The sequence below is a fragment of the Nicotiana tomentosiformis genome, chromosome 10, assembly GCF_000390325.3.
Source record: "Nicotiana tomentosiformis chromosome 10, ASM39032v3, whole genome shotgun sequence".
Lineage (NCBI taxonomy): Eukaryota > Viridiplantae > Streptophyta > Magnoliopsida > Solanales > Solanaceae > Nicotiana > Nicotiana tomentosiformis.
In genome coordinates, this window is record NC_090821.1 from 18,558,122 (window position 1) to 18,630,210 (window position 72,089).

A 72,089-nucleotide genomic window follows, 5' to 3' on the forward strand; every position below is an offset into this window, starting at 1 on the left:
AATTCATGAAATAACGAGAAAACATGAAAACAAATATCTTGACGGCGTATATACACTCGTCATCTCGCATATACGCCGTTTTCTCATATAATTCACACAACACATAGTTCAATAATTCCTAATTCCCTTAAGTCAAGGTTAGATCCAACAGTTACCTCACTCTGCATTCAAATCAAAGTTTAACCGAGGCCTTTCCTCTAAAATTCGCCTCCAAAACAATCGAATCTAACCAAATATAGTTCAAACAATTCAAGCTTTAGAAACTACCCACAAGTGAAGATTCAATCTTTAATGATTTTGGAAAAAGTCAACAAAAGTCAACCCCGGGCCCGCTTGGTCAAAACCCGAGATTCAAACTATAACCCGATTACCCATTCACCCCCGAGCCCGACTATGTGATTTATTTTGAAATCCGACCTCAATTTGGGTTCCAAATCTCAAATTCTCAAAGTCCCCAATTTCTACCTAAATCTCTAATTTTTACCATAAAAAGTACAGATTAAAAGTCAAAATCAATGGGTGTTTTGCAAATGGATGAAAACCAGTTAAAATCTACAAACTTATAAAGTGGGGATGAAAATTCTCTTCAAAATCACCTTTAGGCCGAGCTCAAACTTGAAAATGGTGAAAAATGGGATAATCCCAACTTTTGGTCTGTTTTAATCACTGTCGTGAGGACTTCTTCGTGTTTGCGAAGGACCTGACGCGTTCGCGAAGAACTGCGACCCAGCTGGCCTACGTGTTCGTGAGATGCTCTTCACGTTCGCGATGGACTCTCCCTCCTGGCCTTTGCGTTCATAGTCCTAGGATCGCGTTCGCGTAGAACACCATACAGCTCCCTTCCCTGGCTCATTACCCTACGCGTTCGCGAGAGGCTGGTCGTGTTCGCGAAGGGTAACCGCCCCTCTAGTGCTTCACGTTCGCGATGAAGGAATCAGCCCCAAGCCCAACTTCCCCTTCACGATCGCGAGAGTAGCTTCGCGATCGCAAAGCACAAAATGACAGACACCAGATAACAAGAAACCAGCAGATCCTCTAAGTCCAAAAATGACATGTAGCCTATCCGAAACTCACCCGAGGCCCTCGAGTTCCAAACCAAATATGAAAACAAGTGTAATAATATCATACGAAATCGCTCGCACGATCAAAACACCAAAATAATACCTAGAACTACGAATAAGACATCAAAATGTATGAAATTTTCAAAGAAACTTAAAAACTTTCAAATTTACAACCGAGCGTCCGAATCATGTCAAATCAACTCCGTTTTGAACCAAATTTTGCAGACAAGTCAATAATAGTAAAATGAACCTATACCAAGTTTCGGAATCGAAATCCGAACCCGGTAGCTATAAAGTCAACTTACGATTAAAATTCAGAATTCTTTAAAATTTCAAATTACTAGTTTTTAACAATTCACGTTAAATCAAGTTAAAGACTTCCAAATTCAATTTTGGACATAAGCCCAACTCCCAAATCACGATACGGATCCACTGGGACCGTCAAAATACCGATCCGGGTCTGTTTACACAAAATATTGACCGTAGTCAACTCAAATTATTTTAAAGGCAAAAATTCACATTTTCTTTAATTTTTCACATAAAGACTTTTCGGAACAAGACACGGACTGCGCTCGCAAATCAAAGAACTCTAAACGGAGCTAATCAAGGTCACGAAACATGAAAATGAAAGGCTAAAACTCAAAATGACCTATCGGGTCATTACACATGGACTGATATACATGCTAAGGTGTATGCCTGTGAAGTGTACTACCATAGCCCAAATTAGGCAATTTCATCACAAAAATTATAGTTTTCATGTTCAATCAAGGAATTAACCCATATGTAACCTCTAATAGGATCCAATTACTCACAAAGGGGTAAAAACATAAGGAACATAATAGCATGGGGCTTAGCAATCAATTCAAGGCATATCGTAGCTTAAGAACTACCCGAGCATAAATAATTCCCCAATGCATGCACATGGCCTCAACCCCTCACATGTGCGCCACCCAAAGCATTTAGTTATCACTAATAATCCAGGAAACTAGTGCCTCAACCAAGTTTAGATAAGATACTTACCTCAGACAAGCCAAATCAATACACTAAAATGCCTTCTCACGCGAATCAATCACCGAACGGCTCGAATCTAGTCAAAAGTAATTTAAAAACATCAAATAATTACATAGGAATCAAACCCAACCGATAAAGATTGAATCTTTAATCAAATACTCAAAGTCAACCAAAACTTCAACCAGTGCCCGCACCTCGAAACCTGACAAAACCCACAAATTTCAACAACCCATTCGAATACGAGTCCAACCATATAAGTTTCATCCAAATCCGACTCTGAATCGATGTTCAAAACCTAATTATTCACTTTAGAAAATCTTTACCAAGAGACCCAATTTCTCTTTTAGATTCATCAATCAAATGCCAAAACCAAAGATAGAATCATGAATAATAATCAAAACCGAGTCAAGAACAATTACCCTAATCCAAGTGGGGAAAATCGCCTCAATCCGAGCTCTCAATCTCAAAATATGATAAAATGAGCAAACCCCCCAAAATATAAGTTTCTGCCCAGGGATGTCGCATCTGCAACTAAAATATTTGTTTCTACAGAACCGTATATGTGGCCAAGACCTCGCTTCTGCGAGATGCCTCACCTTAGCCCAGTCGCTTCTGCGACTAATAGTGCGCTTCTACGCATAAGGAACCGCTCCTGCAGACGTGCAAATGCACCCAGAACTCCGCATCTGTGGACTACCCAACCTCCAGCCTTCCTCGCAGGTGTGCAATAGCAGAAACAGACCTGCCAAAACACTCCTAAATGGTCTGAGGCCTATCCAAAACACACCTGAGGCTCTCGGTACCCCATCCAAATATACCAACAAGTCCCAAAATATAAGACGGACCTACTTGAGGCATCATGTCATGCCCCAAAACCGAGGAGCACTACCGGCGCTCAACCGAGTGAACCCAGCCGAGAAAGTCTGTTAGATTTCCTTCTACCCAACTCATCCATGAATAGAGATAATACATATTTTCATTAATTAGACAAAAAGGTGTTCATGTCCATAATACCAATTCATTACCAATAGTTCCATCATTTTTAACGTCTTAAATAGAACAAGTAATACAACCACAACATAACATAGTTTGTCTTTCCCAGCACCAATACACAACCCACACTATGTCTACGGAACCTCTAAAATACCAAAGAGTACAATGATAGTGCCGGCAACAAGGCTCTGGCTATACCTCAAAATACGATAACACATACGAAACAAAGGATGCATAACCCCGGAATGAGATGGGGCTCACCAAGTCAGCTGGGAAGAATGAGCACTGCTATCACTGGTCAAAATCCTCCGTTGTGGAACCACCTGTATCCATTAAAGATGCAGCGCCCCCGGAAAAAGGGACGTTAGTACATGTCAAATAGTATTAGTATGAAAACCAAACACCAATTAAAGAATTCGGAAATACAATATAAATATGATGAACCAGGGCGACAATAGAATAGCATAGTTAACCGTTTAAACCAAAGAAAGCTTATCAAGAGCTGTCATTAACATTTATAGAATTTAAGATGAGATCCTCTGTAACCATTCCCTCATAAAACGGCCCCGCCGCCTCACCCCAATGTATGCGGGTGGAGGTGTAAGCACAATACCAAAACTCTACTAAAGCGGACCTGCCGCCTCACCCCAATGTATACGGGTAGAGGTGTAAAAACAATACCCATTTTCACACAAAGCGGCCCTGCCACCTCACCCCAATATATGTGCGGGTGAAAATGCATCAACGATACCAATACCTACACAAAGCGGTCCTGTCGCCTCACCCCAATATATATATATATATATATATATATATATATATATATATATATATATATATATATATATATATGCGGGTGGTGGTGCAACAATAATACCAAAATCACACACAAAGCGGCCTTGCCGCCTCACCCCAATATATGCGAGTGGAGGTGTAACCCCAATCACATTCTCTACACAATTTGGCATAATAGTTTTCTACATAAATCACGACTTGGAATCATAACACGTAGATGCACTATCCATAGTTTGGAACACATCCTCAATGTATAATACAATATCATGAGAGCATTTGAAATGCAAATTAAACATATGTCTTTGTCACAAAACTTATTCGGAATACTCAACTTGTAATAAATATCTTGAAACCTACAAGGATATTGGGGTTCCAATTCTTAAAGAACAGTTTAGCCAACATACCTCAATGGAGCTTCCTTAAACTCTAAAATATTTCAGAATTCTTAGCAACTTCAATCTATTTTAGAAATATAACAAATTGAACCAAAATTAGGAAGATGCTCATGTTTCTAGCTCATTTGAGCATTTTATCAAACACTAGGTGTATATTAAGGTTTCAATGTCCTTTTATGGAGGATTCCATCATCCCACTACTCAATCTTTACCATTTTTAGCTCAACAATTTTCCTACATCCTTTGATAACACATGCATGTAAAATAAACAACTCTCATGCCCAAAAATTATCTTGCTAATTACCCATTTCTAGACAAAATTCGAAAATGAGGGTTAGGGTGTAAAATCTTACCTCTAGGATGAAGACCTAGTGAGTTTCCCTTATTAATCTTCCAAAATTTGAGCAAGAATTGAAGAACAATTAATGAGGAACACCTTCTCACTCTAGAGCACTCTCTCTCACTCTAAAATGTCAGATTTTAGCTCAAAAATGGCCCAAAGCGTGTATTTAACGAAGTAGGGTCGGTTTTTAAAAACCCAAAATGAATCTCCGGAACAAGGTCTGCGATCACATAATTGATATGCGGACCGCATATCGGCCGCATAATTGGTGTCCAAAGCTGGCCAAAAATCTGCCTGGGTATGTGGTCACTATGCGGCCCGCAAACCTTTTCTGGGGTCATATAATGAACCGCAAACCTTTTCTGGGATCGCATAATGAACCGCAGAATGGCATCCAAAATTGTCCCTCTCCTGCCTCACTGTGTGGCCATTATGTTGTCCGTAGAATGATTCTGCGATTGCATAATAGACCGCAGAAATGTATTTTTCTGCCAAAAAATTTTTCTTTATCCCCCAGTGCATTGTTCAATCCAAAAAGTTCGAGTCGCGGCTCGCAAGCTCATCGCGAAGAATTTCTATAATGCTCAACACAAAAAACCAATTCATCACCATGAAACATTATTTTCTTTTGCAAAATTTTACGGGGCCTTACATTCTCCCCCACTTAGGATTATTCGTCCTCGAATGAGGGTCAAAATCTGTTATTAGCATCTTATGCAACTCAGTTGTCATACCACACACTAACAACCCCAAATTTGACTAACTCCCTACACATCAAATCCCATAAAATAACATCAAATTCATGAATTGCTCATCAATTCAAGCTTAATGATCTACTTTAAATTTCAAAATTCTAAACTTACGCTAAGCACCTCTAAACAACTTGGAATGACCCCAAATTTTGCACACAAGTTATAAATCACCATACGAACCTATTCTAAGGCTCGGAATACCGAACAAATATCAATAACCACAAAGTCAAGTATGAGTCAAACTTATCAACTCTCCAAATGTAACGACCCGTCCGGTCATTTCGAGAGTTATAACCCTGTTTTTCCTATTCCTACTTCTTTTTGTGTTATTCAGCTATATTATGTTATATCGGGTTAGTTGGTTCGAGTCCGGAAGGAACTCGGGGTGAAATGAGACACTTAGTCTCATAATTGAAAATTTTAAGTTAGAAAAAAGGACCGGATATGGACCTATATGTAAACGACCTCGGATTTGAATTTTGATGATTCCAATAGCTCCGTACGGTGATTTTAGGCTTAGGAGCGTGTCCGGAATATTATTTGGAAGTCCGTAGAGAAATTAGGTTTGAAATGCCGAAAGTTTTATTTTTGAGAAGTTTGACCGGGGGGTTGACTTTTTGATATCAGGGTCAGAATCTGATTCTAAAAATTGTAATACCTCTGTTATGTCATTTAGGATTTGTGTGCAAAATTTGAGGTCAATCGGACGTGATTTGATAGGTTCCGGAGTTATTTGTAGAAATTAGAAATTTCAAAGTTCATTAGGTTTGAATTGGGGTGTAATTCATGGTTTTAGCGTTGTTTGAGGTGATTTGAGGATTTTACTAAGTTCGTATGATATTTTAGGACTTGTTGGTATATTTGGTTGAGGTCCCGAGGGCCTCGGGTGAGTTTCGGATGGTTAACGGATCAGTAATTGAACTAGAACAACTGCTGCAATTTCCTTCTGTTGGAAATTGCTTCTACCCAGAATTGAGCCCTGATCGAGCTCAGGGTCGATGGCCACGATCGAAGCCCAGATCGAGCTCAAGGTCGAGGGCCACGATCGAAGGCACTATCGAGCCCAGGGTCGAGGGTCACGATCGAAGGCATGATCGAGCCCAGGGTCGAGGGTCACGATCGAAGGCATGATCGAGCCCCGGGTCGAGGGTCACGGTCGAAGGCTGGGAAGAAGTCATAATCGAGGGCCAGGACCGAGAACCAGGATCGAGGACCTCGATCGAAGGCCAAGATCGAGGCAGAACCGAGGATGTCTGGGCAGAGTTATAAAAATGGGGGCTTCGTCCCATTTGCCCTTTTTGACAAATTTGAGCTTGGGGAGAGGCGATTTTTGTTATATTTTCAAGGAAAAACTTGAGGTAAGTCCCTGGTGATCATTTCTACTCCATAATATTGAATTATCATCGAGTAATCCGACTAGATTTCATGATTTTGAGGTGCAAATCAGAGATTGAAACTTAGAAATTTGGAAATAAGATTTACAGATTTGAGGGTCGAGTTGAGGTCGGATTTTGGTAAAATTGGTATGGGTAGACTCATGGTTGGATGGGCTTTCGGATTTTGTAACTTTTGTCGGGTTCCAAGATGTGGACCCCATAGGCGAATTTTGAGCCAATTTCGAGTTTTGGTCTAATTTTGAAGCTTTTCTTGTGGAATTCACCCCATTAGCGTATATTGATGGTATTATACTGATTGTGAATAGATTTGGAGCATTTGGAGGCTGAGTCCAGAGGCAAGAGCATTGCGGGGTAGAGATTTGACCGGTTTGAGGTAAGTAACGATTGTAAATCTAGTCCTGAGGGTATGAAACCCCGGATTTCGTATCATTCTATTATTTTGAGGTGACGTACATGCTAGGTGACGGGCGTGTGGGTAACGTACATGCTAAGTAACGAAAGTTGCATACTTTGTTGAAACCGTTGATACTTATATGATTTAGAAAGAATTTCTGTAAATTGAGTTGAATGCCATGTTTGGGCCTCGCGCCAATGCTGTTTGGACCCTTAGGGACTATTTTGTATCATCCTCTCATTGTTTTTGATTGAAAATCTATACTCAGTTATGGTTATACTTGTTTACTGCATAACTCAGTCTTATGACTCTATTTTGATGCATATAAATATTTTGGGCCGAATGCCCTATTTTACTGAAATACCCGAGTGGCTTGATTGGTGAGGATGAGTGTGGATCGGGGCTGCCCGCCTGCAGCATACTTGTGACTGAGTGAGGCCGAGGGCCTGATTGGTGAGGATGAGTATGGATCGGGGCTGCCCGCCTGCAGCATACTTTATTATCATCGCACGTGAGTTGTCCATACAGATTATAGCACTTAGGATGAAGGATCCCCTCCGGAGTCTGTACACATCCCCAGTGAGCGCAGGTACCTACTGAGTGCGAGTGCCGAGTGCTGAGTGATTATGAGGTATGCCCGAGTGGCAAGAGTGATTGTGAGGTATGCCCGAGTGGCAAGAGTGACTGTGAGGTTTGCCCGAGGGGCTGTTTATGATTTAATCATTTTTACTCACATTTGCTGAGCCTTTGTTTGAAAAACTGTTGGACAAATATCTTTAAATGATTTTCACTGGAACCGGGTTTAAACGAGATGATTTGATTCAAACACTGATTTTTAAGCATGTTGTACTTTACTGAGATTTCATGATATGAACGTTATATGCTTTATTGCTCGTCACTACTGCTCAGTCTTTATTTATTGTTGTTACTTACTGAGTTGGCGTACTCACATTACTCCATGCACCTTGTGTGTAGATCCAGGTGTGGCTGGACACAGTAGCGGTTATTGAGTGTTCTAGTTGCAGATTTTCTTGGAGATAGCAAGGTAGCTGTTTGGCGATCGCAGCCCCTGCTCTTCTCCCTCTTATCTTCCTCTAGTAGTATTTAGCTATTTTTCCAGGCTGAGTTAGCCTTGATATTGTCAGACAGATTATAATAGATGCTCATGACTAGTGACACCCCGATGTCGGGCTTTTCTTTTCCGCACTTCTCTTTTCTTTGATTTGAACTCTTTAAATGAAGGTTTATGCTAAATAACCTTGAAATTATCTTTAAAACGAAGATATCGGTTTGTTTTGGAAATGAGTCGGCTTGCCTAGTTCCACGATAGGCGCCATCACGACAGGGGTTAGTTTTGGGTCATGACAGATTGGTATCAGAGCCTAGGTTTCATAGGTCTCACGAGTCATGAGCGGGTTTAGTAGAGTCTTGCGGATCGGTACGGAGACGTCTGTACTTATCTTCAGGAGGCTGTAGATCTTTTAGGAAACTCCATATTCTTGAATTCTTGTCGTGCAAATCTGTTGATTCTAGTAACTAAACATATGTTGTTTCATTCTCTAACAGATGGTGAGGACTCGTGCTACCGGTCAGGAGGGCCAGCTACCTGTACCACCAGCCAGGGCCGCGAGAGGCCGAGGCCACGGTAGAGGCCGTGGTAGGGGCAGAGGTGCAGCCCGTACAGCAGTTGGGGCAGTACCTACAGATCCACCGGTTGTCCCAGATCAGGACCAAGTTCCAGTTGTTGATGCACCAGCTCAGGCACCACATGTGCCTATTGTGATTCCATGCCTTCAGGAGTCCTTAGCTCAGATTCTGACAGTGTGTACTGGCCTTGCTCAAGCGGTCTCTATTTCGACGGCCGCAACCACTTCTTAGGCCAGGGGAGGCACTCAGACTCCCATCGCTCGCACACCCGAGCAGGTTATTCAGGGACTTCAGACACAAGAGGCACCACCAGCCCATCCGGTTGCTGTTGCTCAGGATTATGTGTCTCCTTCTATGCCTGAGAATGATCAGCATAGGTTGGAGAGGTTTGGGAGACTTCAGCCACGACCTTTCAGTGGCACAGAGAGAGAGGACGTTCAGGACTTTTTGGACAGGTGTCAGAGGATACTCCATACTGCTGGTATTTTGGAGACTTGCGGGGTCTCGTTCACTACCTTTCAGTTTTCTGGGGCTGCACTCAGATGGTGGGAGACTTACGAGAGGCGTAGGCCTGTCGGCGCAACACCCCTTACTTGGCAGCAGTTCTCCGTGGTCTTTTTGGAGAAGTTCCTGCCTCGATCCCGTAGAGAGGAGGTGCGTAAACAGTTTGAGCGGCTACGCCAGGGTGATATGTCTGTGACGCAGTATGAGATGCGGTTCTCCGAGTTGACCCGTCATGCTATCTGGTTGGTTCCCACAGATAGAGAGAGGATCATGAGGTTTATTGATGGCCTCACTTATCAGCTACAGTTGCTCATGACCAGGGATCGAGTTTCGGGTGCTACCTTTGATGAGGTTGTCGACATTGCTCGGCAGATTGAGATGGTTCGCGGTCAGGAGAGGGTTGAGCGGGAGGCCAAGAGGCCTCGTGGTCAGGGTGGATTCAGCGGTGCTCCTTTTGGGGGTCAATTCCAGCACGGTAGAGGTCGTCATTTCAGACAGGCTCAGTCAGCTCGGCCATTTCATCGGGGTGCATCATCTGGCCATGGTTCTCATAGTTCTCATCAGAGCCACTCATCACTTACTGCCCTTCCAGTTCATAGTTCGTCCCGTGCTCCACCTGTTTAGGGCTCTTCCATGCCAGGTTCTTCTACCAGTCATCTCGGTGCTAGGGGTTCCCTTCAGTTTCCGCCGCCAGCACTAGGGAGTTATTTTGAGTGTGGAGAGCTTGGGCATATGTGGAGGCAGTGTCCTCGTCATCATGGAGGTCTATCTCAGCAGAGGAGTCAGCCTCCGACTACAGTCCCAACTACCTCACCATCCGCCCAGTTAGCTTGGGGTGGAGGTCAGTCAGCTAGGGGTCGCCCTAGAGGGGGAGGCAGATCAGGGGTTGGTCAGGCCCGTTTCTATGCTCTCCCTGCCATACCATATGCTATTGCTTCAGATACTGTGATTACAGGTATTGTCTCAGTTTGCCACAGAGATGGCTCAGTATTATTTGACCCTGGTTCCACGTATTCTTATGTTTCCTCGTATTTTGCCCATTTTCTGGATATGCCCTGTGAGTCCTTAGTTTCATCTGTACATGTATCTACTCCTGTGGGCGATACTATTATTGTGGACCGCGTATATCGGTCATGTGTGGTGATTATTGGGGGTCTGTAGACCCGAGTAGATCTATTGTTGCTCAGTATGGTTGACTTTGATGTGATATTGGGTATGGATTGGTTATCTCCATGTCATGCTGTTCTAGATTGTCACGCTAAGACGGTGACGTTGGCTATGCCTGGAATTCCGAGGGTTGAGTGGAGCGGTTCTATAGATTATGTACCAAGTAGGGTAATTTCATATTTGAAGGCTCAGCGCATGGTTGAGAAGGGTTGCCTATCTTATTTGGCTTTTGTGAGGGATGTTAGTGCAGAGACTCCTGTCATTTATTCTGTTCCGGTGGTACGTGATTTTCCGGATGTGTTTCCTGCATACCTACCGGGCATGCCGCCTGACAGGGATATTGACTTTGGTATTGATTTGGTGCCGAGCACTCAGCCCATTTCTATTTCACCGTATCATATGGCACCGGCGGAGTTGAAGGAATTGAAAGAACAACTTCAGGAACTCCTTGATAAGGGGTTTATTCGACCTAGTGTGTCACCTTGGGGTGCACCGGTTCTATTTGTGAAAAAGAAGGATGGTTCTATGAGAATGTGTATTGATTACAGGCAGTTGAACAAGGTCACAGTCAAGAACAAGTATCATTTGCCTCGTATTGATGATTTATTCGACCAGCTTCAAGGTGCGAGGGTGTTCTCCAAGATTGATTTGAGGTCCGGTTATCACCAGCTGAATATTCGGGATTCAGATATTCTCAAGACAGCTTTCAGAACCCGATATGGCCATTATGAGTTTCTGGTGATGTCTTTTGGGCTGACCAATGCCCCATCAGCGTTCATGCATCTGATGAACAGTGTATTCCAGCCCTATTTGGACTCATTCGTCATTGTATTCATTGACGACATCCTGGTGTACTCTCGTAGCCAGGAAGAGCACTCTCAGTATTTGAGGGCTGTATTGCAGAGGTTGAAGGAGGAGAAGCTTTATGTAAAGTTCTCTAAATGTGAGTTTTGGCTCAGTTCAGTAGCATTCTTGGGGCACGTGGTGTCCAGTGAGGGTATTCAGGTGGATCCGAAGAAGATAGAGGCAGTGCAGAGTTGGCCCAGACCGTCCTCAGCCACAGAGATTAGGAGCTTTCTTGGTTTGGCGGGTTACTACCGCTGCTTTGTGGAGGGATTTTCATCTATTGCATCGCCCTTGACCAAATTGACCCAAAAGGGTGCTCCGTTCAGGTGGTCAGATGAATGTGAGGAGAGCTTTCAGAAGCTCAAGACTGCTTTGACCACAGCTCGAGTGTTAGTTTTGCCATCAGCTTCAGGTTCTTACACCGTGTATTGTGATGCCTCGAGGATAGGCATTGGTTGTGTTTTGATGCAGGAGGGTAGGGTGATTGCCTATGCCTCGCGCCAATTGAAGACCCATGAGAAGAACTATCCTATCCGTGATCTTGAGTTAGCAGCCATTGTTCACGCCTTGAAGATTTGGCGTCATTATTTGTATGGGGTTCATTGTGAGATCTATACTGATCACCGGAGTCTGCAGTTTCTGTTAAAGCAGAAGGATCTTAATTTGCGTCAACGGAGATGGTTGGAGTTTCTTAAAGACTATGATATCACTATCTTGTACCACCCGGGGAAGGCCAATGTGGTGGCCGATGCTTTGAGTCGCCGGGCAGAGAGTTTGGGGAGTTTAGCCTATCTTCCAGCAGCAGAGAGACCTTTGGCATTAGATGTTCAGACCTTGGCAGGCCAGCTTGTCAGATTGGATATTTCGGAGCCTAGTCGGGTGTTGGCTTGTGTGGTCTCCACGTCCTCCATTTACGACCGTATCAGGGAGCGTCAGTATGATGACCCTCACATGCTCGTTATTCAGGACAGGGTTCGAAGAGGTGATGCTAGGGATGTGACTATTGGTGATGACGGGGTGCTGAGAATGCAGGGCCGGATATGTGTGCCTAATGTAGATGGGCTTCGAGAGCTGATTCTTGAAGAGGCCCACAGCTCGCGGTATTCCATCCATCCGGGTGTCGCGAAGATGTACTAGGATTTGAGGCAGCACTATTGGTGGAGGCAAATAAAGAAGGATATAGTTGGGTTTGTGGCTCGGTGTCTAAACTGTCAGCAGGTTAAGTATGAGCATCAGAGACCAGGTGGCTTGCTTCAGAGGTTAGAGATCCCAGAGTGGAAGTGGGAGCGGATCACTATGGACTTTGTAGTTGGGCTCCCACGGACTTCGAGGAAGTTCGACGCTATTTGGGTTATTATGGATTAGCTGACCAAGTCTGCGCACTTCATTCCAATTGGTACTACTTACTCTTCAGAGCGGTTGGCTGAAATTTACATCCGAGAGATCGTTCGCCTGCATGGTATCCCAGTTTCCATCATTTTAGATAGGGTACTCAGTTTACATCACAGTTCTGGAGGGCCGTGCAGCAAGAGTTGGGTACTCAGGTTGAGTTAAGCACAGCTTTTCACCCTCAGACGGACGGACAGTCAGAGCGCACTATTCAGATATTGGAGGACATGTTGCATGCTTGTGTCATTGATTTTGGGGGTTCATGGGACCAGTTTCTGCCACTCGCGGAGTTTGCATATAACAACAGTTATCAGTCGAGTATTCAGATGGCTCCATACGAGGCTTTGTATGGGAGGAGGTGTAGATCTCCGGTTGGATGCTTTGAGCCGGGTGAGGCTAGGCTCTTAGGTACAGACTTGGTCCAGGACACATTAGATAAGGTGAAATTGATTCAGGAGCGGCTTCGCACGGCGCAGTCTAGGCAGAAGAGCTACGCGGATAGGAAGGTCCGTGATGTTTCTTTAATTGTTGGGGAGAAGGTTTTGCTGAAGGTATCACCCATGAAGGGTGTTATGAGGTTTGGGAAGAGGGGCAAGTTGAGCCCCCGGTTCATTGGGCCTTTTGAGGTGCTTTAGAGGATAGGAGATGTGGCTTATAAGCTTGCCTTGCCACCCAGCTTGTCGAGTGTGCATCCAGTGTTTCATGTTTCCATGCTCCGGAAGTATATTGGAGATCCGTCCCATGTTTTGGATTTCAGCACGGTTCAGTTAAAGGGTGATATGACTTATGATGTGGAGCAGGTGGCTATTTTGGATCGGCAGGTTCGAAGGTTGAGGTCAAAGGATATAACTTCAGTGAAGGTGCAATGGAGAGGTCAGCCTGTGGAGGAGGCCACTTGGGAGATCGAGCGGGAGATACGGAGCAGATATCCACGCCTATTCGAGACTCCAGGTATGTTTCTAGACCCGTTCGAGGACGAATGGATGTTTAATAGGAGGAGGATGTAACGACCCGGCCGGTCGTTTCGAGAGTTATAACCCTGTTTTCCCCATTCCTACTTCTTTTTGTGTTATTCAGCTATATTATATTATATCGGGTTAGTTGGTTCGAGTCCGGAAGGAACTCGGGGTGAAATAAGATACTTAGTCTCATAATTGAAAATTTTAAGTTAGAAAAATGGACCGGATATGGACCTATATATAAACGACCTCGGATTTGAATTTTGATGATTCCAATAGCTCCGTACGGCGATTTCGGTCTTAGGAGCGTGTTTGGAATATTATTTGGAAGTCCGTAGAGGAATTAGGTTTGAAATGCCGAAAGTTTTATTTTTGAGAAGTTTGACCAGGGGGTTGACTTTTTGATATCGGGGTCGGAATCTGATTCTAAAAATTGGAATACCTCTGTTATGTCATTTAGGACTTGTGTGCAAAATTTGAGGTCAATCGGACGTGATTTGATAAGTTCCGGAGTTGTTTATAGAAATTAGAAATTTCAAAGTTTATTAGGCTTGAATTGGGGTGTAATTCATAGTTTTAGCGTTGTTTGAGGTGATTTGAGGATTCGACTAAGTTCGTATGATGTTTTAGGACTTGTTGGTATATTTGGTTGAGATCCCGAGGGCCTCGGGTGAGTTTCGGATGGTTAACGGATCAGTAATTGAACTAGAACAGCTGCTGCAATTTCCTTCTGTTGGAAATTGCTTCTGCCCAGAATCGAGCCCAGATCGAGCTCAGGGTCGATGGCCACGATCAAAGCCCAGATAGAGTTCAAGGTCGAGGGTCACGATCGAAGGCACTATCGAGCCCAGGGTCGGGGGTCACGATCGAAGGCATGATCGAGCCCAGGGTCGAGGGTCACGATCGAAGGCATGATCGAGCCCAGGGTCGAGGGTCACGGTCGAAGGCTGGGAAGAAGTCATAATCGAGGGCCAGGACCGAGAACCAGGATCGAGGACCTCGATCGAAGGCCAAGATCGAGGGCCAAGATCGAGGCAGAACCGAGGATGTCTGGGCAGAGTTATAAAAATGGGGGCTTCGTCCCATTTGCCATTTTTGACAAATTGGAACTTGGGGAGAGGCGATTTTTGTTATATTTTCAAGGAAAAACTTGAGGTAAGTCCCTTGTGATAATTTCTACTCCATAATATTGAATTATCATCGAGTAATCCAACTAGATTTCATGATTTTGAGGTGTAAATCAGAGATTGAAAATTAGAAATTTGGAAATAAGATTTTTAGATTTGAGGGTCGAGTTGAGGTCAGATTTTGGTAAAATTAGTATGGGTAGACTCGTGGTTGAATGAACTTTCGGATTTTATAACTTTTGTCGGGTTCCGAGACATGGGCTCCACATGCGAATTTTGAGCCAATTTCGGGTTTTGGTCTAATTTTGAAGCTTTTCTTGTGGAATTCATTCCATTAGCGTATATTGATGGTATTATACTGATTGTGAATAGATTTGGAGCATTTGGAGGCCGAGTCCAGAGGCAAGAGCATTGCGGGGTAGAGATTTGACCGGTTTGAGGTAAGTAACGATTGTAAATCTAGTCCTGAGGGTATGAAAACCCGGATTTCGTATCATTCTATTATTTTGAGGTGACGCACATGCTAGGTGACGGGCGTGTGGGCATGCACTGTTGGAGATTTGTGACTTGGTCCGCCCCGTAGCAACTATAAAGTTGCATACTTTATTGAAACCGTTGATACTTATATGATTTAGAAAGAATTTCTGTAAATTGGGCTGAATGCCATGTTTGGGCCTCGCGCCAATGCTGTTTGGACCCTTTAGGGCTGTTTTGTATCATCCTCTCACTGTTTTCGATTGAAAATCTATACTCAGTCATGGTTATACTTGTTTACTACATAACTCAGTCTTATGACTCTATTTTGATGCATATAAATGTTTTGGGCCGAATGCCCTGTTTTACTGAAATACCCGAGTGGCTTGATTGGTGAGGATGAGTGTGGATCGGGGCTGCCCGCCTGCAGCATACTTGTGACTGAGTGAGGCCGAGGGCCTGATTGGTGAGGATGAGTATGGATCGGGGCTGCTCGCCTGCAGCATACTTTATTATTATCACACGTGAGTTGTCCGTGTAGATTATAGCGCTTGGGATGAAGGATTCCCTCCGGAGTCTGTATACACCCCCAGTGAGCGCAGGTACCTACTGAGTGCGAGTGCCTAGTGCTGAGTGATTGTGAGGTATGCCCGAGTGGCAAGAGTGATTATGAGGTATGCCCGAGTGACAAGAGTGATTGTGAGGAATGCCCGAGTGGCAAGAGTGATTGTGAGGTATGCCCGAGTGGCAAGAGTGACTGTGAAGTTTGCCCGAGGGGCTGTTTATAATTTAATTATTTTTACTCACATTTGCTGAGCCTTTGTTTGAAAAACTATTGGACAAATATCTTTAAATGATTTTCACTGGAACCGGGTTTAAACGAGACGATTTGATTCAAACACTGATTTTTAAGCATGTTGTACTTTACTGAGATTTCATGATATGAACGTTATATGCTTTATTGCTCGTCACTACTGCTCAGTCTTTATTTATTGTTGTTACTTACTGAGTTGGCGTACTCACGTTACTCCATGCACCTTGTGTGCAGATCCAGGTGTGGCTGGACACGGTAGCGATTATTGAGTGTTCTGGTTACAGATTTTCTTGGAGATAGCAAGGTAGCTGTTTGGCGATCGCAGCCCCTGCTCTTCTCCCTCTTATCTTCCTCTAGTAGTATTTAGCTATTTTTCCAGGCTGAGTTAGCCTTGATATTGTCAGACAGATTATAATAGATGCTCATGACTAGTGACACCCCGATGTCGGGCTTTTCTTTTCCGGACTTCTCTTTTCTTTGATTTGAACTCTTTAAATAAAGGTTTATGCTAAATAACCTTGAAATTATCTTTAAAACGAAGATATCGGTTTGTTTTGGAAATGAGTCGGTTTGCCTAGTTCCACGATAGGCGCCATCACGACAGGGGTTAGTTTTGGGTCGTGACACCAAACCTTCAAATTTCTAACTTTTGGCAATTAGCCTCAAAATTATCTAGGAACACTGAAACTCAAATCGGGGCATACCCCAAGTCCAAAATTACCATCCGGACCTAACGGAACCATCAAAACTCCGATCCGAGGTCAAATACACAAAAGTCAAACTTGATCAACTCTTTCAACTTAAAGCTTCTAAATTGAGAATCATTCTTCCAAATCAAACCTGAACCACTCGAAAATCAAAATCGACCATACACACAAGTCATATTACATCATATAGAGCTATTCAAGACCTCAAACCACTGAACGGAATACTAATACTCAAAATAACCGGTCGAGTCGTTACAAGATTTTTGACCATAAGAGTTAAGTTCTAACTTCACGTAGTTCCATTTCACTAATATCTGCTGCTGCCAGTTTTAATTGCTAGGCCAATGTCACCACAAAATCTGTGGGAAGCACGTAGCTTTACCTTGAAAAAGACATCAGCTTATAATGGTATTTCACAGAGAAAACTTTCAGTCTCATTTAGTCCGTCAATGTGACGCATCATGCAAACATAAATATAGGTTAAAATGTTGAATTCCTATAGAGCAAGCTAGAGTAGTATTTAATGTGCATTGCTAAAATCCATAAAGTGTAAGCATTTATGGCTTTCAAATTTCAAAACCTATAGAGCAGGCTAGAGTAGTATTTAGGGATTTTTACCTTCTTATACTAAATATGAAACTTATTTATCCTCTCTAATCAAGTCTTAACTTAATTATATGGGCATATACAATTTACCAATTATATACAAATTAGTATTAATGAATATCCCTTTATATTAAGAATTGAATAGGGAATCAGTTATTTCCTCTCTCTCCGTATCTCTTTCTCTCTTTCTCTCTTTCCGTCTCTCTCTCTCTCTCTCCGTCTCCTTCTCTATTCTTTCCCCAATTTTTCTTCCTTTGTTTTTCTCTATTTTTCCTCCTCTCTTTTTATCAATAAATTTTAATTATTTTAATATAGAGTTTTAACTTAGTAATTTTCTTTCATGTTGCACAATTGGTGTTGCAATTGAAATTGTCAATCAAATAATTTTGAAGATATTTGATTCTCCACCATTGACAACCATTAAAAAGTTTCAAAGCTTTGAATTTGAATTTGGGTTTTCAAAAACTATTGTTTGTTTGGATTGGATATTGTTGCAAATAATTAGGAATATTCTGTAGAGTTTATATCTCAATTTTGAGGGTGTTTGATGAAGATTAGACTTGATTTTAGTTGAATTTCAGATTGAAACTCGAAGAAGAAGAAGAAGAACATATGGCATACAATATACTTACTAAATTGTATTAATATTGTATGTAAATTGTATTTAAGTTGTATTCTGTTGTAATTATATATACTTTTATTTGAATGTTGTATGAAAGTTAAAAAATAGTTGTATATGTATAAGCCGTTGTATGAAATTTGTATTTAAGTTATAAATACTATCTTTTTACATAAAGTTGTTGATATGTATCAAAATTATTTTAAGAGAAGAAGTTTTGATTGAAATTTAAGAGAGGAACAAGAACACACCACTTACAAAATATATACAAATCATATACAAAATACATACAAAAAAAATATCATATAAAATTTGTATGAAAATTACATTTAAGTTGTATGATGTTGTAGTTGTATTTAACTGGGTAGAAATAATATACGAAAGTTGTAGATAAGTTGTAAGTAAGTTGTATACTATATAATTTATTGTATGAAATTTATTTTTACTATGTATGTTGCTGTGAATATTCAAATTTACATTAAATTTGTACGAAATTTGTTATGTAATAGTGTAGGAAAGTAAAAATCCCCTCATAAAATTCTTATAATTTTGTATCTATGGGAAAAAGCCCCCCAAATAAAGAGGGGTGATATGGTTAGGCTCAGCCCATAGCACGTTGTACAGATCCCATTACAGATAGTCGAATAGTAACACAGAAATTCGATGAAAAAATAATATTGTATAGTCGATGTAAAAATAAGGGAAATAGGTCAAAATTGTCCCTACACTATCAAAAATTAGTCACGTTTTTATCCGTTTCTACTTCCGGTCTAGATATATGGCTACCGTTATTAAAGTATACAAAATTGTCCCGAACCCTAACAGATTTCCAACGTGGCAGTAGGACCCTTCACTTAATGTGCCAACTAGGCAAATACCTACCCGAATCTCATTTTTTTGACCCAACTATTCAAATACTTTATGGGTCCCACCTCTCTCTCTCTTAATTCAACCGACAACTTTTCTTCTTCTTCCTCAGTTCTTCTTTTCCAGTTCTTGTTCTTCCTTATTTTTTCTTCTTTTTTTCCTCTTTCACAATAGAACTTTTTTATGGTGGGATGAAGTGAGGTGATGATCAACTATAAAAGTTGTGGTGGCTTTGGTGAAAGAAGGTGGTGGACTGGTGAAGCGGCGGCTGTTTTGATGAAGGTGCAGGCGGCGATGGCGGCCGACAGGGGGTTGGGTAGGTTGTGGCTACAACCTTTTACATGTTCAATCATTAGATATATAAAACCTCAAGTTCTTTAGGTTCATGTTTACAGATTTGAGATACTTTTAGGCTTTCATTTCTTTTCTTCTGTTTATTCATTTTTCTGATCTTCAACTCTTCACAAGAAGATGGTAAACGGGAAGGGAGGGGTCAAAGAAATGGGCATGGGTTAAAAAAAAATGAGCATGGGTCTACAATTCGGGTTGGTATTTGCCCAGTTGGCACATTAAGTGAGGGGTTTACTGCCACATTGGAAATCAGTTAGGGTTAGGGACTATTTTGTATACTTTACTAACGATATGCGTATATTTGGACCGAAAGTAGAAACGGGTATAAACGTGACAAATTTTCGATAGTATAGGGACAATTTTGGCCTTTTTCACTAAAAATAATAGCCGAAAAATGTATAAAATTTGTATATTTTTTGTATATATATATACATTCTGTATATTATATACAAAAATTATACAAGTTTTATATACTTTTTCGGCTACCAGCAATATAAAAGTGAATTAGTTTATAAATATGGAAGATGCTAATGGTGCTGAGATGGACAAATAGGGGAAAAGTCACGAAATAGTTTATAAAATACAAAATCGTAGGCCCCTATAGCTCAGTGGTAGAGCGTCAGTCTTGTAAACTGAAGGTCCGCAGTTCGATCCTGCGTGGGGGCAATTTGTTTTATTATTATCCTACTCCACATTGCCTACTTAAGTATTTAAGCATTTTTATTATTATAGACTGGAAATAACCTAGGAACGGATATCACTATTTTAAATTCCAACCCAGTTATGTATCAGACAAGGAATCGCAAGTTACTTGGATTAACTTTCTGATGATACTCTGTCCCAACTCAATTATTTAATTAGCACTTTTGGATCATCTAATGAATCGAGTGTGGCGAAAACTATTCCGTAACCTACAAATAAAAGAGTTTGTTCTGTGCTAACTTATTTTAGTGTAATTTTTAATCATTGGAAACGTGCATTTAATTTGTCCATACCACTCAACTTTAGATTATATCCATGGAAAAACAATGACGAAGAAAACAAAAATTGATAAAATAAAGAATGAAAAAAGTATATATTACCAGCTTATTTCTTTTACAGTTAGAGTAATTTTTTAGGTGTTATTTTCTCGTATAAAAGAATAATCCAATAAAATACGAGCATATGATAGGAATATTAGATCCGTAATCTAATAAAATATGGGAATATAATGTTTTCTTTTAAAAGAATCAAATTGAAGTATAACAGACAATTTGCCACTTGAAAATTAAGTAAAATTGTACTCCTACTTTTTCCTACTTTTATTACGTAAAACTTGAAAGAAAGTTTGGTTTTTATCAAATGCATCTAATGATAAAGATTAAGATAAAATGAGTTAGTTTTATTACACAAATCAATAGAAAAAGAACATCAAAATAACACATACGGGCAAGGAAGGTTTCCCTTTTCTGAATTAAAAAATCACAGGAGAGACCTTAAGGAAGGTTTAATTTCCCTTTTCTGAATTAAATAGTACTAAATTTATTAAATTTTTTAAACTTAAATGGTAGATTCTTGAAACAAGAAGAAAAAGTACTCTACAATGTTCTGCATATCAAAATGACAAAAAAAGATAAGTATGTTTTAACATGTTTCAAAAGCGAACAGTGACATATTATTTGAACGATATAAAAAAATTTATTTCTCGTTTTATTATATTTTAATTTTTATTTCATGGCCTTGATTCTTGAACCTTGATTAGGTTAGTCTTGGATTGTGTTACGCAATAGTAGCACGCAAGCAAAATTTTCCTCTCCTTTTCTATTTCTGCCAATAGTTTCCGTGTGATATCATTTGCCACCTCGAAGCTCACCAATTTTGTAGTATCTCACAAACAAATTTAGATAATTAAAAGCCCATATAAAAAGAAACTAAAAATCAAATTCTCAACAAAATTAACGGCGAGCACAAATTATATCTAAGGACATTTGCTTAACTTAAGCATGGCTTAACTTAACTTATATGAATTACCAATTCGGAGAATCATGCGATTATTTCAATCAAGCTTTCAATTACTTCTAACTGTGCAGCCTCTCCTCAAATTGGACTATGTCCATCTACATGTTGAACAATATTATTTCCTTCTGAATTCAGAAGAGGGAAAAAAAAAAAAGACAAAATAATACGAGTACTATTTTATATTTCAGACTGAAAATCGCATCGCTTTTTGTTTAAGGCAATAGGGGAGTTGGGGTGTGGGGGTGATAGAATGAAAAGGAAAAAAGTTTGTGATATATATATAGGCAAGCTGCATGATTCTTAGCTGCTCAGGGTTTAAGTTATATTATACATACTGGATATTATTTTTTAAGTTATTACATTAACTTATTATAGGCATGTGTAACGCGATCAATAAAAAAATTTCAGTTTAGAAGTTAAACTCAAGTAGTGCAAATGACATATACACACATTTCGCAGCAATAAAATGACAATCCCCTTATTTTTATTTCAAAGATAAAATGGAAAATTAAAAAATATCTTAGTTTCAGTTATTTGCCCACTCCTGACAGCTCGTGCCATGATACCACAAAGTCTCTAACAATATAACTAACGTTCGTCATTCTCTTTAATATCACACATCAATAACTTGTTTGGCTTGCAAACAATTTCTTTTTGTTAAAACCCAAACAGGAAACTGCTTACTGCCTAATTCGAAAAACCCTTTTCCCCCTTCTATATTTGTAATAACCAAACAGGAAACTGCTCCTTAGCTAATTCTTATACCCTATCTTGACTTGTCCCTGCATTATTGTTGAATGTTGTTTTATGCCCATAAGAAATCCATCACTTAGGGAATCCATCACTTGTACTATTCTTACAACTTGACATCTATCTCTTTCGACACTCTTCTATAAAAGGCTACTTCATAGTTCATACTCGATCTCCAAATTCTCATATTGTGGAAATGAAGAAGTTCTTTCTTGTTCTTTTCTGTTTAGCTCTGGTTCTTAGGCTCGGGGAGGCTTTCGATTTCCAAGAGAAGGAGTTGGAGACGGAGGAAAGTTTGTGGGAGTTGTACGAGAGGTGGAGAAGCCATCACACAGTGTCAAGGAGCCTTGATGAGAAGCACAAGAGGTTCAATGTGTTCAAGGCCAATGTTCACTATGTTAACGACTTCAACAACAAGGACAAGCCTTATAAGTTAAAACTTAACAAATTTGCAGACATGACTAACCATGAATTCACAAGTCATTATGCTGGTTCCAAGGTTAAACATTACAGGTCACTCCAAGGAACTCCAAGTGGGAATGGAAGTTTCATGTATGCTAATGTGAACAACGTCCCTCCCTCTGTTGATTGGAGGAAGAAAGGCGCCGTAACTCCTGTCAAAGACCAAGGCCAGTGTGGTAAGAATTAATATGACATGATATCACTTTTTTTTAAACAAAAAAAAAGAAATTGTAGCTTGGGGCCAGTCCACCTGCAGGTATTAGCTATTTTTCACTTGCACAGATTCCGAGTAGCTCTGTCCATCAGAAATCGCCTAATATTTTTTTTTCTCTACTAGGATTCATGTCACCATTCACACCATGTTGCTATAATAGAAAGTAGGAGATCAACATAATGTGTTTTATGATATGATTGTTCATGGAAACTCTTCTACACATTGTAGGAAGTTGCTGGGCATTTTCAACTGTGGTAGCAGTGGAGGGAATAAACCAAATCAAAACGAATAAATTAATTTCTCTATCAGAGCAAGAGCTTGTCGACTGTGACACTAGACAAAACCAAGGATGCAATGGAGGATTGATGGACTTGGCATTTGACTTCATCAAGAAAAAGGGAGGCATCACTACAGAGGATAACTATCCTTACAGAGCTGCAGATGGAAAGTGTAACATCCAAAAAGTAAAGCACTTTCACATAGGATAATTAACTCAGATTAGAAATTTTATTGAATTGGCCTTTATCGAAAAATAATTATTGAATTGACAGGAGAATTCTCCTGCTGTATCAATCGACGGACATGAGGATGTTCCCCCTAATAATGAGGATGCATTGCTTAAAGCAGCTGCCAACCAGCCTATTGCTGTAGCAATAGACGCTTCAGGCTCTGATTTCCAGTTCTATTCTGAGGTAAAGTATATCACCATTACTTAAGTTCCAACTTGAGACGTAATATTATTATATGCTTATTTATACATATTTAGATGTAAAAAATAAATTTACGCTATTAGTATATTTTAACCTGTTGTAGTAGGTACGACAGTTATTTTTTAAGTCACTAATAGTGTTTTTGTTTTACAGGGGGTGTACACGGGAGATTGTGGGACTGAGCTAGACCACGGAGTGGCAGTTGTGGGCTATGGTACGACTGTTGATGGAACCAAATACTGGACTGTGAAGAACTCCTGGGGAGCTGAATGGGGAGAAAAAGGATACATTAGAATGCAGCGTGGAATTGATGCAAAAGAAGGATTGTGTGGTATAGCAATGGAACCCTCCTACCCAATCAAGACTTCAAGCAACCCTACAGGGTCTCCTGCAACAACATATAAGGATGAACTCTAGAAATACATTTACTTTGCTCAGAGAATGTCCTTTAATGTTTGATGAAATGTCTCTTCTCTTCAAATTGTGGGCATGTACTCATAAACATGTCAACAACATATGACCAATTTAATTTCGTTGTGTCAAATTACCTAGTTGTCCAAACTTCAGAGTTTGATTCAATAAACAGTTACTACTTGGTCACTGCAGAGGATAACTATTCTTTTTGCAAATATACATTTTTCGGCAAAATAAAGCTTGGTAGATGGGCACATACTTTTCTTACTCCTATTCTTTTAATAACAGTGGACCACAAAATCACCTACCATTTTTTTTAGTTTGAACTATAATGAATCTCCCATGATTTTTATGCACTTCATAGACGGCTAGATTACACCCTTGGATGCATATTCTTTTCTTTTCTTATTCCTACTAGACAACCAAGGATAAAAAAACCAATTCTACTCTAGTATGCTTTCATCCAAAGCTGCCTCAATCAAGACTTCAACTAATTTAGGTGTGCTATGAAAATAATTATATTGTGGATGTCTATTTATTACTCCGTTATTGATAATCTTCCCGAAGAAGATTATCCATTTGTTACTCTATTGAAATTTATCTACAAGCAGCTGATGCAGGCAGGTTGCAAGCAACTCAATAAAATGATTTGCAACGGCTTCTTATTAAACATGCATGTTCCAAGCAGCTCATGCAGGCAGCTTACAAGCAGCTCAAGAAAAGCCTTGCAACTGCTTCCTTTCTTCTACAAATAGAGGAGTTTTCAGTTCATTATGTATATTATTTTGAAGTTGAATAATATATCAATCTCTCTCTATACTTGTCTTTAGTTTATTACTTTATAATCTTTATTTTATAATACATTATCAGCACAAGACTCTGCCATCTCGAGCAAATACTCCAAGGTACGAAGTTTCTTTTTCTAAATATATGTTTATCATGCATGTTCATCACGTCTTTCTAGCCAACTAATGATGCAGATGTCATTTTACTTGGATGTGGTCTCGCGTCTTGCAAAATTGGAAAGAAAAATTGATTTTACTTAAGCTATTATATGGTCACGAGTCTACACCAGTAGTTTATGTGGCAAACGGTTGGGGATTATGTATACTTATACAATTGCTATTTCTGTACTTATTTTCCTCCTTGATCGATTAGTGAAGGATTAAAAGGTGAATAACAATGTCAGATCCATCTAAACTCCAGCAGAGTTTATGAGAAATATATAATTACCAACAATGGCAATATTTTCTAAGTCTCGCTATGACTTAACTTCATGGTTCACTTGAACTCCAGCAGAGTACGGCCATCAGAAGCGGCTATGTTTCATATATCTCATTGTAACTAAAATTTGTTAACCACTAGAAATGTTATATGCCTATGACCACCAGAAATGATAATTTAGGCTTGCTATGGTTACAATGAAGATAAGTTAGAGAAAATTCTCTATATTATATGCATACCTTGATTTGCTTCTAAAGTAGCAAATATCTTAAAAGAAGTTCGAAGCATCACAATTTAATGTGATTATGCATGTTCAGATAATTATGTTCTATCTCCTGAAGGAAGTGAACTTTTGATAATATTAATCCATTTCCTGAAGTAAATGTGTCAATATTAAATATGAATGCGCTCCTGATGTAAATATATTATGATTCACCTCCAGAAGAGGTAATACGGTTGAGAGAATATATTCTCAATATTTTATATTTCTCCTGAAGTAGTAAATAATTAAAATTTTCTCCTGAAGCAGGAAAATATTATGTAGTGGTAAAGATATTAAAATTCTTAATTTTTGTCATTTATACATTTAGAATTGTCTTTATATTGTTTATTTGATTATGATTTTCTATCATGATACCAGAAGTGTCTGAGCAATATTTTGTAGTACAAAATTTATCAAAAGCTCGTGAAGAGCTAATTGTTTGTCTAGAAGACACAAGATACCAGTAGTGTCTAATAAATATTAGATTGTGGATAATAAATGAAGGCTCTCGAAGAGCTTATATACAAATATGTCATTCATATTATATGATTTCGATCAAAACATATGTTGTAGTAAACCTGAAGTTTACTAATACAAATGGCCATCATCTTGATACTACAAATGACTAAAAGATTGAAAATCTTCATGTTTCCACAATCATAGGGGGTAATAATATGTATGTGAGAAGTTACCCACCTTATTCTTTAATTTTGTACTATACCATGTATCAAAGTAAACCAGAAGTTTACTAATGCAAAAGCAGTTACAGTAAATCAGAAGTTTTACTGTGACAAAAATAGCTACAGTAAAATAGAAATTTACTGATACAAAGGTAGCCACAATAAATTAGAAGTTTACTAATGCAAAAGTTTATGTCATAGTAAACTAGAAGTTTACTAAAAGAAAGCACATGCCATGATAAACTTGAAGTTTGCATTTTTTATCTGGTTTAAATATGATGAGCTAATTGAGAATTATGATAAACATAAATTGAATAACTAGAAGATTCTTCAAAAAATCTCTTGTGTTGCTTGTTCTCATAATAAATTGATTATACCAGCTAAAGTTGGGACTAAGACCCCTGAATTCTGGAATATATAAAAGGTGAACATGGGCCTATTCACCTATCATGTGAACCACTTATAGATGCATATATGAGATGGTTACATGTGTGTTTATTGTCAACCTGCAGTTTGGCATTTGAAATTGCTTTTCTTAATTAAGAGTATAGTTTTCAGAATATGTAATCAAGATAATTCATCTTGATAACGCTGGTATATTCAAGCTGGTTTAGCATTAAATGTCTTCTGTTAATGGCTAAATCATTTCTTATGAGAACAAAGCTTCACGTGTTGGTCTAAGATTTTTCAAATTGCATATAGCAACAATTGTATGCATAAGACCAATAATATATAATAAATCCTCCTCTCACAATTGGTTTAGGATCAGAAATCAAATATTTTTACTATCTAATAACTTTTGATATGTGGTATATGATTAATTTCTCTACCACATTGCACAAAGATAGATTTTCCAAAGAAGATTGGGGATATATGTTAATTTTTCTAACATTTGGGGTATGGAATAAACAGAAATATAATATATGAATCGAATTATCATTAATATGATCCTCACTTAGAAGATAATTCAAGTCAAATGGCAGAAGCATTTGCGATCCAAAATAAAATATCATATTTCAGCTTCAAATACTCCTATTAAAATTAAGGTCCCTGAAAGATAGAGTTTACTATACGCATGAAGCGTGGTAGACCAATCGGTTCTAAAGGTAACAATCCTTGAAAATGATAGGAGCAAATGATTAAAATGATCATAAAAGGAGGAAATAAGCTCTAGAAGAGCCCATGACGTAATATTTCATGAAACTCCAGAAGAAGTTCAGGTACCTGAAAATAAAGAAAGTGATGAGATCTCAACACGTTATGTCGCTTGCGAACCGATACAAAATGATCATCGACGATATATTTGATACAATATGGTGCACAATATTATAAAAGGTTGTGAGGGCCGGACCTGTAGTCCAAACACCTGAAAATATCATGCCATTTAAGTGCAAGTCATAACATATATAACTCATTTGATTAAATCTATATGAAGATCCCTGAAGGATTTAAAATTCTTGAAGCATATAATTTAAAGTCTTGAGAAATGCACTCGATCAAATTACAAAGATCTTTGTACGGTTTAAAATCAATCTGGGCGTATGTGATATAATCGCCTCCGTGAATATTTGCTGAAAGAAGGTTACATAAATGATGTTATTTGTCCATGTATTTTTATAAAGAAAATGACATCAGAATTTGTTATACTTGCTGTTTATGTTGATAACATAAATCTTGTTGGAACTCCAGAAGAGCTCCAAAAGGCAATTGAATATCTTAAAAAAAATTTGAGATGGAATACAAAATTGAACTGCGGAGACTCAAATATTTGAAATAAGATTTTCATCAGGGGGAGTGAAATGCACGCTGTACTCTTTTTCCCTTACTAAGATTTTTCCCGTGGGGTTTTTCTTATAAGGTTTTTAATGAGGCATCTAGAAATGTGTATTACTAAATATATGTATTCTTTTTTCTTCACTAGGATTTTTGTACTATATTTTTCCTAGTAAGGTTTTAACGAGATAATATTTTTTAATGAACATCCAAGGGGGAGTGTTATGAAAATAATTATATTGTGGATGTCTATTTATTACTCCGCTATAGATAATCTTCCAGAAGAAGATTATCCATTTGATACTCTATTGAAGTTTATCTACAAGCAGCTGATGTAGGCAGGTTGCAAGCAACTCAATGAAATGATTTGCAGCAGCTTCTTATTAAACAGGCAGGTTGCAAGCAGCTCATGCAGGCATCTTACAAGCAGTTCAAGAAAAGCCTCGCAATTGCTTCCTTTCTTCTATAAATAGAGGAGTTTTCAGTTCATTATGTAAATCAGTTTGAAGTTGAATAATATATCAATCTCTCTCTATACTTGTCTTCAGTTTATTTACTTTATAGTCTTTATTTTATAACAAGGTGTAATTTGTTAGAAGATTGTGTTCGAAAATAAATTCTGCAAAATTAAAAAAGAAATAGAAGTAGGAGAATTAAAGTGTTTCGTACCCAATATAAAATTGTATTTCCTTAAGAAATTTAATCCTCCTACTATTGCCCAAGGTTATTAGATTAATTTTTCCGAGGATAAAACAGAATAACTATTCTGTAATACTGACAATGAAAATTACAGAACTTCGTCGAACTCAACAAACGGCACCAAACCACACTAATAGACTTATGTTTTTGCTTTAAAAACTATACAATTTGCAGAAGAGAGAGGGGAGAGTTTTTTCAGATTTTCAGTGTTGAAAATTCAAAATTTCATTTCCCTCCATTTTACCCCTCCATTTTCGCATTCACACCTTTCTTAAAATCCAACATAATTCACTACCATTTTCAGAACAAATGTGACAATATGCAGGTAGTCCAAAAGTAGAGAAAATACCTACAGGATAGTTTTAATGTAATCTCTCTGTAGGAAGAATTTCTGCTAGAATTTTCTTATCCTTAAAATCCTGCTTTGCTTTCAATGATTCTAACTGAGCATCACTGTAAATAGCATGTCCTATAGCTTACCACATCATCACCTTAGCAAATAAATATCACCTGTTAATATGTTGCTTTCTGTACATGTGTTAATAACCCTAGGTGGTAGATGCATAAATCCATAATGAATGAATGAAATATATAAGGTAATTATTAATTTGCTACGAGATATAGAGGGACAGCACAAGGATACAATGTCACTGAAGAGTTCATGTTGAACAGTTGAAGCACAATCAGAATTTACAGATTGCAGAAAAGAACAACAAGTATTGTTGCCCACACCACACAACTTATTTAACTTCCGAACAACTTATTCTTCATGACCAAATTGCGCAAATGCAAAGAAATATTGTCATATAGACATAAGACAATAACCCAAAAGAGACCAAATACAAATTAAGATAACTAAAGATAGTCAACTGTTATACCTGCGGAGGAGTAGGAAAAAAGACATCTTACAATGCTTGTATTTGTGACTTTATAATTGCCAACTCTTGTTGCAACTGTAGAGATAATGTGCTAGCACTAGATGAACCCAAGTTTAAACCACCAATACAATGAAGTCGCTTAATGGTATGCTCCATAACTCATAAAACACTGTAAATCTTACCCCTCATGATGCCCTTCATCTAATATTTCTTCTCTATTTAAAGACTCACAACACACACAAGCATAAAAAATCATGATTTCCCTTGCATATTGGATTATTTTATTTTATTCCGAAAAGAGTTAAGTATCTTGATTAACCTTGGTTTGAGGGAAGTAAGGTAGAATCGAGTATATATGCTATGTGAATTATGTGTTGGGGGCGGCATATATGTAAGGTGGCGAGTGTATATGCGTTGGCCATGGGATAAGCATGCGGGTAGAAATAGCCTTACTTGTACGATGTTATTTTATGTATTATGTCTTCAATGCTTTAGATAGATTATTTATTTCTTTGATTACTCGTTTTCATGTTATTTCTTATGTTGAGATTATTGTGATATTGGGTGTTGAGATCGTGGAATTTGTTGATTTGTTGTTGGCACTAATTATTGAAAGATTCTCATATTACGAGTTGTGTTCAAATACTTTTGTTGATGTTGAATTTGCTTCCCACCTTGCTTGGTATTGTGTTGTTGTGATTGCTGGGTGAGGAAGGGTAAAATGCACAAAGGGTGTTGTCGTGCTTTATTTATATATTGATATTATTGTTTGAGTGAACGTGAGGATAAAACACGAAGGGTGATGTCGTGCAATTACTCTATATTATTATGTGAAGATGAGAGCAAAAGCACGAAGGATGATGCCGTGCACTTGCTTTTATATTATTATGTAAGGATGAGAGTAAAAGTACGAAGGGTTATGCCTTGCACTTGGTTTTATACTATAACCAGAGAATGATTGTAAAAGCACGGGGGGTGATGTTGTGCAATGTTTTTTATTCATTTCTCTTTTCTTTGACATTTAAACATGGTCTTGACTTTATGGCTTCGTTATTTGCTTTTGAAAGGTTGTTCAGAGTTATTGTCATTTTACTTTATGTTTTCGCTTTCAGCCCTTTACTTATGTACTTATTATCCCTCAACTTGTTGTTATCCCGCCTTTATACTTGATACTTTACTTGTTATTTCGTTACTTCTTAATATATTTAACTACACAGGCTTATTGTAAGTGTCTTATCTTAGCTTCGTCACTACCTCATCCGGGTTAGGCTCGACACTTACTGAGTACATTTGCTCGGTTGTACTCATACTACACTTCTGAACTTCTTGTGCAGATTTAGATATTGGTACCAGCGGAAATCCCGAGAGGTACATAGCGGATACCAGACGGTGATTCAAGGTAGAGCTGCATTCTGTTCGCATGACTTAGAGTCACTTTCCTATTTCTATTGTACTATTTCCATTTCCCAGACAATTTCTTCAAAATATTATATTTAGTATAATCTAAAAGCTCATGTACTTATGACTCCACATCTTGGGATGGTTTGCATTAGATATTGGTTATATAACTTATTATGTTTATCTCAAAGTTGGTTTTACGTTATGTTATTATTCTATTATCAGTCATGTATCACAGTTCTTCATATTTATCAGTTGTGTGTTGTCTTGCCTACAAAGTGGGGTTAGACGCCATCATTACCCTGATTGGTTGGAATTTTGGGCCGTGACAAGTAGGTATCAGAGTACTAGGTTGCATAGGTCTCACGAATTATGAGTAAGCTTAGTAGAGTCTTGAGGATCGGTAACGAGATATCTGTACTTATCTTCTAGAGGCTATAAGGCTTTATGAAACTTCACACTCTTTCTTTCTTTATCGTGCGACTTAGTTCTACCATGAGTTCTGAATCTCTATTCTCTTATTCTCTCACAGATGGTGAAGACACATACATCATCCGCAACGAATTAAGAGCCAGAGCCCCAGATTGCAGCCACTACCAGGGGTAGGGGCCGGGCCAAGGTAGAGCCAGAGGTAGAGGTAGAGCTCAACCTAGAGCAAGCACAGCGACACCCATTGTCAAGCTTCGGATAGAGCCGGATGATGATATCCCTATACCAATAGAGTTAGTAGGACCAACTCAGGTCCTAGAGAGGTTCAGGGCTACCCTAGTGTTTCAGGACGCCTTAGTTTCCATGGTTGGCTTGATGGAGAGTATGGCTCAGGCCGTGTGTTTCATGTGGCACCAGCCGTTTCTTAGGCCGAGGGAGGAGCCCAGACTCACGCTACTCACACGATAGAGTAGATGCTCACGATTATTAGAACCTAGCAGTTCTACTAGTTGAGGCAGTTTAGCCCGTTATTTTTACACATCCCGGGGAAAGATCCGATATGTCAGCCGACGAGCTAAAGATGTTGGACATGTTCACCAAGTTTTATCCCCTTCTCACAAGAGGCCCCATCATTTTGGAGGATTCAGTGGTGCCTCGTCTAGAGGCAGGGGTTCTTTTGGTAGAGGCCATCCTATTAGGCCAGTTCAGCCACCTCTACAGGTCTCCCAGGGTACTTCAGGCAACCACAATGCTTACGGACCTCGTTCTGAGAAACTAGCATACAATGCATCTTCAGCTCCGGTGAGTGCTCCTCCAATACAGAGTTACTAGGGTGGTTATTCAGGTCGATAAGGACAGTTCAAGGATCAACAGTCATGTTAGTCGAGGGCATGTTATACATGTGGGGATCTAAGGCATATCACGAAGTTTTTCCCCAGGTTTCAGAGAAGTATGACACAATAAGGTACTCGTGCCATGATTCTGGTACCGGTGACTCCACCACCCGCACAACTAGCTAGAGGGGGGGAGGGCATCAGGCAGCCTGAGGTGGGGGCCAGTAAGTTAGAGGTGGATGTTAGTCAGTGAGAGGTCGTCCCGGAGGTGGAGGATAGGTTGGTGGGGCTCGACCATGTTGTTATGCATTTCCAGCTAGACTTGAGGCATAGTCGTTTGATGCAATTATTACAGGTATTATCTCAATCTGTCATAGAGATTCTTCTATGTTGTTTGATCCGGGTTCTACATATTTCTATGTATCTTCATATTTTGCTTTGCATTTGAGTATTCCTCATGATTCTCTTAAAGATCCTATTTTTGTACATACACCGCTTGGAGATTCTATAGTAGTGCATCGGGTATATCGGTCTTGTGTTGTCACTATTAATGGTTTGATACTGTAGTCGATCCTTTATTACCAAACATGGTAGATTTTGAGGTCATTCTTGGTATGGATTGGTTGTCCCCGTATCATGCTATCTTGGATTGTCATACCAAGACTGTGACTTTAGCCATGTTAGGGTTTCCTAGATTAAAGTGGAGAGGGACCCACGGTCACTTCAATAGCAGGGTGGTTTCATAATTGAAGGCCCGGCGTATGGACGAGAAAGGGGTGTTTGGCGTATTTGGCTTATATACATGATTCTAGTGCAGAAGTTCCTTCAATGGATTCTGTACCAGTTGTGAGTGAGTTTCCTGAGGTGTTTCCTAAAGATATGCCGGGTACGCCACCCGATAGGGATATCGACTTTTGCATTGATTTGGTTTCGAGCACTTGGCCTATTTTTATTCCACCGTACTGTATGGCTCCAGTTGAGTTGAAAAGATTGAAGGACCAGTTGCAAGATTTGCTTGACAATGGATTCATTAAACCAGTGTCTCGCCATGGGTGCGCCAGTGTTTTTATTAAGAAAAAGGACGGATCGATGATGATGTGCATAGATTATCAGTAATTGAACAAGGCCAATATTAAGAACAAGTATTCGTTGCCTAGGATTGATGATTTATTTGACTAGATTCAGGGTTCCAAGGTGTTTTTCATGATTGATTTGAGATTTGGATACCATCAGGTGAAGATTAGGGCACCGGATGTCCCTAAGACAACTTTTAGGACTCATTATGTTCATTACTAGTTCTTGGTGATATCGTTCAGCTTGACTAATTGTAACGACCCGGCCAGTCGTTTCGAGAGTTATAACCCCGTTTTTCCCATTCCTACTTCTTTTTGTGTTATTCAGCTATATTATATTATATCAGGTTAGTTGGTTCAAGTCCGGAAGGAACTCGGAGTGAAATGAGACACTTAGTCTCATAATTAAAATATTTAAGTTAGAAAAGTGGACCGGATATGGACTTATGTGTAAACGACCTCGGATTTGAATTTTGATAATTCCAATAACTCCGTATGGTAATTTTGGGCTTAGGAGCGTGTCCGGAATATTATTTGGAAGTCCGTAGAGGAATTAGGCTTGAAATGCCGAAAGTTTTATTTTTGGGAAGTTTGACCGGGGGTTGACTTTTTGATATCGGGGTCGGAATCTGATTCTGAAAATTGGAATACCTCTGTTATGTCATTTAGGACTTGCGTGCAAAATTTGAGGTCAATCGGACGTGATTTGCTAGGTTCCGGAGTTATTTGTAGAAATTAGAAATTTCGAAGTTCATTAGGCTTGAATTGGGGTGTAATTCATGGTTTTAGTGTTGTTTGAGGTGATTTGAGGATTCGACTAAGTTCGTATGATGTTTTAGGACTTTTTGGTATATTTGGTTGAGGTCCCGAGGGCCTCGGGTGAGTTTCGGATGGTTAACGGATCAAAACAATTGAACTAGAACAGCTGCTGCAATTTCCTTATGTTGGAAATTGCTTTTGCCCAGAAATCGAGCCCATATCGAGCTCAGGGTCGAGGGCCACAATTGAACCCCAGATCGAGCTCAGGATCGAGGGCCACGATCAAAGGCATGATCGAGCCCAGAGTCGAGGGCCACGATCCAAGGCATGATCGAGCCCAGGGTCGAGGGTCACGGTCGTAGGCCGGGTCGAAGACATAATCGAGGGCCAGGATCGAGAACCAGGATCGAGGGGCAGGATCGAGGACCTCGATAGAAGGCCAAGATCGAGGCAAAACCGAGGATGTCTGGGCAGAATTATAAAAACAGGGACTTCGTCCCATTTGCCATTTTTGACAAATTGGGGCATGAGGAGAGGCGATTTTTGATATATTTTCAAGGAAAACTTGAGGTAAATCCCTTGCGATCATTTCTACTCCATAATATTGAATTATCATCGAATAATCCGACTAGATTACATGATTTTGAGGTGTAAATCGGAGATTGGAACTTAGAAATTTAGAAATAAGATTTGTAGATTTGAGGGTCGAGTTGAGGTCGGAATTTGGTAAAATTGGTATGGGTAGACTCGTGGTTGAATGGGCTTTCGGATTTTGTAACTTTTGTCGGGTTCCGATACATGGCCCCCACAGGCAATTTTTGAGCCAATTTCGGGTTTGGTCTAATTTTGAAGCTTTTCTTGTGGAATTCATTCCATTAACATATATTGATGGTATTATACTGAATAGATTTGGAGCATTTAGAGGTCGAGTCCAGAGGCAAGATCATTGCAGGTTAGAGATTTGATCGGTTTGAGGTAAGTAACGATTGTAAATCTAGTCCTGAGGGTATGAAACCCCGAATTTTGTATCATTTTACTATTTTTAGTGACGCACATGCTAGGTGACGGGCGTGTGGGCATGCACTGTTGGGGATTTGTGACTTGGCCTGCCCCATAGCAACTGTAAAGTTGCATACTTTGTTGAAACCATTGATACTTATATGTTTTAGAAAGATTTTCTGTAAATTGGGCGGAATGCCATGTTTGGGCCTTGTGCCAATGCTGTTTGGACCCTTAGGGGCTGTTTCTTACCATCCTCTCACTGTTTTCGATTGAAAATCTATACTCAGTTATGTTTATATTTGTTTACCGCATAACTCAGTTTTATGACTCTATTTTGATGCATATAAATATTTTGGGCCGAATGCCCTGTTTTACTGAAATGCCCGAGTGGCCTGATTTGTGAGGATGAGTGTGGATCGGGGCTGCCCGCCTGCATCATACTTTATGACTGAGTGAGGCCGAGGGCCTGATTTATGAGGATAAGTGTGGATCGGGGCTGCCCGCCTGTAGCATACTTTATTATTATCGCACGTGAGTTATTCGTGCAGATTATAGCGCTTGGACTGAAGGAGCCCCTCCGGAGTCTGTACACACCCCCAGTGAGCGCAGGTACCTACTGAGTGCGAGTGCCGAGTGCTGAGTGACTGGGAGACATGAGTGATTGTGAGGTATGCCCGAGTGGCAAGAGTGATTATGAGGTATGCCCGAGTGGCACGAGGGACTGTGAGGTTTGCCCGAGGGGCTGTATATGAGTGATGTTTTGCCCGAGGGGTTGTTTATGATTTCATCATTTTTGCTCACCTTTGCATTGAGCCTTTGTTGGAAAAACTATTGGAAAAATATCTTTAAATGATTTTTTTTACTGGAACTAGGTTTAAACGAGATGTTTGATTCAAGTCCTGATTTTAAAAACATGTGGTATTTTACTGAGATTTCCTGATATGAACGTTATATGCTTTATTTCTCGTCACTACTGCTCAGTCTTAATTTATTGTTGTTTCTTACTGAGTTGGCGTACTCACGTTACTCCCTGCACCTTGTGTGCAGATTCAGGTGTAGCTGGATACGGTAGCGGTTATTGAGTGTTCTGGTTGCAGATTTTTCTTGGAGATAGCAAGGTAGCTGTTTGGCGATCGCAGCCCCTGCCTTTCTCCCTCTTATCTTCCTCTAGTTGTATTTAGCTATTTTTCAGGCTGAGTTAGCCTTGATATTGTTAGACAGATTGTAGAAGATGCTCATGACTAGTGACACCCCGATGTCGGGCTTTTCTTTTCTGCACTTCTATTTTTCTTTGATTTGAACTCTTAAAAATGGAGGTTTTATGTTAAATAACCTTGAAATTATCTTTGAAATGAAAATATCGATTGTTTTGGAAATGAGTCGGCTTGCCTAGTTCCACGATAGGTGCCATCACGACAGAGGTTAGTTTGGGTCGTGACACTAATGCTCCAGTAGCCTTCATGGATTTGATGAACCGAGTGTTCAAGCCTTATTTGGATTCCTTCGTGATTGTCTTCTTTGTTGATATTCTGGTTTATTCTCGCAGTAGAAAGGAGCATGAGCAGTACCTATGGATTGTACTTTAGACTTTAAAGGATCGTCAATTATATGTCAAGTTTTCGAAGTGTGAGTTTTGGTTAGACTCGGCTGCTTTTTTAGGTCATGTTGTGTCTTCCGAGGTTATTAAGGTGGATCTTAAGATGATTGAGGCAGTTTAGAATTGGGCTAGACCTACTTCAGCTACAGAGATTCAGAGCTTCTTGGGTTTGTTGGGTTATTATCGCCGATTCGTGGAGGGGTTTTCATCTATCTTAGCCCCATTGACTAAGCTGACCCAAAAGGGTGCTCTTTTCAGATGGTCCGACGAGTGTGGGGAGATTTTAGAAGCTAAAGACTGCCTTAACTATAACCTAGTATTGGTACTGCCCACAGGTTTGGGATTTATATTGTGGCGCATCGCGTATTGGACTTATGCAGGACGATAGGTTGATTGCCTATGTGTCTCGTCAGTTGAAGCTTCATGAGAAGAATTACCTTGTTCATAATTTGGAGTTGGCAGCCATTGTTCACGCGCTCAAGTTTTGGTGGCACTATCTATGCAGTGTTCCATGTGAGGTCTATACCGATCATCGGAGTCTCCAACATCTATTCAAATAGAAGGACCTTAATTTGAGGCAGCGGAGATGGTTAGAGTTACTAAAGAACTAATATATCACCATATTATATCATTGGGGGAAGGTCAATATGGTGGTTGATGCCTTGAGTAGGAAGGCGGAGAGCATGGGCAGTTTGGCATTTTTAGCGGTAGTGGAGAGGCCATTAGCCATGGATGTTCAGGCTTTGGCCAATCGATTCGTGGTGTTGAATGTTTAGGAGCCTATCAAGGTTCTTGCTTGTGTTGTGTCACAGTCATCATTGTTGGAGCATATCAAGGCTCGCTAGTTTGATGTTCCTCACTTATTGGTGTTGAAGGACAAGGTGCAGCGGGGTGGTACCAATGAGGTTGAGATTGGGGATGGTGGAGTTATGCGGCTTCAATACCGGATTTTTGTTCCTAACGTTAATGGGTTGAGGGAGTTGATCCTTGAGGAGGCTCAAAGTTTACGGTATTTCATTCACCCATGTGTCATGAAGATGTACCGTGACTTGAAGCAACACTATTGGTGGCGGAAGATGAAGAAAGACATTGTTGGACATGTCTCTTGGTTCTTGAATTATCAGCAGGTGAAGTATGAACATAAAAAACCGGGTGGGTTGACTTAGAGATTGTTTATACTGGAGTGGAAGTAGGAGCGCATCACTATGGACTTTGTGGTAGGCTTACCATGGACCTTGAGGAAGTATGATGCTGTTTGGGTTATTATGGACCGGTTGACTAAGTCTACACATTTCATTCCGGTGATGACATCCTATTCTTTAGAGCGGTTGGCTCATATTTACACCCGTGAGATTATTCGCCTGCACGGTGTGCCCATTTATATTATTCAAGATCCGGGCACGTAGTTAACTTCACACTTTTGGAGAGCTGTGCAGCATGAGTCTGGCACGTCTCTTGGTGCTTAAATTATCAGCAGGTGAAGTATGAACATAAAAAACCGGGTGGGTTGACTTAGAGATTGTTTATATCGGAGTGAAAGTAGGAGCGCATCACTATGGACTTTGTGGTAGGCTTACCATGGACCTTGAGAAAGTATGATGTTGTTTGGGTTATTATGGACCGGTTGACTAAGTCTGCACATTTCATTCCGGTGATGACATCCTATTCTTTAGAGCAGTTGGCTTAGATTTAAACCCGTGAGATTATTCGCCTGCACGGTGTGCCCATTTCTATTATTTCAGATCCGGACACGCAGTTAACTTCACACTTTTGGAGAGTTGTGCAGCATGAGTTAGGCATGCGGGTCGAGCTGAGTACCGCATTTCATCCTCACACGGACAAATAGTTTGAGCGTACTTTTCAGATTTTGGAAGACATGTTGCAGGCATGTTCTACGAATTTCTGCGGTCAATGGTACCAGTTTCTACCTCTACCAGATTTCGTCTACAACAACAACTATCAGTTGAGCATCTAGATGGTTCCGTACGAGGCCTTATATGGGAGGCAGTGTTGTTTTCCGATTGGTTGGTTTAAGCCCGGTGAGGCTAGATTATTGGGCACAGATTTGGTTTGTGATTCTTTGGAGAAGGTTAAAGTGATTCAGGAGCGGGTTTGTATAGCTCAGTGCAGGCAAAAGAGTTATGCAGACCAGAAGGTTCGAAATGTGGCTTATATGGAGGGTGAGAATGTTCTTCTCCAAGTTTCGCCTATGAAGGACATGATGCGATTTGGGAAGAAGGACAAGTTGAGCCCGAGATTTATTGTCCCATTCTAGATCTTGGAGAGAGTTGGCCGGTGAGGTTGCTTGCGGACTTGCATTTCCTCGTAGCCTAGTAGGGGTACATCTGATATTTCATCTCTCCGTGATTGGGAAGCACCATGAAGATAGGTCGTATGTTTTGGACTTCAACACTGTGTAGCTTGTTGAGAATTTCACCTATGAGGAAGAGCCAGTGGCTATTATAGACTGGCAGGTTTGAAAGTTGAGATCTAAGTGCATTGGAGAGGTCAGCCGATTGAGGAGGCTATATGGGATTCCAAGTCTGATATAAGGAGTAGATAATCACACCTTTTTACTAGTCCATGTTCATTTCAATGTCCGTTCGAGGACAGACGTTTCTTTTAGAGGTAGAGAATGTAATGACCCGATAGGTCATTTTGAGTACTATCTCACTTTTCTATATTTCGAGACTTCTCATATCTCAATTTAATGATATATTACTTGTATGTGTAGTCCGTGTCAATTTCTGAAAATATGATATGTGAAATTTTAAAGAAAATGTAATTTCCAACTGTAAAAATGGCTAGAATTGACCGCGGTCATATTTTTGGTAAACGATCTCGGATAAGTGTTTTGACAATTCCGTTAGGTTTGTATGATATTTTTAAACTTGTAAACATGTTTGGTTGGGGTCCTGGGTGACCCGAGTCCATTTCGACGCATTATGTGAAAAGTTCGAAAATTGAGTTTTGAAGTTGAAAATCTTGAGTTTTAATGATTGATTCATGAATTTTGATGTTATTTTGATGATTTGAGCTAGCGAGCAAAATTGTATGATATTATTACATTTGTGTGAATGTTCATATTGGAGCACGAGAGACTCGGATGAGTTTTAGATGTGTTTTGGGATATTTTTGGACTGCTAAGAACATCTGGTGTTGTGAACTCGCAAGTCTCGCAATTGCAAGCCTAACATAGCAATTGCGAGGCTTCGCTTTTGCGAAGAAAATATTGCGTCTGCAGACTGGAGGGAAGTCGCAAATGCAATATGTGTGTCGCATTTGCGATCTGAGTGTCGCTTCAGAAGGCTGGGTACAACTTCATTTTTGCGAAGTTTGGTTTGCATTTGCAAAGATAGGGACCTTTGCAAATGCGATGGATTAGTCGCTTTTGCGATAACTGAGGCACTACTTTGCGAACGTCGCAATTATAAACAAGAGTTTGCAATTGCGACATCTACAACTGAGTAAAATGTTAGGATTTCGGGACTTAGCTCATTTTACGCTATTTTTTAACCCTAGACTCCATAGAGCCGATTTTTGAAGAGCAATTTCTTCCCAAATTCATTGATTAGAAACTTTAACTTGTTTTTAATCAATTTCCATTACTTTTTTCATGAATTTCATCGTCAAATTTAAGAATTTCAAGGTAGAAATTAGGGGTTTTGGGTGGAATTTAGGAATTTTATAAAATTGAGATTTATACCTCAATTGAGGTCGGATTTTAAAACAAATCACATATTCGGGCTTGGGGGTGAATGAGTGATCGAGATTTGATCCTAATTTCAATTTCGACCACGTGAGCATGGGTTGACTTTTTGTTGACTTTTAATTATGTTAAAGATTGAACCTTTTTCATTCATGGGTAGTTTGTAAAGCTTTTTTTAAATTGTTTAATCGATATTTGTCTAGATTCAATTAATTTGGAGGCTTGTTCTAAATGAAAAGACGTGTTGGATTGTTGATTGTATTCTCGAAGGAGGTAAGTATCTTGATTAACCTTGATTTGAGGAAGTAAGGTAGAATCGAGACTATATGCTATGTGAATTATATGTTGGGGGCGGTTGTAATGAACCGATCAGTTGTTTTATGTAATTGCGCCTGTTACTACCATTTTATTGCTTTACATATGTGAGTTTATGCTTTTATGACTTCCGAGCTTGATCAGTTTCGTTCCGGGAGGCTTTTGGGTTGATTTGGACCCTTGATTCTAGACTTAGAAGCTTTAATTTGAAAATGTTGACCAAACTTTGAAATTTGTGAAAACGATCCCGGAGCTGTGTTTTTATGACTCCGATAGCTTTGTAGCGTGATTTCAGACTTGGGCGTATACCTGGAATTAATTTTTGAAGTCCGTAGGTTGATTTGTGTCGATTTGCCGAAATTTGTCAATTTTAAGTTGAAAATTTTGACTGTAGGTTGACTTTTAGCTATTGAGCTCGGAAATTGATTTTGGGATTCAGAATAGGTCCTTTATGGCAATTAGAATTTGTCTACAAATTTGGCATCATTCGGAGTTGAATTGATACGTATCGGACGCGTAGTTGTAATTTTAGAAGTTATTAAGATTCTCTTTGAAAATCATGCGTTTTAGAGTTCAATTCCTAGTTTTAGATGTTATTTTTTTGTTTTGATCACGCGAGCGAGTTTGTATGATGTTTTTAGACTTGTGTGAATGTTTGGTTTGGAGCCCCGAGAGCTATGGTGAGTTTCGGACGCTTAGCGGAGTGTTGGTAGGATTGAAGTTTGATGGGTTATTTTTTTTTTTGCAGGCCTCTGATCTCGCATTTGCGAAGTCAGGCCAAGCCTGTTGTGTTCGCATTTGCGAACACATTGTTTGCATTTGCGAAAAAGACTGAGAAGGGGTCAGGGCATAGTTTCTTACCTTTAAGATGAGGACTTTCTTGATAATCTTCAAGGATTGAGCAAGAATTGTTGGATATTAGGCTGAAGGTTACTCCCCCACTCTAAGAACTCTCTCTCATTCTAAAATATCAGAAATGTGCTCAAAATGGGCTATGGCATATGTTTTAACAAAACATGGTCGGGTTTAAAAACCCTAAAAATGAATCCCCGGAACAGGATCTGCGATCGCATATGCGACCGCAGAATGGATATGCGGTCCGCATATCGGCCGCACAAATTGGGTGTTAAAACTGGAAAGGAACTGACCGGGTCTGCGGTCACTATGCGGCCCCCAGACCTGTTCTGTGGTCGCATAATGTGTCGCAAAACCTCCCTCCACAAAACTCCAAGGCTGATTGTGCGACAAGAGTGTGGCCCGTGAAATGGTTATGCGGTCGCATAATGGGCCGCAAAAATGACATCAAAATGACCCAGAAAAACTGTCTCACTCTTCGATCATTCTGCGGCCGCAGAAATGCATACTTCTGCCAAATATTTTCCTTCAACTCCCCAATGCACTGTTCAATCAAAAAAGTCCGAACCACGTCGAGCTTGCGAGTCGCGAAGAATTTCTACTATTATTAACCTCTACGCCTGCCCTGGCATCACATAACCCCCCCTTTTTTAGGAAAATTTTCACGGGGCCTTACATCCTCCCCCACTTAATATCATTCGTCCTCGAATGAGGGTCAAGGTTCGCTATTAACATCTTATGAAACTTAGTTTTCATACCACACATCATCAATCCGAAATTTGACTAACTCTCTAAATATCCAAAAACTTTCGCTAGAGTCTCCCTTGTAACTAGGCCTATCCACTGCCAGAGAAACCTAGAAACACACACAGTAACAACATATACATAATCCAATGACGCAATATAACACAATAACAACACCTACTATGGCCTCATGAGCAATATATTACCAGAAACAGAACACCCTTAACATTAACTGTACAAAAGATACATAATTCGTAGAAGGTAACCCTTAGAATTTTCATAGAACACAACTTAATAAATATATGGCTATTCAAAAAAATAAGGAAATGTTTTCTTCATTTCTTCCTCGTTTTCCCAAGTAGCCTCTTCAACCTGTTGGTTTTGCCATAACACTTTCACAGATGCAATTTATTTATTTCTCAACTTTCAGACTTGCCGATCAATAATAGAAACTGGAATCTATTCATACGTCAATTCCTCATTAACCTCAATAGCCTCAACCGGAACAATGAGTGTCGGATTTCAAACTATTTTCTTCAACATAGACACGTAAAACACCGGGTGCACTAATGACATCTCAGGTGGTAGATCAAGCTTGTACGCCACCTCACTGATCCTCTGAATGATTCTGTATGGTCTGACATACCTCGGGCTCAATTTCCCTTTCTTACCAAATCGCATTACATCTTTCATGGGGGAAATTTTCATGAATACCCAATCATCTTCTTTGAACTCCAAATCCCTACGACGGACATCCGAATAGGACTTCTGACGACTCTGAGCAGTCTTCAACCGCTCCTTAATGATCTTAACAATTTCCCTAGCCTGATGCATAATGTCTGGCCCTATCAACTCTGCTTCCCCAATCTTGAACCACCCAATGGCAGATCTACATCTCCTACCATATAATGCCTCAAATGGTGCCATATGAATACTAGCATGAAAGCTGTTGTTATAAGCAAACTCTATGAGTAGCAAATGATCATCCCAGCTACCCTTAAAGTCAAGAACACAAGCACGCAATATGTCCTCAAGCGTCTAGGCACATAGAGGCTTTTCATACAATTTGGAATAACAATCTTTATTTCGATCTTGACATGAAGTCTTAATATTTCTAACACATATTCCACATTTTGAACACATCCTCAAATGGCAAGATGACACGATGAAGCATTTAGAATAAATATAGAACATACATCCTTCAACACAACCATATTAGGAATAGCCAATTCAATAATGATCAAGGACTTACTCCAATTATATGAACACCATGGGATTCGATTCTAAGAAGAAGGGGGTTTAGCCAACATACCTCAATTGAGCTTCCTTTAACTCTAAAACGTTCCAGAATTCTAAGAACTTCAATCTATTTTAGAAATATAACAAGTTGGACCAAAATTAGGAAGATGGTCATGACTCTAGATCATTTGAGCATATTAACAAGCACTAGGTGTGCATTAAGGTTTTTAAGGGCCTTTTACGAAAGATTCCATCATTCATCAACCCATTCTCTACCATTTTTAGCTCACATCCTTCCTACATTATTTGATAACACATGCATGCAAGAAAATAACTCCCACACCCAAAATGTCTTGCTAATTACTCCCCTTTTAGTAGATTTTCAAAATTAAGAGCTAGGGCATAGATTCTTACCTTTAAGATGAGGACTTTCTTGATAATCTTCAAGGATTGAGCAAGAATTGTTAGATATTAGGTTGAAGGTCACTCCCCCACTCTAAGAACTCTCTGTCACTCTAAAATATCAAAAATGTGCCAAAAATGTGCTATGGCATATGTTTTAACAAAATAGGGTCGGGTTTAAAAACCTCAAAAATGAAACCCCGGAAAAGGATATGCGGTTCGCATATCGGCCGCACAAATTGCGTGCCAAAATTGGAAAGGAACTGATCGGGTCTGTATATTCGGCAGTCGTATAATGTGCCGCAGAACCTCCCTCTACAAAACTCCAAGGCTGATTGTGCGACAAGAGTGCGACCCGTGAAATGGTTATGCGATCGTATAATGGGCCGTGAAAATGACCTAGAAAAACTATCTCACTCTGCGACCATTCTGTGGCCCGCAGATTGATTATGCGGCCGCTGAATGGGCCGCAAAAATGCATACTTCTACCAAATATTTTCCTTCAACTCCCCAGCGCACTGTTCAATCCAAAAAGTTTGAACCGCGGCGAGCTTGCGAGTCACGAAGAATTTCTACTATTATTAACTTCTATGACTGCTCCGGCATCATAGATCTCCAGTTGTTTTTAGGAAAATTTTCACGGGGCCTTACAGACACGACAGTAAAGGGTTTTGATCCCCGGATAGGTTCACTCCCGAAAGAAGAACCGACCGTGGCTGAAAAAATAGATCGTTAGAAGACAAAGAGGTATCGGGGTCTCGAGATTTCTCGTATCCCATGATGTCAGATTATAACTTCAACATCAGTGTAGTGGAGCTGGTATCAGCAATGAGAAATATCAAGGAAGCGCAATTCCCCAAGCCGATCAGTTCTGATCCCAGCCAGAGGGATCCCTACTTATGGTGCAAATATCATGGGACTCATGGCCATAAGATTGGGGGATACAATCATATACGCGAGGAGGTGGAAACGCTATTGAAGAATGGACATTTCAGGGAGTTCTTGAGTAACCGAGCTAAGAACAACTACGACCGTAGTCGTGACAACACAGAACCCTCGAAGATAGGGGAAGACCCTCCTCGGCTAAGTATCAACATGATTTTTGAAGGGAATGAAATCAGTGGTGTAACTTTCTTGGCGGCCAAAAAGACAAAAGTATCGATAAGCCACAACAAGAGACTCTAGGAAGTCACTGAAGACGACGTAAACTTCATGGAAGAGGACGCCGACGGACTTCTTCTACCGCATAATGACGCCCTGGTAATTTATCTTAATGTTCTAGATTTTAAGCTTAAACGTGTTTTGGTTGACCCAGGAAGCTTAGTCAACATCATTCAATAGAGAGTGCTGGGACAAGCCAAATTAACCGGAAGCATCATTCCAGAAACAAAACTCCTCGCTGGGTCCAATCTGGCGAGTGTGACCATCAGAGGGGAGATCTTGCTGCCCACGAATGCCGAAGGAGTCACGAAGACCACCTTATTTGAAGTGGTGGACGGTTACACGGGCTACAACATAATCCCTGGTAGACCATGGTTGCATGAGATCAAGGCTGTACCATAAACTTATCATCAACTGCTAAACTTCCCAACCCCAGAGGGAATCAAGCAGATAAGAGGAGATCAACTGGAAGCAAGAGAAATGAACTCAATGTTAGTTTCTGGTAGTAAGGGGAACGAACCCAAATAATAGCAATTACAGGAATCGACGCCAACTCCGGAGCCGAGCGAATATGATAAAGACGAGGGGTCGTCGGAATCCCACCAGGTACCGAGATACTTTCAGGTACCAGAAGAGACATACACAACCAAGTGCATGGCAGAAGAACTCGAACAAGTAGCTTTGTTTGAGGAATTCCCGGAGAAAAACTTTCACTTTGGAACATGACTCAATTCCAAGCTCAGGTCATGGTTTATTGATTTCCTTAAAACTAACATTGATTATTTTGCATGGTCACACTCGGATATGATAGGTATCTCGCTAGAGGTGGCCGTGCATAAGCTAAGCCTGGACCGAAGCATCCCTCAGATGAGGCAAAAGAAACACCCAATAGCCGAGGTCAGAAAAAGGTTTGTTAAGGAAGATTTAACTCGATTACTTGACATCAGTTCAATTCGGGAGGTAAAGTATCCCGACTGGCGAGCTAATATAGTTGTAGTTCCAAAAAAGAATAACAAATTCGAATGTGCGTAGATTATAAAGACTTGAATAAGGTGTTCCCAAAAGACTCGTTCCCACTACCAAACATTGATCAAATGATTGATGCAACGGCCGGGCACGAGTTAATGAGTTTCATTAATGCCTATTCTTTGTACAATCAAATTAAGATGAACCTGGAGGATCAGGAAAAAAATTCATTTACAACAAACTTTGGCATATATTGTAATAATGTGATGCCCCTTGGGCTTAAAAATGCCGGAGTCACTTATCAGAGGCTTGTGAACAAGATGTTCGAGAAATAAATAGGTAAAATAATGAAAGTCTACATAGATGACATGTTGGTCAAGTCTTTGAATACAGATGACCATTTAAAACACCTCCAGGAAACCTTCGATATCCTGAAGAAGCACAACATGAAACTTAACCAAAACAAATACGCATTCGGGGTTAGCTCTGGTCAGTTCTTGGATTTACTGGTTTCAAAAAGGGGGATTGAGGTAAATCTCGATAATATCAAATCCATAGAGGACATCCCCTACCACCTGACAAGCGTAAAAGAAGTCCAAAGGCTAACCGAAAGATTGCCCGCTCTAAGCAGGTTTATCTCTCAATCCTCGAAAAAATGTCATCACTTCTTCTCTATTATGAATAGGAAGAACAATTTTGAGTGGAATACGGAATGTCAACAGCCCTTAAAGGACTAGAAATGTTATCTATCAAGCCCCCCACTACTATCAAAGCCGGGGGAAGGTGAACAACTGCTAATATACTTAGCCGTCTTAGAGGTGGCGGTATGTGTCGTGCTAGTCCGGGAGGATGAAGGTACGTAATATCCTGTCTATTATGTTAGCAAAAGTTTGTCAGGAGTGGAAACTCGTTATTCACACCTCGAAAAATTGGCTTTAGCTCGCATAGTCGCCTCTCGAAAGCTTAGGCCTTATTTTCAGTGCCACCCGATAGCCGCTGTGACAACCTGTCACCTTCGGAACGTCTTCACAAATCTGAGTTGTTAGGTTGGTTGGCCAAATGGACAATTGAACTTAGCGAATTTGATATTGAATATAAACTTAGGACTGCGACCAAATCACAAGTTTTGGCCGAATTTGTGGCCGATTTCAGTCTCGGGTTACTGCCTTTGGCTACAAAAGAAGCGGTGATGGTGTCAGAGATGACATGAGGAGTTTAGACCTTGTTCACAGATAAAGCTTCCAATGTGAAAGGGTCCGGTCTCAGGTGGTCCTAATCACGCTTTCGGGGGAGACCCCGAGGCAGGCAATAAAAACTGTTCCGTTGTCTAACAATGAAACCGAGTATGAGACTTTGATTGCAGGACTTGAGCTGGCCAGGGGACTTAGCTCCGAGGTCATTGAAATCAAATATGATTCCCACCTGGTAGTAAACCAAGTATATAGAATTTTTGACACAAAGGTACACGATTCAGGGAGTGGTCGATTATACTAATCACGAGAGAAGAGAACGTAGAAGCAGATGCATTGGCCAATTTGGGGTAGTCCATAGAGATGAAAGGATCCAACTCCGGTACTGTCATTCAACCTATGCATTCGGTGCTGGATGTGGATGACTATTGTGAAGTAAATACAACCAACCTAGTTTGGTACGGGAGGAATGAGTTCATCGATTATCTTCGGCATGACAAGTTGCTCAAAAACCCGAAGGCGTCCCGGACATTACGCACCAAAGTGGCTCGCTATAGCCTCTTGGGTGGATAATTGCATAGAAGATCTTTCCAAGGCCCGTTGACCCAATGTTTGGGAGTCTCGAAAGCGGACTACGTAATGAGAGAAGTCCATGAAGGAACTTGTGGGAACAACTCTTGCGCAGATTAGTTAGTGCTAAAACTGGTTAGGGCAAGATATTACTTACCCGGGATGGAACAAGACACAAAGACATTTGTTCAGAAATGCGACAAGTGTCAACGCCATGCACAATTGGTGCACCAACTGGCAAAACTCTTGCATTTTGTACTATCCCCATGGCCGTTCATTAAATCGGTGATAGATATAGTTAGGCCACTGCCATCGGCCCTCAAGAAGGTAAGATTTCTTTTAATTTTAACTGATGACTTCACTAAATAGGTTAAAGCAGGTCCTTACCAAAAGATCGGTGAGCGCGAAGTGATCGACTTCCTATGGGAAAATATCATTTGCCAGTTTGGAATATCGAAGGAAATTGCCCGTGATAATGGGCCACAGTTCATAGGCTCCAAAGTCACAAAATTTCTTGAAGTACTAAATGTCAAAATGATTACATTTTCACCATACCATCTGAGCGCTAATGGGAAGGCGGAATCGACCAATAAGGTGATCATTCAAAAACTCAAAAAGAGGTTAGAAGCAGCTAAAGGCAAGTGGCCCGAAGAGTTGTCGAGCGTGCTATGGGCTTACCGAAAAATGAAAAAATCAAGCATAGAAGAGACACCTTTCTCTTTTGTATATGGTGCAGAAGCTCTGATCCAGTGGAAGTAGGAGAATCAAGCTTATGGTTTTTCCATGGACAGAGAAGCAAATAATGAGGCATTGTTGGTCAAGCTGGAATTGCTTGATGAACGCAGGGACTTGGCACACATAAGAATGATGGATTAGAAATAGAGGATGGAAAAGATATTATAATCGAAGGGCCAATCCCCTCTACTTTAAAATAGGAGACTTGGTTTTGAGGAAACTAACTCAGAAAATTCGAGAAATCAACACCGGGAAGCTGGGTCCAACGTGGGAAGGCCCCAACTAGGTTTCTGCTGTCACCAGTATAGGTTCGTTCAAGCTGGAGAATCAAGATGGAGTAAAATAGCAACTGGAGCATGACTCACCTCAATAGGTACTACTGCTGATGGATCCTGCCTATACTGAAATTATGTGCTACACTCTTTTTCCCTTCGACCAGGTTTTGTCCCAATAGGGTTTTTCTGGCAAAGTTTTTAACAAGGCAACAACAGAAAGCATACTACGAAGGGAGCATCATCAGCAAAGTTAAGACCTTTAAATGACAAGGCACTAAAACAACACGCCAATATGGGATTGTTAGATAATCTTTGGCTCGATGAGAAAGTTCCTAACGGAAAACAAAGCTTGCCATCGAACCAAAGATTATCCAATTGCTCACGAGTGTTTTTCTTCAAAGGAGCAAGACTTCCAGTGTTCTAATTCGCATACTTTGCATTCGAACACTGAGGGGGAATAGTATGAGAATACGGCTACATGATTTCTACGTAAACCGGGACTAGGAGACCCGAGAACAACAATGTCTCATCGAGACCGGGGACTGCACAACTAGCCCTATAGAAAAAAGTTGTACAGTTAGCCACAGGTATTGGCAATTTCTTTTTTCAGCAAACGAATGCTTATGTACTTTTAAGATAAAAAGAATAAAATGAAGTCCTTTTATTTTTATCTTATTTCTAGTCCAAACGATGAATTGATTTTATCATTTGAAAGTTAACTAAAAACTTCAAATGCTAGTGCCGAAAAAAATAGGAGACATCTTCTTCAAGAGCACCGTAAATATAAGAGGCCATCTCTTATGAAACCCTCAGTGGTTTCGGAAGAGTTTATGCCCGGATCCCAAAAGCTATCGAAAGAAAACACACCCAAAGCCCTACTTAATTCGACGCAAAAAGAATGAACTTTGCACAATTCTTAAACAAAAAGTCCTTTTTATTTATCAAAATATGCCAAACAGTATAAGTGCAAAAATACAAAGAGAAAACAACAAAAGAAAAAAGGGAAAATCTAAACTTCATTGCTATCGGAATTCGGGGGAAGAGAGGCATCTACGCCCCTGGGAGAAGTAGGCGGATCTGCCATCGGCACAGGATATTGGCCTTCATCATCATTCTATTCAAGTTCCTCCTCGATTCCCGAATACTCAGAACTGGTACTAGAAGAGCGAGTTGCATCAGGTTGAGCCGGGAGACGTTCTGGAGCAGTTAACTCCATCGCTCGGGCCTTGGCTATCTCATCGTCAATATCAATAACGCCCGCTTTGGCCTCTTCCAAGGTTTCCCCCCTCATATGGTACATGGAGTATGTCTTTTCAAAAATGAGGGAATCCCCTTGGTGCTAAAGCTTTGCCTTAGGCCTTTCGACCTCGGCCAAAATTTTATCTCGCTCGAATCTTGTGGCGCCGAGGCTAAGATCAAGATCACGGAGTGTTTATATGTGAAGGCTAAGGCTAAATGGGTCGAGGTCCAAGATAATGTGCTCGTTGCTGCCGAACACGAGCCTACCTCTACTGAACGAGTGAATAATTTGGAGGCAACCTTAAACTCCAAACCCGATTAGGCTACTGCCGCTGAGGAAAAGCGAGCCCATATGGAAGAGAGAAAAACCTGGTTCGCATATCTACACTCCGTGATCTCAATCTTACCCTCGGCGCCACAAGATCTGAGCAGGATGGCCTTTTGGCCAAGGACGTCAGGATTAAGGAAAAGCTTCAGCACCAAGGGGATTCCCTCAATTTTGAAAATACATACTCCATGTACCATATGAGGATCAAAACCTTGGAAGAGACCAAAGTGGGCTTTATTGATATTGATGATGAGATCGCCAAGGCCCGAGCGTTAAAGTTAACTGCTCGAGAACATCTTTCAGATCAACCTGATGCAACTGACTATTCTAGTACCGATTCTAAGTATTTAGGGAGGAACTTGAAGAGAATGATGACGAAGTCTAAGATCCTGCGCCAGCGGCAGATCCGCTTACTTCTCCAGGGGGCGTAGATACATATCTTCCCCTGAATTCTGGTGGCGATGAAGTTTAGCTTTTTCCTATTTTCTTTTGCTGTATTCTCTTTGTATTTTTGCACCTATGCCGTTTGGCATGTTTGATAAATAAAAAGGACTTTTTGTTTAAGCATTGCGCAAAGTTCATTATTTTTGCGTTGAATTAAGTAGGGCTTTAGGTGTGTTTTCTTCTGATAGCTTTTGGGTTCCGGTCATAAACTCTTCCGGATCCAACCCTTTAGTATAAAGATTTCATAAGAGAGGGTCCTCTTATGTTTATGGTTCCTGTTCATTCTGGCACTAGCATTTAAAGTTTTTAGTTAACTTTCAAATGATAAAATCAATTCATTGTTTGGACAAGAAATAAGATAATAATAAAAGAACTTCATTTTATTCCTTATATCTTCAAAGTACATAAGCATTCGTGTGCTGAAAATAGAAATTGCCAATACATGTGGCTAACTTGTACAACTTGTTTCTATGGGACTAACTGTGCAGTCCCAGGTCCTGATGAGACATTGTGTTTCCCGGGTCTCGTAGTTTCGATTTTTGTGGAAATTATATTTCCGTATTCTTATACTATTCCCCCCAGTATTCGAATGTGAAGTATGCTAATTGAAATACTGGAAGTCTTGCTCCTTTGAAGAAAAACACTCGTGAACGGTTAGACAATCTTTGGTTCGATGGCAAGCTTCGTTTCCCATTAGGAACTTTTCCATCGAGCCAAAGATTATCTAACCATCCCATATTGGCTTGTTGTTTGAGTGACTTGTCATTTAAAGGTCTTAACTTTGGTGATGATTCTCCCTTCATAGTATGCTTTCCGTTGCTTCCTCGTTAAAAGCCTTGCTCGAAAAACCCAATTGGGACAAAAACCTGTCGAAGGGAAAAAGAGTGCAGCACATACTTTAAGTATAGGCAAGATCCATCAGTAGTAGTAGCTATTGAGGTTAGTCACATTCCAGTAACTAGGCAATTTGACTCCATCTTGATTCTCCAGCTCATACGAACCTTTACCGGTGACAGCAGAAACCCAGTAGGAGCCTTCCCACGTTGTACCCAGCTTCCCGACGTTGATTTCTCGAGTATTCTGAGTTACTTTCTTCAAAACCAAGTTTCCTACTTTAAATTAGTTGTGATTGGACCTTGAGTTATAATATCTTTACATCCTCTGCTTTTGAGCCATCATTCTTATGTGTGCCAAGTCCCTGCATTCATAAAGCAATTCTAGCTTGGGCAACAATGCCTCATTATTTGCTTGTTTGTCTGTTCGGAAGAACCGTAAGGTCGGTTCTCCTACTTCCACCGGGAACAGAGTTTCTGCACCGTATACGAGATTGAAAGATGTCTCTCCCATTCTTGATTTTTTTGTTGTTTGGTATGCCCATAGCACGCCCAGTAACTCTTCAGGCTACTTGCCTTAAGCCACTTCTAACCTCTTTTTGAGGTTCTGAAAGATCACCTTATTAGTCGATTCCACCTGCCCATTAGCGCTCGGATGGTATGGTGAATATGTAATCCTTTTAATCTTCATATTTTCAAGAAATTTTGTGACTTTGGAGCCTATGAACTGTGGCCCATTATCACAGGCAATCTCCTTCGGTATTCCGAACCGGTAAAATATGTTTTTCCGCAGGATGTCGATCACTTCGCGCTCACCAATCGTTTGGTAAGGACCTGATTCAACCCATTTAGTGAAGTAATCAATTAAAATTAAAAGAAATCTTACCTTCCTGAGGCCTGGTGGCAGTGGCCCAACTACATCCATCCCCTATTTCATGAATGGCCATGGGGATAGTACCGAATATAAGAGTTCTACCAGTTAGTGCACTAGCTATGTATGGCGATGACACTTGTCGCATTTCTAAATGAATGTTTTTGCTTCTTGTTCCATTTGGGGCCAGTAGTATCCTGCCCTAACAAGTTTTAGCACCAACGAATCTACGGTGGAGTGGTTCCCACAAATTCCTTCATTGACCTCTCTCATTACGTAGTCCGCTTCCAAGGCTCCCAAACATAGGGCCAACGGGCCTTGGAAAGATCTTCTATGCAATTGTCCACCCAAGAGGCTGTAGCAAGCCACTTTGGTGCGTGATGCCCGGGATGCCTTCTGGTGTCCGGGGAAATTTCCATCCCGAAGATAATCGATGAACTCATTCCTCCAATCCCAGACTAGGTTGGTTGTATTTCCTTCACTATAGCCATCCACATCTAAAACTTAATGCATAAGGTGAACGATAGTACCAGAGTCGAATCCTTTCATCTCCATGGATGACCCCAAATTGGCCAATACATCTTCTTCTACGTTCTTTTCTCTCGAGATGTGAATGGTACCACTCCCTGAATCGTGTAAGAAAAGTTTGAACTTTAATCACATATTGTTGCATGTGCTCCTCCTTTGTGTCGAAAATTCCATATACTTGGTTTACTTGGGAATTGCATTTGATTTCAATCACCTTGGAGCCAAGTTCCCTGGCCAGCTCAAGTCCTGCAGTCAAAGCCTCATACTCGGCTTTATTTTTAGTCAATAGAACAATTTTTATTGCCTGCTTCTGGGTCTCCCCCGAAGGCGTGATTAGGACCACCCCGAGCTCGGACTATTTCACATTGGAAGCTCCGTATGTGAACAAGGTCCAAACTCCTGATGTTGTCTCCGACACCATCACCCCTTCTTTTGCAGCCAAAGGCAGTAACCCTTGACTGAAATCGGCAACCAAGTCGGCTAAAACTTGTGATTTGATCGTAGTCCTTGGTTTGTATTCAATATCAAATTTGCTAATTTTAACTGCCCATTTGGCCTACCGACCTGACAACTCAGGTTTGTGAAAGACGTTTTGCAGGGGAAAGGTTGTAACAACAACTATCGAGTGGCCCTGAAAATAAGGCCTAAGCTTTTAAGAGGCGACTACGAGAATAATTATAATTTTTTTAGGTGCGGATAATGAGTTTCTGCTCCTAACAAAATTTTTCTAACATAATAGACAGGAGATTGCGTACCGTCATCCTCCCGGACTGGCACGACACTTACCGCCACCTCTAAGACGGCTATGTATATTATTAGTTGTTCACCTTCCCTCGGTTTTTTCTGTAGTGGGGGGGGGGGAGGGGGCGGGGAGCTTGATAGATAATGTTTCAGGTCCTTTAAGGCCTGTTGAAATTTTGGAGTCCACTCAAAATTTTTCTTCTTTAGAAGAGAGAAGAAGAGATGACATTTTTTCGAGGATCGAAAGATGAACATTCGGTTACCCTTTGGACTTCTTTTACGCTTGTCAGCTGGTCGGGATGTCCTCAATGTCATTGATCTTATCGGGATTTACCTCAATCCCCCTTTATGAAACAAAGAAACCCAAGAACTTACTGGATCTAACGCCGAATGCGCAATCTCTCGTGGTTAAGTTTCATGTTGTGCTTCCTCAGGATATCGAATGTTTCTTGGAGGTGTTTTAAAGGGTCACCTACATTCAAAGACTTGCCCAACATGTTATCTATGTAGACTTCCATTGTTTTACCTATTTTTTTCTCAAACATCTTGTTCACGAGTCTCTGATAAGTGGCTCCAGCGTTTTTAATTCCGAAGGACATCACATTATAACAATATGTACCAATGTTCGTTATGAACGAAGTCTTTTCCTGATCCTTCGGGTTCATCTTAATTTGATTGTACCTAGAATAGGCATCGAGGAAACTCATTAACTCATGCCCGACCATTGCATCAATCATTTGATCAATGTTTGGCAGTGGGAACAGGTCATTTGGGCATGCCTTAGTCAAGTCTTTGTAATTTATACACATTCGAAATTTGTTATTCTTTTTTGGAAGTACAACTACATTAGCTAGCTAGTCGAGATGCTTACCTCCTGAATTGAACATATGTCAAGTAATCGAGTTACCTCTTCCTTAACAAACTTGTTTCTGACCTTGGTTATCAGGAGTTTCTTTTGCCTTACTGGAGGGATGTTTGGGTCCAGACTTAGCTTATGCACGGCCACCTCTAGCAAGATACCTGTCATATCCGAGTGCGACCATGCCAAATAATCAATGTTAGTTTTAAGGAAATCGATAAACCCTGACCTGAGCTTGGGAATGAGTCCTGTTCCTAAGTGACATTTTCTCTTCGGGAATTCCTTAAACAAAGCTACTTGTTTGTGTTCTTCATCCGTGGACTTGGTTGCGTCTGTCTCTTCCGGTACCTCAAAGTATCTCGGTGCCTGATGGGATTCCGATGACCCCTCGTCTTTATCATCTTCGCTCGGCTCTAAAGTAGGCATCGGTTCTTGTAATTGCTATTTGTTGGGTTCTTTCCCCTTACTACTGGAAACTGACACTGCGTTCATTTCTCTTGCTACTAGTTGATCTCCTTTTATCTGCTTGATTTCCTCTAAGGTCGGGAATTTTAGCAGTAGGTGATAAGTTGATGGTACAACCTTCATCTCATGTAACCATGGTCTACAAAGGATTATGCTGTAGCCCATGTCACTATCCACCACTTCAAATACGGTGGTCTTCATGACTCATTCAACATTTGTGGGCAACAAGATCTCCCCTCGGGTTGTCACACTCGCCAGATTGAACCCGATGAGGAGTTTTGTTGCCGGAATGATGCTTCCGGTTAATTTAGCTTGTTCCAGCACTCTCCATTGAATGATGTTGGTTGAGCTTCCTGGGTCAAGAAGTCCGTCGGCGTCCTCTTTCGTGAAGGTGATGTCGTCTTCAGCAACTTCTCGGAGTCTCTTGCTATGGGTTACCGATAATTTTGTCTTTTGGGCCACCGAGAAAGTTACACCATTGATTTTATTCCCTCCGAAAGTCATGTTGATAGTTAGCCGAGGAGGGTATTCCCTATCTTCGAGGGTTTTGTGTTATCATGTCTACAGCCATAATTTATCTTAGATCAGTCGTTCAAGAGCTCCCTAAGATGGCCATTCTTTAGTAGCAGTTCTACCTCCTCGCGCAGATGACGGCAGTCTCCAATTCAGTGGCCATGAGTCCCATGATATTCACACCATAAGTTAGGATCCCTCTGGCCGGGATTAGATCTGATCGGCTTCGAGAATTGCGCTTCCTTGATATTTATCATTGATAATACCTGCTCCACTATGTTGATGTTGAAATTATTATTTGACAGCTTGCTTGATATGTCTGGCATATTGAACCATTTCAGAATCAATTCCGGTGCTGCGCTCGGCCTAAACGGTAACTCAGTGTACTTCTTCGAATTTGAACCATTCAAAACTGGCGGTGCGCCCGAAATTTGATTCATTCGGACGTAGAACTCCTTCGCGTTCTGATCCATCAGCTCGTTCATTTCCCTCATGAATCTCATGAGTTCGATTTTGAAAGGATCATTACCGTTGCATTTATCGGATCCGCTACCGGCCCCCCGGCTCCATCTAAGGCGACCTCACCCCTAGGGGTATTATTATCAACTCTTTGAGTTGTTTGATGTGCATGAGTGCTGGGAGGAGCTGGGCCTCTTCCGTTTGCATTGTTGGAAGCGCTTGATAACGCCTGCTTTAGTTCCGTCATGACCTGGTCCTGCCTTGAGAGATGGCCTATGATGGCCTTTTGTTACTCTCTCAAGATCCTTACCATTTCCGCAACATGATCGTCCTCAGCGTCATCGAGAGTCATTTATTGCACATGTCGGGAATACTATCTGCCATGGACCGGAGTTGCTTCATCCCCCTCATTGTGGGTTTACTGATTGAATCCTCATGTGGAGGCAAATTTTGGTGTCCCTCAATATTGTGTGCAATGTTGACATTGTTAGCTGCCATTTTTCGATATTTTGCTATGAAATAAAGGAATCAAACGAGTTAGTAATAGATACAAGGATCAATTCAATTATGCAGCTATCTAAGCCTCACAGTGGGCGCCAAACTATTTACCCATAAAATAGTACAGTTGAATTTGTTACGTGATTTATAGACAAGCGAACTGATTTGATCCAAAATGATAAATAAATTAAGTTAAAAAACAAGACTTAGCATTTAAATCAAAGGAAATGGCAAGCCTGGCTCCGGGAGAAATGCTTCCGAGGACAGAAGTAAGAGCAATATCCTCCCCCTGCAATGGTTGTTGAAGTCACTATTTAAAGTTATACATAGAAAACAAGATCCTAGGATCAAGCCCCTCTTAAATGATAATAAAGGGGTCCATTGATGAAGGTGTAACAGCATGCCATGAATTCTAAAATTCTCTGCAACGACTGCCTATTTTATATTGGGGAATATTCTTCATTAAATGCCATCTAGTGACAAAGATTCGTTTTGCTTCCGTTGATTATGTTCCCTTCGGGATCTATCTAATACCAACCGCAACTATTGTCCTTGGTCTTTGGTTCTTACTTGATTTCCGTTTGCATTTGATTCCACGTGTCACGCAATCATTCGATCATTTAATATAAACCAATTTTACCCTATACAGATAAGTTATTATTATTTTTTAGGAAAATTATCTCCTATGGACACTTATAACTTGAATAAATGAGTGAAATTTTTGGATTTCTTATGAGTTAATTACAAATCTCTAATTAAAAAGCATAAAATATTTTAACGAAATACTTATGTATAACTCTAAAACACAAAACATTTTCAATGAATGGAAAGAAATTGGAAAGACCAAAGGGTTAAGGGGCTTAAAGCTGAAACATAAGAGGCAAAAAGTTAATGCTATATAAAACTAAAACTTAGTCGACTGGATTTTATCTTGGCCAACTATTTTTTCTGCAAACAGATGTTGTGCAACAGATAATATAAGGTAGTTTGACTTCTAGTATTTTGTTTTGTGATTTGAGAATTTGAGTGGCTTCATATGGTGTACTATGACTTACATGTATGGTTGGTTTCGATTTTCGAGTGGTTCAGAATGGATTTGATAGAGTGATCCTCAATTTAGAAGCTTAAAGTTAGAAGACTTGACCAAGGTTTGACTTTTGAGTAAATAACATCGGAATCGGGATTTGATAGTTTCAATAGGTTCATATGGTGATTTTGGACTTAGATATGTGTTTGGATTTGCATTTGGATGTTCATAGGAGGTTTTGGCTCTATTTATTGAAAGTTGGCAATTACAGAATTTTAGAGTTCATAGGTTTGTACGAGGGACGACTTCGGTGTTATCGGACTCATATTATGGTTTTGAGGCCTTGTATAGGTTTATTTTGTTGTTTGGAACTTGTGTGCAAATTTTGGTTGTAATTCAGAATGTTTAAATTTGATCCGGACACGTTTCGTGAATGTTGGAATGTTTGGAAGTTAAGAGGATGATTTGATCTTCAATTATTGGTTTTGATGTTAATTGTGGTGTTTCGAGCCTTTGGACAAGTTTGAATAATATATCTGGACTTATTGGTATGATTGGGCGGGGTTCCTAGGAGCTTGGGTGTGATTCAGGGCGATCTCGGATCATTATTAGGCCCTTTTTAGTTGCTGATTTTTGGCTACATGAGTATACATCGCGATCGCGAAACTATGGGCCTCGTTCCCAAAGAGTAAAGTATAATTTTAGTCTTGTGAATCGTAATCACGGAGGGTTGTTCGCGACCGCGAAGAAGAAATTTCTACTGTCACTAGGCTGACTTCGGGAGCTTATATCTTGCAATCTATAGGGAATTTGGAGATGATCCAAAAATGTTGTATCTCTTTGTGTCTAATTTTTAGAAATGAATCCCTTTATCATTTAGAGCATTTTACCAAACATTATGACCATTATACAAGAGACTGTGAGGAAAGAATTGAGCAAGTTTATTCAGGTTTGTTCATTGTGATTGCAATACTTTGTGGCCTCGATTGTGAAGGGTAAAATCATGCTAAACATTTTGTAAACGTGATCGCAAGGTTGGTGATCACGCTCGCGAAGAAGGAGGCCCGTTTGGGGTATTTAATGCCTAAGTTTGAGATTTTGAGCTCATTTCACAAATTGTGATGCTTGGAGAGAGGACCAAGGTAATTTTGGAGATGTAATTCATCCAAATAATGAGGGTAAATATTTCTAACTTGATTTTGATTATATATCATTAATCCAATGAATTGTTAATACCCAAAACATGAATTTTGAGATGCAATTTGGGGTTCTTTTGGCTACACTTTAGGAGAGTGTATTTTGGGGATTTGAGCACCGATTTGGACTCGAGTTTGTAAACTAATCACATATTTAGACTTAGAAGGCTATGGATCATCGAGATTTGATATTGGTTTCAGATTATGGGTATGCGGTCCCAGGTTTACTTGTGTTGACTTTGTGGGAATATTTCAAAGATCGAAACTTTATGGATTGGGATCATTTCCCGTGACATTGGTTGACTTTCTTGGTTGATGTTTGTCTAGATTGTAGCCGATTGGAAATTATTTCTCAAGAAAATGTGATTTTGGAGTTTTGGACTAGTTCGAATAAGATAAGTGTCTTGCCTAACATTTCTTGAGGGAATTTGCCTACTAATTGATGTTGTTTGCTTTATGGGGGTGATATATATGAGGTTACATGAGTATATACATGTGGCATTGGTATTCATGCTCGAGGTAGATTATAGACTACTTTATGCCTTGTTTGTTTGTGTGTTCTACTTGATTCTATGATTACTCAATTGATTGACTACGTGAGTACGATAAACCATGCTAGAGTTAATGTTCAGGCTAATGGTACCTTCTTTTGAGTATGATGAACTATTCTTGAGATTGTTGTTACACTTGATTTAGACGTAGTCATACATATGTTATGAATCCACATTCATACTTGTTATTCTTGTGTTATGCCTTAAATTGTTGTATGACTGCTTGAGTTTTCTTACCTACGTTAAAAACTATGGAATGGATTTTGATGCTTATTCGCGCATGATGAACATTTATATGATGTATCACATATTGGGTCTATGGTCATATGTACATATATGCATACATCCTATTTAGGGATTATCCCTTCTATACATGCATACATCCATGCTATAGTTATTTTCCGGTCCATGTGCATCAAATTGGCACAAGGTCTTTTCTGTGCGGCTGGTATAAGTATGGCACGTGAGTTGTCCGTGCAGCGTATGGATATGGATCCATCTCTCTAGGGTTGCCCCCTCATGTTTCTCTCTTGATGGCATACACTTAGTTTGTGAATATTGAATGGATTGATTTGGAACTTGCACGAGGTCTTTACTGTGCATATATGATGATATTGTTGCTGTTATGGCACGAGGTGTTTGCCGTGCAGCCTGTGAATACGGATCCATCCCCTAGGGTCACCCTATCATGTTTCTCTCTTGTGGTGTACATGCAGGTTGTGAGAAACCGACAGATTTTTGGTTAAATGTGAAGTGGGATCCTATGTGGAGTTATTGAGCATAAAGGTCGAAGCTTGGTCATTCGATCGATCCTTTATGCCTATTCATGCATTTACATACATTATTCACGCATATAATCTGCATATTCTAGTTGATGCATTTTACATATGTATGAGACTTGTTAGTGAATTTTTAGACATCTGGAGAGTGTCAAATAGATGTAAAAAGAGATTTATCATCATATATTGAAATGTTAGACTCATAAACCTGGTATTTGGAAACTGATATGGAATTGGATCATTGTTATATATAGATTTACATTCATGTATGATCATTTGGACACACATACACACACTACTTGGTGCGTCTCTTTATGTGCGAAATTGGTGCAAGTTATATTTGCTTGATTTGTTTAATTGGAAAAGCTTGTTTATCACCCCTACCCCAGTTGTGTACCTTTAGTATTGATATCTGTTATTTGGTTACTGCCTTTTATGGATACTTAACGGTATTTTATATATTATTGAGTTGCACAGGTTATTCAAAGTGAGTATTTTTTTGACTTAAAAACTTCGTCACTACTTCACCGAGGTTAGTCAAGATACTTACTTAGTACATGGGGTCGTTTGTACTCATACTACACTTCTAAACCTTCCGTGCAGATTCTGGAGCTGAGTAGCTGTGGAAGACAAAGCTTAGCATTAAAGACATACCCGTGTTCCTGATCCAAGCTACCTCTTGATCGTGGTAGTTTAGGACTTCATTTCTGTTTATGTAAACATCAAACATATGTTGTATTTGTTCTTCATACTAGCTTTTGTAATTCCAAATTTTAGTGGCTCATAACTTGTACTACCAATCCTTGGGATATTGTATGAATTTTAGTCAACTTATTTAATAATTATTTATGATTTTTCATTAAAATTGTGTTAATTATTATTTGGCTTACCTAGCGAGTTAGGTTAGGTGTTATCACAACTTTGTGGGATTTTAGGTCATGACAAGTTGTGTGTTCTGCTTGATTCTATGTTTGACTCAATTGATTGACTACATGAGCACGACAAACCATTATAGAGTTAATGTTGAGGCTAATAGTACCTTATTTGGAGCATCATGAACTATTCTTAAGATTGATGCTATACACGTAGTCACACGTATGTTATGAACACACATCTGTACTTGTTATTCTTATGTTATGCCTTAAATTGATGTATGACTCCTTGAATATTTTTCCCACATTAAATACTATGAAATGGATTTTGGTGCTTCTTTGGGCATGATGATTTATTAGGTGATGTATTACGTGTTGGGTTTGTGGTCATACGTACATATAAGCATACATCCTACCTAGGGATCATCCCTTGTATATATGCATACATCCATGCATGGTTATTTCTCGGTCCACGTGCATTTTTTATTCGTACCTCATATTTATATTCATACATCACCGCATATGGTTCTGAGATATGGACTGAGGTTATTATATGAGGTTTATGCTATTCGGATATTATTATTGATTGGGCACAAGGTCTTTGCCGTGCGGTGATTGTAATGTGATATTGATTATGGCACGTGAGTTGTACGTGTAGCACATGAGTTGTCCATGCGGTTGTTATGATTATGGCATATGAGTTTTTTGTGCAGCATGTGAGTTGTCCGTATGGTTGTTATGATTATGGCATGTGAGTTATACATGTGATTGTTATGATTATTCGCATGCGAGTTGTTCTTGCAACACGTGAGTTGTCCGTGCAGTTATGGCATATGAGTTGTCTGTGCAGCGTGTTGATATGTATCCGTCCCCCAAGGGTCGTCCTCTCATGTTTTTCTCTTATTGGCGTACACGTAGGTTGTCAGAAACCGATGGGTTTCTGGTTGATTGTGATGTGGGACCCTATATGATGAGTTATTCAACTTAAAATTCGAAGCTTGTCCATTCGAGTGATCCATTGTGCATATTCATGTATTTACATACATTATTCATATATATCATCTACATATGCTAGTTGATGCATTTTACATATGTACGAGACTTGTTAGTAAGTTGTTGGACACTTTGAGAGTATCATATTGATGTAAAAAGAGATTTATTATCATATGTTGAAACGTTAGACTCATAAACATTGTTTTTTGAAATTGATACTGAATTGGATCATTGTTATGTCCAGACTTTACATTCATGTATGGGTATTTGAGCACACACATTACTTGGCGCATATCTCTTGGTGTGCATTGGTGCAAATTGTATTTTCTTGGTCTGTTTAATTGAAAAGCTTGTTTATTACCACTACCCTAGTGGTGCTCCTTTATTATCGATATCCATTATTCTGTAACTGTATTTTCTGAATACTTCTGTAACGACCTGGCCGGTCATTTCGAGAGTTGTAGCCCCGTCCTTCCATTTACTGCTCCATTTGTGCTCAGCAATTGTTATATGACTTACCTGGTTAGTTGGTTCGGGTCTGGAGAGATTTCAGAGTGAATTGAGACACTTAGTCTCATAATAGAAAGCTTAAGTTGGAAAAGTTGACTTATGTTTAAACGAACCCGGATTAGAGTTTTGATGGACCCGTTAGCTCTGTGGAGTGATTTTGGACTTAGGAGCGTGTCCGAATTATGATTTGGAGGTCTGTAGTTGAATTTGACTTGAAATGGCAAAAGTTGAACTCTTGGGAAGTTTCACCGGGAGTGGATTTTTTGATATCGGGGTCGGATTCCAATTTTGGAAGTTGGAGTAGGTCCGTGGTGTCATTTGTGACTTGTGTGCAAAAGTTGGGGTCAATCGGACGTGATTTGATAGGTTAGGCGTCGATTGTAGAAATTTGGAAATTCAAAGTACATTAGGCTTGAATCTATGTACGATTCATGTTATGATGTTGTTCAAGGTGATTTGAGGGTTCGACTAAGTTCGTATGATATTTTAAGACTTATTGGTATGTTTGGTTGAGGTCCGGGAGCCTCGGGTTGATTTCGGGTGGTTAACGGATCAAGGTTTGAAGTTGAAGAGCTACTGATGTTTGAGGACTGCGAGCAAGGAAGGAATTGGCAGAGGTCGCAGGTGCGGGGTCTTTTTCGCACCTGCGAGGCCGCATATGCGGCGAAGAGGGCACAAAAGTGGAGTGTGAAGGAGTTGAGGGGTGTAGGCTGCTTCCGCAGAAGCAGATCATGGGCCGCAGAAGCGCCTCCGCAGGTGCGAGACCTGGAGCGCAGGTGCGGGCCCAGGTGAGTTAAGTGACTTCCATATGTGCAGAGTATTCACCGCAAAAGCGGGACTGCAGAAGTGGATTTTGGGACCGTAGGTGCGGTTTGACTAGGCAGAACATATAAACATAAGGGTTCACTATTTTCTTCATTTTCTAACATTTTGAGCTTGGATTTTTGATGTTTTTGAGAGGATTTTCAAGGGGATTCTTGAGATTCAGGTCATTTGGAGGCCGATTTGCGAGGCAAAGGCGTATTGGAGTAGGGATTTGCTCGGATTGAGGTAAGTAACACTTCTAAACTTGGTTCTGAGGGTTCAAAACCCCGAACTTATGTGTTATGTGATTGGTATTGAGGTGACGCACATGCCAAGTGACGGGCGTGCGGGCATGCACCATGAGAATTGTGACCTGGTCGATTCCATGGAACTGTCAAGTGGTTAGATCTTGTTGATATCTGTGTTTTCATCATGTGATAAAGTGATTGAGCTGTCACTCATGCTAGATATCATGTTTAGGCTTTATGCCGGAATTGTTGGGACCCATAATGGTCGCTTCTTGCTGTTGTCTTACTGATTTCATTGATATTTAGTACTCTATCATATCCATTCATTTCATATCATATCTCAGTCTCTGTTGTTAATTATTGATACATCATGTCATTTTTTACGTGGTAGTATCATGACACTGTGAGCCCGTGAGAGAGAGACTGGAGAGATTGATGACTGAGTGAGGCCGAGGGCCTAATTATGAGTGACATTTATGGGATTGGGCTACACGCCGCAACGGTTATACAGATTTATGATAGCGCTTGGGCTAAAGGAGCCCCTCCGGAGTCTGCACATACCCCTAGTGAGTGCGATTGATTATATTGAGGGATGGATCTTCCCTGGACATGGATCTTGTCTGAAGCATTATATACCTGGACATGAATCTTCTCCACGGGCTGAATTGGCCCTACTCGGTACTGGGTGACTAATGGTCAGTGATGTATATATTCCGGGACGGATCTTCCCTGTGCCATATGGGCCATATACAGTACCGAGTGATTGAGCATTTGAGAGTGTGAGTACAAGAGGCTGTCAGCATGGTGTATCACATACAACATGTGCATTGGCATGCAGAAGTAGAGGAGTTATATTCTTCATATCATTCAGATTTGATCTACTTTACTGTTTTGAGTTATCTATCGAATTTGAAAGCATGTCTACATTTCTGTATTGTATTTCTATATTGAACTGTGCCGGTTGAGTTCGTCACTACTTTCAGTCCAAAGTTTGGATTTATTACTTATTGAGTTAGTTGTACTCACGCTACACCCTGCACCTCGTGTGTAGATCCAGGTGCTTACGGTCACGGCGATTGTTTTGTGTGGAGTTAGGATCTCGGGAGACTATCGAGGTAGCTACATGACATTCGCAGACCTTGACCCTTCTTCGTTATCTTTACTTGTATTTCAGTTGTTACTCTCTAGACATTGTATTAGACTATACTTTGTTGTAGATACTCATGTACTCGGTGACACCCTGATTTTGGGAGAGATTGTATTGGGCTGCGTATTTAATTGTTTTTTTTTCAAAGGTTTTCCTTAATTATTAATTGCTTCCGTAATTTTTCAAAGCTTTTGGTTATGTTGAAATAGTTGAGTAATTGGCTTGCCTAGTTCCACGATAGGCGCCATCACCATGGTTGGTTTTAGGTCGGGACAAGTTGTTTACATAGGTCTCATGAGTCATGAGCATGTTTAGTAGAGTCTTGCAGATCGGTACGGAGATGTTTGTACTTATCTTCGAGAGGCTGTCGAACCCTTAGGAAATTTCACATTCTTGTATTCTCGTCATGCGAATGTGTTGATTCTGGTAACTAAACTTCTGTTATTCTATTCTTTTATAGATGGTGAGGACACATACTATTGGGCAGGATGGACAATCACCAGTACCACCAGCTAGGGTCGCGAGAGGCCGAGGTCACGGTAGAGTCCGCGGTAGGGGTAGGGGTGCAGCTCGTACAATAGCTAGGGAAGCACCTGCAGAACCACCAGTCACTCCAGCTCAGGAGCCGGTACCCGATACTGTTGAGCCAGTGAGGCCAGCTCAGGCACCAGCTGTGCGCATTGTGATTCCAGGCCTTCAGGAGGCTATAGCCTAGATATTGACAGTTTGCACTGGCCTTGCTCAGGTGGTTTCAGCCCAGGACGCACCTGTCACTTCTCAGGCTGGGGGAGGTACTCATACCTTTGTCGCCCGTACTCCAGAGAAGGTAGTGCAGGGACTTCAGATACCGGGGGCACCACCCGTCCAGCCGGTTGCAGTTGCTCAGGCCCAGGTGATCCCGTTATGGTCGATGATGAGTAGATGAGACTTGAGAGATTTATGAGGCTACGAACTCCATCATTTAGCGGTGCTGAGTCAGAGGACGCTCAGGTCTTTCTAGATAAGTGGGAACGGATGTGTCAGACAACGGGTATTGTGGAGACCAGCAGGGTCTCGTTCACTACTTTTCAGTTTACTGGGGCTGCCTTCAGATGGTGGGAGGCTTATGAGAGGCGCAGGACGGTCGACGTAGCACTATTTATATGGCAGGATTTCTCCGTTCTCTTTTTGGAGAAGTTCGTGCCGCAGTCTCGCAGAGAGGAGCTGCACAGACAGTTTGAGCAGCTTCGTCAGGATGTCATGTCCGTGACGCAGTACGAGATAAAGTTTTCTGAATTGGCTCGTCACGCAGCTTTGTTGGTTCCCACTGATAGGGAGAGGATCAGAAGGTTCATTGATGGCCTCACATATCAGATGCAGTTGCTTATGACTAGGGATAGGGTATCTGGTGCTACCTTTGATGAGGTAGTCCACATTGCTCGACAGATAGAGATGGTCTGCATCCAGGAGCGAGTTGAGAGGGAGGCCAAGAGGCCTCGGGGGTTAGGAGGTTTTAGTGGTGTTCTTTCTGGAGGTCAATTCCACCACTACAGGGGTAATCCTTATAGGCATGCTCAAGCGGCTCGTCTAGTGCACCGTGGTGCATCATCCGGCCATGGTTCATATAGTACACACCAGGGCCCGTCATCTCTCAGTTCCCGTCCAGCTTAGAATTCGTCCCATGCACCTTCAGTTCAGGGCTCGTCAGCACCAGGTTCTTCTAGCTGGTATTCTAGTACTCAGGGCTCCCTCCAGCCCCAAACGCCATTTGCAAGGAGGGGTTGTTTCGAGTGTGGAGATATGGGTCACATCAAAAGGTATTGTCCCCACCTTACAAGAGGTCCATCTCAGTAGAGGAGTCAGCCTACGACTTTAGCACTCATTACTTCACCACCCGCCCAACCAACTCGGGGTGAAGCTTAGTCAACTAGGGGTCGCCCTAGAGGGGGAGGCCGATCAGGTGGCGGTCAGGCCCGATTCTATGCTATTTCTGCCAGACCAAATGTTGTTTCTTTAGACACAATGATCACAGGTATTGTCTCGATTTGCCACAGGGGTCCTCTATATTATTTGACCCTGGTTCCACTTATTCATATGTATCATCGTATTTTGATCATCATTTGGATATGCCGCGTGAGTCCTTAGTTTCATCTGTTCATGTCTTTATGCCCGTGGGCGATACTATTATTGTGGGCCGTGTATATCGGTCGTGTGTGGTGATTATTAGGGGATTGGAGACTAGAGTTGATCTTTTGTTGCATAGTATGGTTGATTTCGACGTGATCTTAGGTATGGATTGGTTGTCTCCATGTCATACCGTTCTAGATTATCACGCTAAGACCGTGACGTTGGCGATGTCGGGGTTGCCAAAGATTGAGTGGAGAGGTTCTCCAAACTATGTTCCTAGTAGAGTGATTTCATATTTGAAGGCCCAGCGGATGGTTGGGAAGGGTGGTTCGTCTTATTTGTCCTTTATGAGGGATGTTAGTGCTGATGCCCCTACTATTGATTCTGTTCCAGTGGTGCGGGAGTTTCCGGATGTGTTTCCTGTAGAACTGCAGGGAATGCCGCCCGATAGGAATATTGACTTTGGTACTAACTTGTTGCCGATCACTCAGCCCATTTCTATCCCACCGTATCATATGGCATCAGCTGAGTTAAAGGAATTGAAAGAGCAGCTTCTGGAACTCCTCGATTATTCGGCCTAGCGTGTCACCTTGGGTTGCACTAGTGCTGTTTGTGAAGAAGAAGGATGGTACTATGAGGATGTGCATTGATTATAGGCAGTTGAACAAAGTTATTATTGTCGCTTTGTGGAGGGTTTCTCGTGTATTGCATCACCCTTGACCAAATTGACCCAAAAGGGTACTCCTTTTAGGTGGTCAGATGAGTGTGAGGAGAGCTTTCAGAAGCTTAAGACTGCCTTGACCACAACTCTAGTTCTAGTTTTTCCATCAGCTTTAGGCTTTTATGCAGTGTATTGTGATGCTTCTCGGATCGACATTTGGTGTGTGTTGATGTAGGAGGGTAGAGTGATCGCTTATGCTTCGCGTCAATTGAAGCCTCATGAGAAGAACTACCTTGTTCATGATTTGGAGTTAGCTACCATCATTCATACATTGAAGATTTGGAGGCATTATCTCTACGGTGTATCTTGTGAGGTGTTTACGGATCATCAGAGTCTCCAGCACTTGTTCAAACAAAAGGATCTAAATTTGAGGCATCGAAGTTGGTTGGAGCTGCTAAAGGACTAGGATATGACCATTATGTATCATCCCTGAAATGCCAATGTAGTGGCCGATGCCTTGAGTAGGAAGGCGGTGAGTATGGGTAGTCTCATATTTATTCCCATTGGGGAGAGACCTCTTGCAGTTGATGTTCGGGTTTTGGCCAATAAGTTTGTGAGATTGGATATTTCGGAGCCCAGACGGGTTCTAGCTTGTGTGGTTTCTCGGTCTTCCTTATATGATCGTATCAGTGAGCGCCAGTATGATGATCCCCATTTGCTTGTTCTTAAGGACACGGTTCAGTACGGTGATGTCAGATGTGACTATTGGGGATGATGGGGTATTGAGGATGCAGGGTCGGATTTGTGTGCCCAATGTGGATGGGCTATGTGAGTTGATTCTTAAGGAGGCCCACAGTTTGCAGTATTCCATTCATCCGGGTGCCGCAAAGATATATCAGGACTTGAGGCAACACTATTGGTGGAGGAGAATGAATAAGGATATAGTGGGGTTTGTAGCTCGGTGCCTTAACTGTCAGCAAGTGAAGTATAAGCATCAGAGACCGGGTGGATTACTTCAGAGGTTAGAGATTCTAGAGTGGAAGTGGGAGCGGATCACCATGGATTTCGTAGTTGGGCTACCATGGACTTCGAGGAAGTTCGATTCTATTTGGGTGATTGTGGATCGGCTCACCAAGTCCACGCACTTCATTCCAGTTGGCACTACTTATTCTTCAGAGCAGTTAGCTGAGGTTTACATCCGAGAGATCGTCTGCCTTCATGGTGTGCTAGTGTCCATCATTTCAGATCGAGGCACGCAGTTTACATCACAGTTCTAGAGAGCAGTACAGCGAGATTTGGGCACCCAAGTTGAGTTGAGCACATCATTTCACCCTTAGATGGACGGGCAATCCCAGCGCACTATTCAGATTTTAGAGGACATGCTACGCGCTTGTGTCATTGATTTTGGGGGTTCTTAGGTTCAGTTTCTCCTACTCGCAGAGTTTTCCTACAATAACAGCTACCAATCGAGTATTCAGCTGGCTCTGTATGAGGCTTTGTATGGGAGACGGTGTAGATATTTAGTGGGTTAGTTCGAGCCGGGGGAGGCTAGGCTATTGGGTACTGACTTGGTTCAGGATGCATTGGACAAGGTTAAATTGATTCAGGAGCGGCTTCGCATGGCGCAGTCCTGACAGAAGAGTTATGCCGATAGGAATGTCCGTGATATTGCTTACATGGTTGGGGAGAAGGTCCTGCTGAAGGTTTCACCCATGAAGGGTGTTATGAGATTCGGGAGGAAGGGCAAGTTGAGCCCTCGGTTCACAGGGCCTTTTTAGTTACTTTAGAAGATTGGAGAGGTATCTTATAAGCTTGCCTTGCCACCTAGCTTGTCGAGTGTGCATTCATGTTTCCATGCTCCGGAAGTATGTTGGTGATCCGTCTCATAATTTGGGTTCAGTACAGTTCAGTTGGATGGTGATTTGACTTATGATGTAGAGCCTGTGGCCATTTTGGAGCGGTAGGTTCAGAAGTTGAGGTCAAAGGATATAGCTTCAGTGAAGGTGTAGTGGAGAGGTCAGTCTGTGGAGGAGGCTACTTGGGAGACCGAGCGGGAGATGCGGAACAAATATCCACGCCAATTTGAGACTCCAGGTATGTTTCTAGTCCCGTTCGAGGATGGACATTGGAGTATGTAACGATCCGGTCGATCGTTTCAAGAGTTGTAGCCCCATTCCCCAATTTACTACTCCAATTGTTCTCTACAGTTGTTATATGACTTACCGGGTTAGTTGGTTCGGGTCCGGAGAGATTTCATAGTGAATTGAGACACTTAGTCTCATAATGGAAACCTTAAGTTGGAAAAGTTGATCGGATGTTGACTTATGTGTAACCGACCCCGAATTTAAGTTTTGATAGTTCTGTTAGCTCCGTGGAGTGATTTTGGACTTAGGAGCGTGTTCGAATTGTGATTTGGAGGTCTGTAGTTGAATTAGGCTTGAAATAGCGAAAGTTGAATTCTAGGGAAGTTTGACAGGGAGTGGACTTTTTGATATCGGGGTCAGATTCTGATTTTGGAAGTTGGAGAAGGTCAATGGTGTCATTTGTGACTTGTGTGCAAAAATTGGGGTCAATCAGACGTGATTTGATAGGTTAGGCATCGATTGTAGAAATTTAGAAATTCAAAGTTCATTAGGCTTGAATCTATGTGCGATTCGTGGTTTTGATGTTGTTCAAGGTGATTTGAGGGTTTGACTAAGTTTGTATGATATTTTAAGACTTGTTGGTATATTTGGTTGAGGTCCCGGGGGCCTCGGGTTGATTTTTGGTGGTTAACAAATCAAGGTTTGAAGTTGAAGAGTTGCTGAAGTTTGAGAACTGATTGTGTAATCGCACCTACGGAGTGGGCACCGCAGGTGCGAGCCAGCAAAAGCGAGAAGGGAGCCGCAAAAGCAGGCCAGGAAGGAATTGGCAGAGGTCGCAGGTGCGAGGTCCTTTCCGCACCTGTGAGGCCGCAGATGCGGCGATGAGGGCGCATAAGTGGAGTGTGAAGGAGTTGAGGGGTGCAGGCTGCTTCCGCAAAAGTGGATCACGGGCCGCAGAAGTGCCTCCGCAGGTGCGAGCCCAGGTGAGTTAAGTGACTTCCGCAGGTGCGGAGTTTTCACCGCAAAAGTGGGATCGCAGAAGCAGATTTTGGGACCGCAGGTGCGGTTTGATTGGGCAGAACATATAAATATAAGGGTTCGCGATTTTCTTCATTTTCTAACATTTTGATATCGGATTTTGGAGGTTTTTGAGAGGATTTTCATTTGGAGGCCAATTTGCGAGGCAAAGGCCTATTGAGTAGCGATTTGCTCGGATTGAGGTAAGTAATACTTCTAAACTTGTTTCTGAGGGTTCGAAACCCCGAACTTATGTGTTATGTGATTGGTATTATGGTGACACACATGCCAAGTGACGGGTGTGCGGGCGTGCACCGTGAGAATTGTGACCTGGTCGATTCCATGGCACTGTCTAGTGGTTCTATCTTGTTGATATCCGTGTTTTCATCATGTGATAAAGTAATTGAGCTGTCACTCATGCTAGATATCATGTTTAGGCTTTATGTCAGAATTGTTGGGATCCATAGTGGTCATTTCTTGCTGTTGTCTTACTGATTTCATTGATATTTTGTATTCAGTCATATTCATTCATTTCATATCATATCTCAGTCTCTGTTGTTAATTATTGATACATCATGTCATTTTTTACGTGGTAGTATCATGACACTGTGAGCCCGTGAGAGAGAGACTGGAGAGATTGATGACCGAGTGAGGCCGAGGGCCTGATTATGAGTAACATTTATGGGATTGGGCTACACGCCGCAGTGGTTATACGGATTTATGATAGCGCTTGGGCTGAAGGAGCCCCTCTAGAGTCTGCACACAACCCCAGTGAGCGTGGTTAATTATATTGAAGGATGGATCTGACCTGGACATGGATCTTGTCCGAAGCATTATATACCCGGAGATGGATTTTCTCCATGGGCTGGATTGGCCCTACTCGGTACTGGGACTGATGGTCAGTAATGTATATATTTCGGGAAGGATCTTCCCTAGGCCGTATGGGCCATATACAGTACCGAGTGATTGAGCATTTGAGAGTGTGAGCACATGAGGCTATCAGCATGGCACATCATATACAGCATGTGCATGGCATGCAGTAGTAGAGGAGTTATAATCTTCATATCTTTCAGATTTGATCTACTTTACTGTTTGGAGTTATCTATCGAATTTAAAAGCATGTCTACCTTTCTGTAATGTATTTCTATATGGAACTGTGCCGGTTGAGTTCGTCACTACTTTCAGTCAAAAGTTTGGATTTGTTACTTATTGAGTTGGTTGTACTCACGCTACACCCTGCACCTCGTGTGCAAATCCAGGTGCTTACGGTCACAACGACAGCTGAGTGTGGAGTCAGTATCTCGGGAGACTATCGAGGTAGCTGCATGACGTTCGTAGACCTTGACCCTTCTTCGTTATCTTTACTTGTATTTCAGTTTTTACTTTATAGACATTGTATTAGACTATACTCAGTTGTAGATGCTCATGTACTCGGTGACACCCCGGTTTTGGGAAAGATTGTATTGGGCTGCGTATTTATTTCTCTTTTTTTCCAAAGGTTTTGCTTCCGTAATTTTTCAAAGCTTTTGGTTATGTTGAAATAGTTGAGTAATTGGTTTGCCTAGTTCCACGATAGGCGCCATAACGACGGTTGGTTTTGGGTCGTGACAACTTCTTTGTATTGCACATGTTATTGAGCTGCACATGTTATTCAAAATGAGGATCTTTTTGACTTAAAAATATTGTTACTACTTCACTGAGGTTAGTCAGGATACTTACTGAGTACATGGAGTCGGCTGTACTCACACTACACTTCTGCACCTTACGTGCAGATCTAAGAGC

General features: G+C 40.7%; 2 protein-coding genes and 1 non-coding gene across 3 annotated transcripts; all 3 read left to right on the forward strand.

Annotated features, from left to right (window-relative positions):
* The first annotated feature begins 19,812 nt into the window (after positions 1-19,812).
* Positions 19,813-19,884, forward strand: TRNAT-UGU (transfer RNA threonine (anticodon UGU)). Its single transcript has one exon. It is a non-coding gene; the product is annotated as a tRNA-Thr (tRNA).
* A 2,036-nt stretch (positions 19,885-21,920) lies between these two features.
* LOC104109579 (vignain-like) lies at positions 21,921-23,957 on the forward strand. Its single transcript, XM_009618912.4, has 4 exons — positions 21,921-22,604; positions 22,871-23,106; positions 23,194-23,334; positions 23,506-23,957. Exons 1-4 carry the CDS (start codon positions 22,163-22,165, stop codon positions 23,767-23,769), a joined length of 1,083 nt encoding a protein of 360 aa, XP_009617207.1. The 5' UTR covers positions 21,921-22,162; the 3' UTR covers positions 23,770-23,957.
* Positions 23,958-65,360: 41,403 nt separating this feature from the next.
* LOC138899835 (uncharacterized) lies at positions 65,361-66,089 on the forward strand. The gene has a single exon (XM_070186532.1). It carries the CDS (start codon positions 65,361-65,363, stop codon positions 66,087-66,089), a length of 729 nt encoding a protein of 242 aa, XP_070042633.1.
* Positions 66,090-72,089: the final 6,000 nt, after the last annotated feature.

Coding starts and splice junctions, on each gene's coding strand:
- LOC104109579 (XM_009618912.4), top strand. CDS start 22,163: ATGAAGAAGTTCTTTCTTGTTCTTTTCTGTTTAGCTCTGGTTCTTAGG. Junction 22,605..22,870: donor CAAAGACCAAGGCCAGTGTG/GTAAGAATTAAT, acceptor TACACATTGTAG/GAAGTTGCTGGGCATTTTCA. Junction 23,335..23,505: donor ATTTCCAGTTCTATTCTGAG/GTAAAGTATATC, acceptor TTTGTTTTACAG/GGGGTGTACACGGGAGATTG.
- LOC138899835 (XM_070186532.1), top strand. CDS start 65,361: ATGAGACTTGAGAGATTTATGAGGCTACGAACTCCATCATTTAGCGGT.